This window comes from Camellia sinensis, chromosome 2 (genome assembly GCF_055761805.1).
Source record: "Camellia sinensis isolate YWXY chromosome 2, ASM5576180v1, whole genome shotgun sequence".
Taxonomy (NCBI): Eukaryota; Viridiplantae; Streptophyta; class Magnoliopsida; order Ericales; family Theaceae; genus Camellia; species Camellia sinensis.
Genome location: NC_138962.1, coordinates 20,179,007 through 20,251,095, shown reverse-complemented (window position 1 = coordinate 20,251,095; position 72,089 = coordinate 20,179,007). Strand labels below are relative to the sequence as shown.

Here is a 72,089-nt window from a genome sequence, read left to right as displayed (position 1 = left end):
CTCATGGTCTACACTTTCCTCAGTGGTGCGACCATTCGGTATCTAGCGAGCCTTATGCCTCAACAATTACTATCCAAATTACGCATAACTTTATAACAGTTTTGCGTCATAATGGAAAGTCAACCAAATTATAAAAATGGTTAATCCTCAAAGACTTTGTCTTAAACTGCGCAACATTGATCCACTTTCTAAAAACAGGGGACTAGAGCCTTTGGCATTATCCTAGGCTCTTTATCATCTTGCGGAGCAATCATGAATGTTTCCCTCTCAATCACCCAGTGATGACGTGGAAAATTTTCACATTTGCTACCACGCAACTAAGAATATAGAGTATTCTGCTCTAATGGAGTAATCCATTAGTAGGCACATCGCTCTCACTGTCCCTAGGATATTAGAAATTTCTTTCCATTCTCAACTAGGCTACATAGAGCGCTATACTTGGAATTCTCCATCTTATAGAGTTCCAAAAACTCTATTCACGTCACCTTTACTAATAAAACTTTATGTGACTTAGTTACATTACCACAAAGCTGCTTACCTATATGCACATGACCCGGAGGGTTTGCATGACCGCATACAATAATGCGCCACACGACCCTTTGTGTTTACAAGACAGCATACAATAATGCGCTATAGAACCCTAGGTCTGAACTTCGCAATCTTATGAGAAGTAAAATAAAGATAAGCTGCTTAACGGTTACAGATCGCCCATAGATGGCTCTCCGCTAACCCATTACTCAAATGGAGTGTAAAATTTGATATGGAGGGCACTTAGTTAGGGATATAGGCAACAAACTAGTGCAATTTCCAATTGGGAAACATTTTGCGCCATTATCCACCTATCATTAACAATATTTAATTCCTTATCTCTACTACACAATTGTGTTGTTGAGTACTAGGAATAATCAATTTTCTAAGCACCCATCTCTCTTCACAGAGTTTTCTAAAAAATAACTCAAATAGATATTCGCCACCTTGGTCAAAACTAAAAGCATGAAAGCTGTTATCTAATTGATCTCAACCTCATATGTGCAATGTCAAAAATCATCTCAAAACTTTTGACTTATGGGAGATCAAATAGTCTTGACTCAGATGCGTATCGTAATCTATAAATGTGTCGAGATTGAGGTTTAGCTATCATACCCTCACACATATCTAGTCACAAATATCATAGTGGACTAAATGCGCCAATACAAATGACCTTCTACGGCTTTCCTACTTACTTGTGCGCACCCATTGCGAACAAAGTTACACATTCACATGAGAACAGGATGTCATAAGCGAGTGGGCTCGAGAAGGCCTACTCAAACCATCGTGTCATCATCTCATTAATGTGATTAAGTATAATAAGCCACTGGTTCATGACCAATGTCATAAACTAATTCCAATCATCTTAATGTGTGAGTTCTCAAAGACAAGTTTTAAAGGTTTAGGCCCAACTAAGTAATGACTCACGACAAAGTCATATTCACTAGATCATAAAAGGGATGTCATGGAGATATCAAGTACGCCTAAGTCACAAATTTAACTAGTAAGTGCTAATCCCCTGCACCTTCAAGTCAATTTTATTCTCCATACACTTTACTGCATCTAGTTGAAAGATGACGATACTCATCTTGCCATATCTATTTCTCGCTTCATAGTTACTTGCAATTAATTCTACTATCCACAAGAAGGAGAGAATAAGCTATCAACTATGACAGCTCCAAAGTAACTTAAGCGCGAATTAGGCTAAAGAGTCTAATTCAACACAATGCTCTCACAAGTGATGCGTCAAATTCTTAGAGTCATAACAACCTTGTCGGCCTTGACCTTTTCATCACTATGCCGCAACGTTTGCGCTTAGTGTTAAACGTTATTAAAAAAACGTTAGCCTAGCTAAGGAATTATACAAAGAAGCCTCTCCTCATGTCTCACACTCAAGTGTGGAAACAGTAAGTGTCCAGACTTAGACAAGTTGGCAATGCTAATAGATTTTGCAGCCACTAAGCGCTAATCTTTTCACTTAGTGTTAATAGATTTTGCAGCTACTAAGCGCTAATCTTTTCACTTAGTGTTAATAGATTTTGCAGCTTCTAAGCGCTAATCTTTTAACTTCACGTGATATTTCAACGCACACTATTATAGTGCATGAAATTTTGCTCCATCCAACTCCCAATAATTGGGTAGAGAGCAAAACACTGCTCATACTGGCTACTCGTCTTACACTTAATGACTAATTTATTTAAGCTCGCATTTCTAGGATGACGTGACTCTTGAATGTTACTTCATCCAATGATGTAACATTATTTACAAATCAAATTACAAAGTCAATCCGCACAGCTCATTAGTCAAGATCATATACTGATCTATTGAGGGCTTACTAATTTCATAACTCCAAAACTCGCCAACCAAAACTACGTAGTATGCCGCTAACCATAGCGCACACATTAGTTTTTATTGTGCCAAACAAGGCACCAAAACCACGGTGACTTTGAGTCATGTTTCCTTACTTTGGCTCAATTAAGGTTCGACCTAAAGTCTCCAAGATTTTTGCTCATCTAAAGAATGTGATTAGTTTGTTCACATTTGAACATCTCTACTAAGTCTAGGTCAATCAAATTAACTTCCATAGGTTAAATCAATTTAGAGAGAAATTCGCATTGGGATTAATTTGATTAGCATAATATAATTTTGCCGCAAAAAACTAAATTAAATAGTGACAATATTACACAAGTCACAAGATCGAAAATCCGCTATGCTCGTAATCATCTCTTGCGCCATAGGTGACAATTATCCAAAATTTAATTTAATTTATGCGCAAAATATTGGTTTTCGGGAGTTAATCTACAAAGATTTCTCTCAACCGAATAACCTCCCACTGACTATGGCATATACAAAGCATGATAAATTCCATACAATAGCATCTTAATGTAAATTTACAAATAACTCATGCTATATTCATTTAATAATGGAATTCTAATAAATAAATAAATAAATAATCATGCTCCTCTAATTACAACATATTACAAATTCTAAAAAAAATATGCTGTATTAAATATTTAAATTATGCCATAACAGAAAGTACATCATCCTAAAATTTTCTAGAATTTTCTGGTATTTTCTGGAATTTTCTGGAATTTTAAATAACTAATAAACACACATAAAATCAGAAATAAATATTCCAGAATCTGATAAAATGCTATAACTATACAAGTAAATAGTAAACTATATCAATAGTCTACAATAAAAAATTCAGCCCCAGAAATTTAATCATGCAACACCAGATGCATTTTAAAGCAAAAATAATGCATTATTATTTCAGGAAAAATATTTTTTATTTTCATAAAATTTTCAAAATTTTGTAGAATGTAGAAAAATTAATTCTGAGTCTAACGGTACCAACCATGCTTAAAACAAAGCTATAACGAATAAATTATGGCCAATTAACGCAATTAAGAATTAAAAACAAACAAACAGAGCCTTAGAGCCAAGCCAGGCGGGAAAAATGGCTCGGCTCGGCTCGGCGCCGCTCAGCGCAACACGGCGCGAGTCGGCTTAAGGGGCGGCTCGGCGCTCGGCTCCAGCACGCGGCGCGCGTGCGAGGCGCGGACGGCGTGCGCGTGGACACCGCCGCTGACGCGCGCGTGATGGCGCGTGCAGGCGCGTCTACAGGAGCGTTTGGCGCATGTGGGCGCGTGGCAGCGCGTGGGCGCGCGTGGCTACGGCGTGGTGGCGCGTGCATACCACGCGCCGCCTTCCAGGGTACTGACTGGTCCGATTTTTATACTGCCGGACTCCTTTTTTCAAAATAAAACTATTTATGGTATGAAAAAAGACATTAATGAGCATAAAAAAATATTTATGCTCTTAATCTAATCAAAGTAGATTTTTTTTTCTCCTTTACAAACATTCATGTATATAATGTAAACATACACATGTAAAAATATACACATGATTAAAAAGAAACACGAAAATATCCATCAATGGCTCTGATACCAATGTAAATCAAAGTACAAAACATGCAGCGGATAAAATGTTTAGATCATACCTCTTTGATGATAGAACCTCGTGGATAAATCACGTGCTTCCAGAGTCTGATAAACCAACCCAGCAGTGAAGTGATATCACAGATTGAATATCACCCACACAAATCACAGTGCAAATGACTTGATCGTTTGTTTTTAGGAGAGAGTCAGTATATGGTTAGAAACAGATCATCCGTCGTTTCTCTCTTAATTACCCATAACCATATATCAGATATATAATATATTATTATATCTATCCATATCAGTTAAAACTGATAATATCTGTATCTTGAGTGGTTATCCTAAATAGGTTTGAATTCAATTTCAAAACCTATTTGGATAGGATTCCAAATTCAAATTCAAATGGTCATGCCACATGGGCGCTCATTACTAACAGAAACGATGACACTTATCTTGTCAACAACACATGTTCTGATGTTATTTGTTGAAAACTTACAATTTTTATATAAAATTTATGCAAAAAAGCTTAACAATAATGCTGTGGCATTGCCACTATTGTAAATAAATTTATCTTTATTGATGTTTTGTTTTGAAATGAAATTTTTTTATATAAGTTGCATTGTTATTATGCATAAAAATTAGGGTGATGCACTAATAAATCCTAAATTATGAACTTATACACTGTTTAGTCCTAAAAGTTTTTTTATAAACCAAATGGTCCCATTATAAGGGAATTGACCATTGAGGGCATATACATAACATCCATAAGATACAACACACCCATACTTCACACTTTAAAAAACCCTTACACATTAAAACAAGTCAAAAATCAAAATAACAAACAGACATCGGCAGTGAAAGCACCAAAATTAAAAAAATGAAAACCAAATAACAACAACATCGCATGCGTGGTTGTTACCAGAACCAAGAATGAAGCCGTGTGGTCAGCCGAAAAACGCAGAAAATGGGGACAAAAACACACCAATATTCGCTACTGATTTTACAAAACAATGGACTAAAATCAGCCCGTAACATCACATTAGATACACAACACACCCAAAGACCATCAAATAAAATCAACAACATCAATTGACAACCCAAAAACATCAATAACATTGCAACCAAATAACATCACATGACATCAAATAACATCAATTGACAACCACGTAACAACAACAACATTGCACTGAAAGTAACAAAAAATCACATACATCGCATACTGGTCAGCCGAGAAACGCCAAACACAGCGACAGTAAAACTATGTGTCAACACCGAGTTTTCTTATGCACCAATGGAACAATCCAATGAACAAAACATGTTTCCAAACCCTTACAGACATTAACATTACCAAACCCCCAAACCAACACACCAAACCCCCCAATTTAGGAAACAAAAAGAGTATTATTGTAACCTGCAAAATGTCCAAAATTAACTAAGCAACATTACCAAAAAAAAAAGAGACTAAATGGTGCATAAGAAAACTCTTAAAATTAAATGGTTCAACTTTCCACAAAATAAGATTTATAAGTAAATTTTTCTAAATATTATGTATAATTTTTTTATTTGTACAATATTTTTTTTATTTTTTATTTTTATTTTTACTTATTTGAATTGAATTAAAGAGGGGCAAATCCCCAAGCTCCCCATAGTTGGTAGGGGAGCTAGCCTATACATCACGTGTTAGTTTATGTGAGGATAACAGCAAGAAACATATCGAAACAATGATGTGGATTCACATTTTTCAAATTCGAGTAGTAATTGACAATAATAAATGTTTGAGGTAATTAAAAAAAAATAATTTCAGAATTTGACTCTTTTAACAAAATAAATCATAAATTTTTACTTTTAGCAATTTAAATTTTAATATTTTAATTTGTTTTCAAACTAAATTATTTTTTAATTTTCGTTAACTAAATTCGATAAAAAAAATATATTATTTTAGTTATTAAACTCAATGTAGGTATACATAAAAATACCTAAAATATATTTTTTAAATATTATTTTTTCATTCTTTATTTAGCGAAAATAGATATATAATTTACATTGAAAATAGATCAAAAGATTAAAATTTAAATTGATAAAATTAAAAATTCAAGATTTATTTTATTACAATTGTCAAATCTTATTTTTTTTATAATTATCACTAAATATTTGAAGTTGTAATAAAAACATTACAAAAAAATCAAATCATTGTCTGAATATAAAATTTGTACAAAATTTTAAAAAATACTTTTGGGTTAATATTCTAATAAATATTGCTTTTAGCGCTAAAAACATTAAAAAAAAGTACAATTATATTATAACATACATTAGTTTTATGTATGTGACGTGAGATTCAACAATACATTAATGTAAAAAGGAAGTTATCTACAAAATGTGCTGTTTATTATACATAGTTGACTCTAGCAAACTAGCTTGAGTATTATAGTGAGACACCTCGTAATATAATGGTGTCCAAATGGACTTCAAGCATTAGGGAAAACTAAGGAAAATTGGGTAGTTAATGACATCGGTGGACCCACAAAAGGTTTTGACTTACAACTTAGAACCCAATTCACGGTTCAAGTACTAAAACCCAGCACCCCTTGAGAACCCAATGTTGAACTAGGGACTAATGGAATCTAAGCACTTGTCAAGTAGCAAACCAGCCACGTAAACCGACAAAGATTCTGCAGAGTTATTGAACCACACATCAGCCATTAACGAGACTCCCACAGCATTAAATGCGACAACCCCTTTATGTTGGAACAGGCAGCCTCACCGTGAACAATGCAAGCTAGAGTATAGACTTTTGGCCAACGCAACAAGTCGGAGTGGACAAAGAAATGATGGACAAAGGATATAAGAAAGTTTTCAGGACACAAAAAAGGTTAAGTTCATCATTCTTCCTCTCTCTCTCTCTCTCTCTACATAGTCAATCTCTTTTGTTCTAACTTGATCGTCGGAGGGTCCGTTGAGGGACTCCCATTCCCCGTTGGACCTTTTTGCAGGTATCACCAGAGAGCTCTGAGACCAGTAAAAAGGTGTTGAAAGTGTGGGTCGGCCGATTCGCCCTCCCTTGGACCCACCACATCATCAGTTGGCGTCGTCTGTGGGAATCGTCACTCCGGTTAATAGTTGTGCTCACTGTTGCTTGAGACCCGTTCCCGATAGTTTGTCCTTACCTTCTATCGAGGTGGATGGCTACAACGAGATCCATGGCTTCTCAACACAATTTCGTTGACCTCCAAGCCGAGCCTCCCAACCCAAACAACCCACCTCAATACTTCACAAAGCTCACCAACAACATCAACCGCTTGGCCGAACAAAACCAGGCCTTGATCAACGCTTTACTCTAGTGAAATCTCCCTATACCTTCTCCACCACCACAAGATATCCCTCCCAATCGAGAACAGACCCCGAGCCATCTTTTCCAACAAGCCTACCTTTCCAACTTACAGGGTCTACAGGCCCCACCTCAAGACATGAACCCACCACCTCGAGGCTTACATCTATCAATTCAAGCACCTGTCCCTGACGGAGAGACCAGTAGTGTTCAGTCCTCGCTGCACTTTGAAGGGGACGATGTTCCTATTTGGGATACGGAACTCTGAGCCATGAAACTCTGGCTTCAGGAAGTCATGCAGAACATACAGAATAAACCCTCTACAACAGCCAACTCCCTATTTGTCGCCTCCATCAGGGACAAACCCCTACCCCCCAAGTTCAAAATGCCCTCGATTGACACCTTCGACGGCACAACCGACCCGGTCGACCATTTGGAGACCTACAGGACCCTCATGATCCTCCATACTTTCCCTGACGAAATCATATATCGGGCTTTTCCCGTGACGCTTAAGGGATCGGCTCGACTATGGTTTAGTCAACTACCGTCGGACTTTGTCTCCACTTTCCAACATCTAAGTGATTCCTTTCTGAGCCATTTTATTGGCACCCAGCCACTCAACTACTTAATATCCGGCAGACGGAAGAGGAGTCACTACGCAGCTTTGTTACCCGTTTCAACACCGAGGCCCTACAGGTGGTGGAAAATGATGACAAGGTCATCCTCACAACCTTCATGGTCAGTTTGCAACCATCCGATTTCCTTTTCTCCCTTTCTAAAAACCCTCCAACCGCCATGGCCACCCTTCTTTCCAAAGCCCAAAAACATATTGATGCCGAAGACTCTTTAGCGGCCCACCAAGATTCCACACCTAAAAATCCACCCCCTAAGGACAAAAGGAAGGAACTCGAACCTAAATCCTCCCCATATATACATCAACCCGCTCAATATACTAATCGACTTGCTCGAGTTGATTGACTAGCGCCTACCCGACCCCCGGTCGGTTCGAACAATACACCCTTCTCAATTCCCCCATGGAACAAGTCTTAAACCAAATTCAACAAGACTACAACCTGAAATGGCCTCAACCATCACGATCTCCCTCCAACCGACGAGATCAATCCAAGTACTGCCGTTTCCATAAAGACCACGGCCACAACACTAAGGAATGTGTTAACCTTAAAGACTAGGTAAAGGATTTGATACGCCAGGGACACTTCAATCAGTTCACGGCAGACCGTCCCCAGCAACGGCCAAGGACCGACCAGCCGGGGGACCATCGCTGACATACCCCCCCGATAACCCGCACAACCTAAGCAAGACAATGATCGGCTTCAACCACAACTCCGGGCACAAGGAAATCCCAGCCCCTCGATTGGCGAGATCAAAGTCATCACTGGCGGGCTCGCATGCGGAGGGCCATCTCAATCGGCTCAGCGAGCCGAACTCAGAAAAATCAGACAAGGCTCTGATAAGGAAGTAACAACATTGGATTGCCCCTTTAAACACCCCAAGCAATGGTCTGAGCCCATCACCTTTACAGAGGTTGACTGCACAGGTATCTGTTACCCCCACGATGACCCCCTCGTCATCTCCGCTCTCCTATCCAACTATAAGGTCAGACGGGTTCTTGTTGACAACGGTAGTTCTTCAGACATCATCTTTCACATCTCCATTATCTGTGTTGTGCTTTAATGACAAGAGTTAAGCCAAGCCTCAGCCCGACTGAGCCCTCCAAGACTCAGCCAGATTGAGCATGAAGAGCTCAGCTAGACTAAGTTAAGCCAAGTCTCAGCCAGATTGAGCATGAAGAGCTCAGCCAGACTGAGTTAAGCCAAGCCTCAGCCCGACTGAGCCCTCTAAGTCTTAGCCAGACTGAGCATGAAGAGCTCAGCCAGATTGAGTTAAGCCAAGCCTCAGCCCGACTGAGCCCTCTAAGTCTCAGCTAGACTGAGCATGAAGAGCTCAGCCAGACTGAGCGTGAAGAGCTCAGATAGACTGAGTTAAATCTAGCCTTAGCCAGACTGAGACCTTCAAGTCTCAGCCCGACTGAGCATGGAGAGCTCAGCCAAACTGAGTTAAGCCAAGCCTCAGCTCGACTGAACTCTCCAAGCCTCAACCAGACTAAGCATGAAGAGCTCAGCCAGACTGAGTTAAACCCAGTCTCAGCCAGACTGAGCCCTCTAAGTCTCACCTAGACTGAACGTGAAGAACCCAGCCAGACTGAGTGTACATAGCCCTACTACTTAGTTAAATCTAAGTTCATTCTTATCCCAGGTCATTTTTACCCAAGTTAGATTACTTATTCAATTTTACCATTCATACACGTTATTAACAATTTTACCATTCAAAAAAAAAAAAAAACAATAACAACAACAAAAAACAACAACAAACCGTTACAGGACTGGCACCTTTATTTATTAACAACTTGTACCATCATACACTTTATTACAGAAATTACATTCACTTCATTACAAAAAAAAAAAAAAAAAAAAAACAAAAAAACAAAAAAACAAAACAAAACAAAACAAAAACATAGGAAAAACACCCAGCCTTCACTCCCCTTTGTTGGACGCCAGATCTTCCTCTTTTACCCCCTCATCCAGGGGAGTCTGGGCAACATTGTCCTCTCTTACTTTCACCAGACTAAAGTCCACATCTAGGAACAGCTCCTGCACTTTATATTTGAAGCTCATCCAGTCGCAGTCCCAGTACTGGCTCATTTCATGTTTATAGAAGTCTGACTGCTGAAAACCTTGGATCACTTCTTCCTCGCTCCTACCAGCAACGACCACTCCTGATGCCCCAGTACCTCTTTCACCCTCCTTAGCCAACTCCTCGCGATCGCTGCGTCGATGACCATCTGGAATTAGATCCCTTAAATAGCTCCATCGCCACCACGCACAGGTTTGGGTACGCCGCCCTCTCAGAGGCCATTTTGGCCCTCTCTTCTCCCAGCGTCCTCTCTAACTCCGTGATACGCCCATCCGCTTCTTTTTTGTCTTTTAGGGCCTAGTCGCGCAAATCTTCATTATTGGCGAGGGCCTCTTCTAACCTTTTCTTGGCAGTGTTGCAGGCTTCTTGGATTTCGCCTACCTTCCTCTGCTCGCCCGGCAGCTTAAACTCCAGCGATACCGCCTTATGACGCCCCACTTCTAGTTCCGATTTGGCGACGACGAGCTCGGAGGTAGCACGCTCCGTCAAGTAGCTCTGCACCACCGCCAATATTTCCATCTTCTTCGCCCTTTACGCATAGTCCAGGCCCTTTGCACAGGCACCCCGCGCGGCTTTTCTCCAGCCCGCCGTCTCTATCATTAAGTTTTGCAATTGTGCCTTCACCTCTTCCAGCTGGGCCTTCAGTGGCTCTACCTTCACCTTCGCTCGCGCTGCCTTATTCAGCAGGGCTGCTGCCAAGGTCGTCGCTTCCATCTGTGCTGAGCAGAACCCTCTCAAGAGGTCAGCCTCTGTAAATTGTGCCACTGACCTCATGGCCACATCCTCCACTAACCCCAAGAGACGATCTGCGGCGACCTTGGCTTCGCCCCCTTCTTTCGCCGAACGACCGGCCACCGCACGAACATGATATGTGGTGGTCTTCAACGCGGCGCTTGTTTCTACTCTACTCGCTCTCCTCCACAGCCGCCCTCATTTTCTTCTTTTTTTTCAATACCGCCTCTACCTTCTTTTTGCTCATCTCGTTCAACGGATCCACTGGCAGTGGCAGCGGCGTAAAATCGATCAAATCCTTGTCTTCTAAAGGCTTGGGGCGTGGTCAGACTCGCTCCTTCATGATCAGCTTAGACGCACAGCCTAAATGTGACTCTTTGTACTTATCTGCCTTGGCGAACGTCCTTTCGTCCACTGCCTCCTACACTTTCCTCTTCACCTCCAACTCTTCCGGTGCAGGGTCTTTCTCGATTGGCTATGGTCCCAGACTCAAGGCAAACAAGGTTGAAGGCTGGATAAGGTCTTCCCACTTTACGCCCCCCTTCTCCCTCAACTCCTTCACTCATTTAACGCTATTCTCTGCCTTTGCCTCCAGCCTTGGCTCCACCTTCTTGATGGGAATTTTCCATGTTGTACGCACCCCCTACTACCATTTGCCGATACATAAAACCACTTTGGTCTCCACCCCTTCACTGACTATGGTAAACCTGCCATTAATCCTCTACCCACCACCGCTTGCAAGGTCACCCATGTTTCTTGTTGACCAGAGGCCTTATAGTAAGAAAAGAACTCATCCATTGTCATCGCTGCTCCCCCAGTCGCCTGTGGCTATGCAACCGCGCAGGCTAGTAATATTTTCCACGCATTGGGCATAAGTTGACCTGGCGCCACCTCTAACCGGTTCAACATGTCTACTACTATTTGTGGGAGCGGCAACCTCAGACCTCCCCACAACACCTCCTCGTATAGTGTAAACTCTATCGGACGTGCATCTGACGCCTTCTTTTTCGACGTCGGCAACTTTAACTCTATCTCTGCTGGAGTCTGATATTTCTTACGCACCTTCTTCAACTCCTCTACCGTAAACGTCGATTTTTCAGCCTTGGTGTGCCAGTGATCAGGTCCCGCTTGGCTAATCAGCCTCGCTGCCACGATCATTGTAGATGGATGAGGTCGCGCCACTTACTCCGCCCCTCTTTCCTCCCGCCTCTCCATCCTATATTGCTCTGTCAACTCCATCGCATCATCTTCACCTAGCACTTCTAACCTCATGGCTGGCATTTCGTCTCGAGCCATCTCTCTTACGTTTCTGTATATTGCTTCGAACGCAGACGCGAAGAAGTTCGCAAATTGTTGGAGGGAAGTGTCACACAAAACGAATGAGGTCAGGTCTGGGATGTGTTGGTTTCTTGCAATGAGATATGTAAAACGGATAACTCCAAATGCCCAGGGTTTGCCTATTTTCCAAGGATCGAGGTTAAATTTTGCCAGTTTGAAAATTTCAAAAGTTACAACCCCCGTCTTTTCCACGTCTTATCCTAACCCTAACCTTTTGCTTCTTACTAACGCATCACCTCCCTCACCACTGGTTTAGATCATCCCACGTGTAAAACCACGATTCCTCACCCTTTTCCCCTTCCCTGTCTATTCCACTTCACATCATCACGTGCCTCATCGCTCCTCGAGTCCCGGGCGCTGCTACCATCTCTCGCTCGACCCCCTTCAAGGTCGGCCCCTCTTCTCGGTCGATCGTCTCACTCGGCCCCCTTCACGGTCGGCCCCTCCTCTCGATCGATTGTCTCACTCGGCCCCCTTCGCAGTCAGCCCTCATCTCGGTTGATCTTTTCACTCTGCCCCCTTCGCGGTCGGTCCTTCTCTCGGTCGATCTTCTCTTTTGACCCTCTTCGCGGTTGGCTCCTCCTCTCGATCGATCTTCTCCCTCGGCCCCCTTCGCGATCGGGCCCTCCTCTTGGTCGATCTTCTCACTCAGCCCCCTTCGCGGTCAACCCTCCTCTCGGTCGATTTTCTCACTCAGCCCCCTTCACGGTCGGCCCTCTTCTCGGTCGATCTTCTCACTTTGCCCCCTTCGCGGTCTGCCCTCCTCTCGATTGATCTTCTCGCTCGGCCCCCTTCGTGGTCGGCCCTCCTCTCGGTCGATCTTCTCGCTCGGCCCCCTTTGCGGTTGGCCCTCCTCATGATCGATCTTCTCGCTCGGTCCCCTTCTCGATCAATCTTCTCCCTCGGTCCCCTTCACGGTCGGCCCTCTTCCCCTTCGTGATCGGTCCTCCTCACAATCGATCCTCTTGCTTGGCCTCACCCCCATCGCAATTGGCCCTCCTCTCGGTCATTCCTTTCACTCGGTCACCCCCATGGTCGATCATCTCCCTTTGTCTTGGGAGGACACTTCCCATTTTCCTTCTTATTCCCTTCGTTGGACTAAAGCTGCACTTGGAAATGGGAGACTACTGACATCGATGGGCCTACAAAAGGTTTTGGCCTACGACTTAGAGCTCATTCACGGTTCAAGTACTAAAGCCCAACACCCTTGAGAACCCAATGTTGAACTAGGGACCAATGGAATCTAAACACTTATCATGCAGGGAACCAATCACGTAAGCAAACAAAGATCCTACAGAGTTACTACACCACACATCAGCCATTAATGAGACTCCCACAGCATTAAATACGACAACCCCTTCACGTCGGAACAGGTAGCCTCACCGTGAACAATGCAAGCTAGAGTATAGACTTTCGGCCAACGCGACAGGTCGGATTGGACAAGGAAATGATGGACAAAGGATATAAGGAAGTTTCCAGGACACAAAAAAGGTTAAGTTCATCATTCTTGCTCTCTCTCTCTCTCTCTACACAGTCAATCTTTTCTATTCTAACTTGATCGTCGGAGGGTCCGTTGGGGGACTTCCATTCCCCGTCAGACCTTTTTGCAGGTATCATCAGAGAGCTTCGAGATCGGTAAAAAGGTGTTGGAAGCGTGGGTCTGCCCGATTCGCCCTCCGTTGGATCCACCACATCATCAGTTAATATTATACATTACATTTATATTTTATAGTTTTAGATGGAGTTACAGAACATGATCCTCTTAGGTAAGGGATCCACAGAGAGAAAAGATTTTTTCTACATTTTTCAATTAATACTAAAAATGTAGGGTTACTTGTATTCTCTTCATGTTTGTTAGAAATAACTCTTTAAAGTTCATTATTGTGAAGTCGATGAAAAGATTTGTTTTTATTTTATTTTCAAATCCCATCACCTATAAATAAAAATAAAAACACTTGAAAATGTTTGTGAATAAGTCCATTTGAGATGACCCACTTATCCCACCAAAAACTATCAGGGCCTGTAAGCCCTGATGTTGTCATGACCCAAACCCGCCCTTATGGGTTTAGCACCGTAACCGGCTAGTAATCCGTGGATTACCAATGGCCTCTGAACAGATTAACAAATAATAAGGGGCTGCGGAAGTAATAATACAAAATAGACAAGGTCCAATGAGCTGTGATGACGTACATGGGATAGAACATTTCGAAACTTATATATATATAAACATGTCAGTCCAGATACACAGTATTTACAAAATATTTACAGAGGTGAACTTCCCAAGATCTAACTATACAGTGCTTACACAAAGACTAGCATGAAAATAAAAACAGCCCTGGCATTAGACTTCGGACGGAACCTCCTCGGGAGGCACAACAGTTAGCTGACCAAAAACAGTACAAAAGGGCATCAACTCTGGCCCTGGTCGTGTGTCGGCTCACCTACATACATAATATAAACTGTGAGCGAAAGCCCAGTGAATAATAACAGAGTAAAGGGGTTATATGAATGATGTCCATCACAAGTTAGAATCCAGTATTTAATTCAGAGCATAATCAGACTTCAAAACAGAAACAGATTCATATACATTTGCATATTCAGATTTTGCATAAGATCATACGTGATACACCCATTAGCTATCAGAACAGATTGGTCCAGAGACCCACATACATAGTTGGTACCAATGACCACAAAGGTCCATAACTTGTGCGCAAGTAGCCATGGTATTGTTACCTCCAGGCAAGGGCCACGTGTAGATTAGCCGCGGTATTGTTACCCCCAGGCGAGGGCCACATGCAGATTGGCCGCGGTATTGTTACCCCCGGGCGAGGGCCATGTGAACTAAGAGTGCCACAAATACTTTTTAGAAGATTGGACATTCATTCATAATTCATAAGATAGCATCTCAGAAAACAGATCATACAATACCAGTCAGAAAATACTTAATCTAAACATAACTTTATAGAGTTATTACTCACAGTGGGCTCGGAGACAGACAAACAGAGCAGATCGATCAGACAGGACGCAGCACGTGACCTACACAACACATAACAGATACACACTTGAAACACACGTTCTAATTGTACAAAACTTATTTTGTTGGCTCTTAGCGTGTTTCTAATCTCTTATCCTCATTACAGAGTCTAAAACATGGCCTTGGAATGTCTAAGATGGAATCAGAATGCAAAGATGCGCTTTAAAACACTTTTCAAAATTTGGCTGAAATAGGGGTCTCGCTCGAGCGTGGCATTCTACGCTCGAGCGGAAATGCAGACAAAAGGAATCCGCTCGAGCGTGGAATACTCCGTTCAAGCAGACTTCAAGCTACAGCAAAAGTGCTGGATGCAAGAAATTCACGCTCGATGGGCGCTCGATACCCGCTCGAGCATGAGACACAAGTCCTCGCTCGAGCGTGCATTACCCCGCTCGAGCGGACTGTAAACACAGGCAAAGTATTGGATACACGAAATTCCCGCTCGAGCGTCATTTTACCCGCTCGAGCGTACTTTATGAACCCAGTATGTACGCTCGAGCGTGGAGTTCCCCGCTTGAGCGTGAGTCCAAAATCTGGAATTTCCAGATTCGAACCTCAAGCTCAAAACTCAACTACAATGCATCAAATTCGATCCTTTTGGGCTAATTTTCTGGAAACACTTGTAAACTCATAATATGACATGTTTCAAAGATCAATTTGAGAAATCAAAGCCCAAAGGTAGTTCAATTAAGCACAATTTTCAAATAAACTTCAAGAACATGATGGATATGTAACATGCATGAATCTAATCAACCTCAAGGCTTCCAATTCATGCTCTTAAGAGCCAATTCTTTCAAAAACAAGATGAAATCATGGACTTCAACCAAAATGTAGACATGTATGCAAGAATCTCCATGAAAACAACTTTAAACTCCAAGATATGCACATACATGCATGATTTAGCTCTAAATTCAACATTTTAAGCCACAACTAGACTTCTATCACTAATATCACCAAGGACCATGCGAGAACAACTCAAATACATAAGTGAGAGGATGAGTCTCCTGTCTTAAGTCTTGAATTATAGGTGAGGAAGCTCAATTTTGCAAATCTTCTACCAATTCCTCAAGTCTCCAAGCCAAAACTCTTGATGAAGCTAAGTTTTCACTTCTCTCACTCTCCTACATTTCTTGGTCACAAAATGGCCGAGGAAATGTTATGAAGAACTCCTAATCAAGATTGGACAGAGTGGCCCACTAAGGGACAAAAGTGTAATTACGAGCATTCACTAAATCTATGTTTTATCAAGCATTATTTAATCTAATTTAATCGCTCCGAACTGAATTTTAATTAAACCTACCATAAAATTCTATAAATCCTAACTAGCACATAAATCAAGTCGATTTCTGATTCAGACGCCGATAAGGCTTTCAATTCGCAATTTATAGTCAAAGACATGAACAGATCATTTTATCACAAACAGATAGAAACACATAAATAATGCAATACACATGCAAACAAATCCCAAATCCTTCCTAAATTACTATTAAGCATAATTAATCATGAATTAGCATTAATCGGAGGTCGGGGTCATTACAGATGTGAAGTTAAGTTGAAGTTGAAGTTGAACTGAATTAAGCTACTACTTTCTTTTTTACTGTAGACTTTTGTGAAAATCAGTAATAATGCAAGATTTTTTTGACATTTTAAACTTCAACATCAAAATGAGACCTTTATCTAATAGTGCCTTTGAAAACGGGAGCCTCCAACAATTAGAATATTTTCAAATTTTTTTTTGTGGGCTAAGTGCGTTAGGTTTTTATTTTTGGCAATCCCGTTTGACAAAACTCCTTTCAGTTGTAATTTTGTTCAACTTTTATTTCAATGAGGCTATGTGTTTTTAGATGCGAATCCAACCCGAATTGTGCCTTATAGAGATGTTTCAGGAGTTAATTCTTTTATGCTTGCCACTTCGCTGACTATGTCGGGGATCGAGTTATTCAGTTAGCTCGCAGGGGTCCAGGGGACAGCACCCCTTGGCGGGGTCCGGGCAACCCCCCAGCGAGGTCGAGGGACAGTGCCCCCGAAGCCAGAAACAAAATTGCAATTGAAGTTGCTTGTCCACTCGAGCGGCCATTTGTGCACTCGAGCGGAGAATCTTTGGTTCCAAAAGTTTGAACTGTCTGCAAAAGTATTGGAAGTTGTATTTTTGCGCTCGAGCGTCAGTCCGCTCAAGCGGCCATTCTTGCGCTCAAGCGAAGATCGCGGATCAGTTTTCTATAAATATATGGTTTCATCCGTTTTGAGGGTTACGACTTCCAGATCTTCTTCTTGGATATTAGAGTTTATATCTAGAGCTTCTTTGCTAGTTTCTTTGATGTTTGTTTGAGTTTAAATCTGGTTTGAAAATTAATGAATTTTGTGTCTCTATTTAGAGGCAGACAATCTTCAATGCATGGCAAGTAGATAAGCCAGATGGGAAACACAAAGTTCGTGAGATTGTGTGAACATAACCAAAAGAGTGTTTGGGTAAAATGATGGAACTTTGTGATTAGAAAATTTTCATTATAAGTGTGAAATATATCATGTCATTATGTATACATGGTATTACAAACTAATGAAAAGCTAGCATGTATGTATTGGCCTTGACTTGATACATGGCTCGAGGCTATTGGTTTAAGAATTTGTTTAATTCTCATTAGTTGATTGACATTAATTTAAAATAAAAAAGATGATAATAGTTGGTTGGGTTTAAACATTATTAATTGGGCCAAGTATCAAATCCATACAGCTAACTTAAAGATGGGATGGAATTGTCTTACTTTCAAGGTATTGGACTTTCAAAATCATGCTGCAAACAAGTTAACTGGGCCCTCCCAGCTCAAGTTTGGTTAAAAAAAAAAAAAATTTGAATTTCTTCGGTTTTTTTCTCTCTACTTCTTCAAGATCATCTTCTTCTAATCTAATTTCTTTCGAATACAAGTACATATCTATTTATGCATACATAGAAAGATTACCCACCATCAAAAGCCTTGTATTAGAGAAATTTCAACAAACCTAGATAATGAAACTATACATACAAATACAATTACATATATCTATTTATGCTTATATAGAAAGATTGAGATACAATAATCCCACAACTGAATCTTCTCCCTCTATCTTCTTCTCTCTTCTCTCTCTTTTAATTTTCTGTCTGTTTTTCTCTTTCTAGCTGTGACTACACAAAATCCAAGAGCTTCTTCACCCTCAAACAATCTCATCAAAGAAATCATCAAGCTGGCCATTGATATTCTCAGTCCTTGAACTCAAAACCCCAAAACAACCCTTCAAGTTGTCCACTCTCTCTCTTATCCCAACCTCTACTTCCCAATCCACTACCACTCTATATGAAACACACATCATTGTTCAAGTTTTGAAATGGCAGATTATTTGGGGAAAAATCAATGAAAAAAACATACAGATCAAGGCTTTGGTTCGCGGGGTCACCGGAGCTCTGGTTTGTGGCTGAAATCGCAGCTTAAATCTTCAAAGTAAGACAGAGGGAGAGAGGGACAGACCGTTGATGTTCGCCGCCAACTTTGATTCGCCACCGATCATCGTTCACCAGAGCTTTGAAGAGGGAGGGAAAAAATGAATGAGAGAGAAGCTCTGTTGCCGCGTTGAATGAAAAAAAATTCAAATTTTATTTTTTTATTACCAAGCATTTGATCTGAGCCGTAGACTTTGGCCAAAGTGACGTGGCCAAATCCTGGCCCTTGATAGTAGAAATGGCTGGAGAGATACAGACTCGTTACAACCTGTTGTTGCTGATATTGGTGTTAGGGATAGCAATGTGGGTTAATGGGGTGGATATTAATTTTCCATCCCCATTCTCCTATAATTATTTTTCCTCATTTCCCATACTACCCTCTCCATCTCCTAATGGGTTTGGATTTACAACCTGCTGTTGCTGATATTGGTGTTGCTCTTGGCTTGCCTGCTCAAGGCTCTTCTCCTGATTCTGACCATATCTATTCTGAGGTCTCTCTCTCTCTCTCTCTCTCTCTCTCTCTCTCTCTCTCTCTCTCTCTCTCTCTCTCTCTCTCTCTCTCTCTCGTGCTTGTTGGTTTCTATTTAAGTGTGACTAATGCTGTAATTAATTTGAAAATACTATATAAATAAAATAATTTTTCTTATCAGTGAACACAAAAACAATGTCTTAATATGGGTTCTACTAATTTTTATGTTTAGAAATTCAGTTTCATATAGCATTACTCTAATTAATTTTGATCTCTATAAAGAAGTTAAATAATTGTGTTTTTAAGTCAAAGAGACCATTAAACAATTTGATGATGATTATAACTTGATAATGTAGTTATCAATTCAATTTGTGGGCCATACAATTTTCCAAAATTCATGTCACGATTGTTTCCTAGCCTTTATTCACAAGCACATGGAGTTGAATCAACTTGTTCATAGCTATCAAAGTGTCAATGGCTATCAAAGAGAGAGATATATGCTTGAAATATCGAATCCCATGCATATGCAACTACTATTCTATCAAGGTCTTATATGGATTAATTGGCTAGGGGGGCACATGGTTTTGTACCTCTTGTGTTCCTCAGGTTGCATTAAAATGGTCCTAATTGTGGGCGGCATGCCCTCGTCCACTTAAAAGAGTAATGCAATGGGAATTCACAATTAGATCTTTAATCCGCTCATCAATCACTTAATTGTGTTTAAATTTTAAGTTTTTTTAAAAAAAATTGTGAAGAAAAAGGAAAATAATAGGAAGCATTGTATAAAATGTAAATTTTGCTATGTAAAATATACTTTTTACCTTTTTTTTTTTCTTTTGCTTTTGCTTTGCTTTTCGAAGACCTGAACAGTCTTGAATTATTAAAATTCGATTCCTTGGTCAAATAAAGATTCCTCCATCGTTTTCATGTTTTGGTGTTTTGCTTCATTTCAAGTTGAAAATGGTGGCCTTTAATGGTGAAGCCAATGATATTATTTTTTATTTTATTTTATTTTTTTGTTGTGGACAAAATTTGGTTTGGGTTTGGGTTTGGGTTTGGGTAGTGGATGGATCACCTCCCGGTACAGATTCGTACCTATTGATTAGGACATTTTTGGTCCTAGGCCTTTGTGTATATATATATATATATATGCCCAACACAAGCTTGGAATGATTCACAAAGATAGGTGAATTGAACTCAAAAAAATTTCTTTGCAAATTAAATGTGGCTAAGATTTAGTCATATCATATTAAATTTAAATGTACGAAATACTTAATTTTTTAAGTGCTTTTTAAAATGAAAGTCGCTATATATCACTAAAATATTTCATTAGAACTTGTTGGTCTTGTTCTGTTTGTTTTTCAAAAAAAATTTTGGAAAAAATTATCTATAAGCAAATTTTCACGAGTAATAAAATCAAACAAATTTTTTCAAAAAAAATCTCAAAAATTTGTTTGGTTACCTATTTTTCAAAATCACTCACTCTCTCTCTCTCTCATACACATCAAATCAATTACTTTTTTTGAAACTCTCTCCCCAATATAATTTTCCAAAATCATTTATGAAAAAAGGCAAACCAAATAAATTTTCATACTTTTTATCTAAAAAAGTACTCTATAAAAACAAACCAATATGATTTCCATTACTTTTTAAAAGAAAAAAATTACGTTTCAATATAAACAAATCAAAATAATTATGTCTTTATAAAAAAAATACAAGTGAATTTGTGTACGGTGCAATGAAAAGCGCATGGGACAAAACTATCATTTGTGTTTGTACAAAAGTGCAATTGTTTTGAACAATAATGACCCGAAACCCCGTTTCTCTCACCCTCTTGACTCCCTCTCAACATGATTGGTCAGTTTTTTTTTTTTCCTCCAATCACCACCCGCCACATGTGTGTAGGGTGGTGGAGGTAGTGATTGGAGGGGATCTCAATTTTTGAATTGATTTTTGTTAAAACACAACTTTTTTTTTTATTATTATTTAAAAATATGCTCAATCATGTAGAGAGAAGGACAGAGCTTGAACAGCTTATAAAGTTTGAAAAATAGAGAGAGAGAGAGAGAGAGAGAGAGTAAGAGTAGTGTCACGCCCCAAGCTCCGTGACAACGCCGCACACTCATTTAAGTGAGCATGCAAGGCTAAGAGTCCAACACATAACCAACAATGTAAAATACTCCAATTAAATCCTTAATTATCATAATGCTGAAATCGATAAAAATTGATTATTCTTATCGTATGAAATTATCCACCAAGTTCACTAATAAAATCCATTAACAAAATAGTAATCCAAGTACTTAAATCATAGTCCTACTCTCGGCACATTATGATAATTATCCACCAAGTCCACTAATAAAACCCATTAACAAAACAATAATCCAAGTACTTAAATTATAGTCCTACTCTCGGCACTCTCACATGTAAAAATCCCGCGCAGCTCTACTCTTCAGAATCTGAAAAAAAATACGGGTAGGCTAGATAGCCCAGTAAATAACCAACCATCACTGCTAGCTGGATCAAGTATACAAAAATAAATAAATAAATCGATAACCAATAAATATAATTTTTTCTACAGTTCAATAAATGAACAATTATTTGTAAGGTGGTTTCATAGCTAAAAATAAACAATGTACAATACATTTTAAATGAAAAGCCAACAAGATAATTCAAAGTAATTCGTTGTTCAAATCGATGGTTCGATATTCAGATGGTTCAATGATTTGATTCACAAAACCCAAGTCTTAATGACTACGGTCACTTAGCCTGTGACAAGGCCCAGAACCACACATAGGCCGGTGGTAAAGCCCCAAAAGAAACTAGTTTCTGTGCCAATAAATAACCCCCATTGGCTAGGATCCAAATCATTATCAGACTAGAGTGATGTTCAAAATTCAAACAATACACAACTTTTAAATAAAACATTCGATATTTTCAGAATAAACGTTTAGTACAATTTTCAGAATAGTTTAACCAAATATTCAAATAATTTTCATAATAATATTCGATGTTGTTTTATACTTGACCCATATTTTATTTTAAGAGAACATGAAGGCTATAAATAAATATTTATGATTTTAAACGATTCGATAGGAATAAAAAAAAATGAATCAACAGTGATAGAGGGTTACTTACCTTCAAACAGCTAAAATAATATTTTCCAAGCTAATCTCAAATTATCAAGATCCACCTCAATCTCACAAATCTAATAAAATATTACACCGCTTAAACAATTATTATGTGCACCCATCCATCTCTTCTTGTAACAACAATAGAATAAATTATCCCAATAGTCTATTAGGAACTCCCACGATTTAACAAAGCCACCACGGCTTCAAAAATTCTCAACCCATATTATTCTATTATTGTTTATATACATGTAAAAATTTGTAATTGCTTATAGTCAATCGTGTATCCCACAAATACACCATCATTAAACTTAGCCCATCACATATCAATCTCAAAATATGAACCACCCAAACGGAAAGCAAAATACACTCTAAAATTGAGCAAAATCGAGACCCCCAACATAGACTACATCAATATATCTATTTAATCATATATGCCCATAAAATCATCTATTGATATATTAACACCAAAATCATAGATAAGAATACAATAAAATAAATCTTACCTTAAGTAATGAATAGAGAAAAATCACCACTCTATGAATCCTCCTTCTTCACTTTGGTTTTGTTTTCTTTTCTTTAATTTTTCTTTTACCTTCTCAAACCCTAGCCGCCTATGAAGCAATTCCCAGTCTCTATTTTGTTTGTTTCCCAAGACTTAAAGCCACAATAGGTGGGCTTATTAACCTAATTTCTCAAAGTTACAAAATTACCCATCTAAGTAATAGAAAATATAATGCCATCTCATAACTAATTCTTTGATATTAATAAATGACCCATATAAATTAATTTAATTACTAATCTATCCAATAAAATAATCCTACACACAATTTGGGTTTTACAAGTAGCTTCCCTGCATGTACAATTGGCTCTCTGGTTATTCCTCCTCCAATCCAAGTCACACTATAATATACCACACTATGTAATATAACAACTATTACAAACAACAAAAACGACACAATTTTAGAGAGAGAAAGAAAGAAAGCTTAATGAATAGACAGAAAGCAGAGAAGAAAAATAACTAGTCAAAATTTATTTTACCCCTTTCGATTTGAGGTTGAAACACTTTGGGTATGTTTGGTTTGAGTTTGAGAGATGAGTTTTAGAGATAAAAAGTACAAAAAGTTGTTTGGTTTGGTTTTTTTCAAAAGATATTTTGGAAAATTATTTTGAAAGAGAGTTTTGAAAAAAGTGATTGATTTGATGTGTATGAGAGAGAGATTTGTTTGGAAAAGTTGTAAACCAAGCAAGTTTTGAAAATTTTTTTTGGAAAAATTTGTTTGGTTTGATTACTTTTGAAAACTTATTTGTAGAGAATTTTTCCTAAAAATTTTTGAGAAACACAAACCAAACAAGGCCTTTATACCTTATGATTTAAATATAGTCAGAAAGTATTTCACCTCAAACCACAATAGGATAAAATGAATTTCGGCCAAAATAAAATGTATGCATGCATGTTTGAATTATCACAACAACACAACTTAGTCCTCAAAAATCCTTGTAAAAATCAAATACATTTTCAGGTCAATATTAATAAAACAAATTGTGAAATATCTTTCTAGTTCTTAGCAAATGGACCAAGTGGCTTGGTACATGTCTCCAATATTATATTTTTGTTATGTTGAACTAGACATCATGTTCTTCATTTATTCATATATGTATACATATTTTATCAGACAAACCACAAAACCATAATTCATTTGAGAGAGAGAGAGAGAGAGAGATGGGAGCGATGAAGAACAGGGCGAAGGCAATAATGGGGGAAGATTTTGTGAGGAGGGGATTAACTTGAGCAGGGGACCGCCAATAGCATTTTTATTTTCAAGCTTTTTTTATTTTTTATTTTTGGTTTAAAAAGCAATTAAAAAAAAACAGCAGTTTTAGATAATGAAGATATTAGATATTCCTTTGGAAGAGTTGGAAGAGGCAATTATATAAAAGAGTTGTGAGCGTCAGAGAGACTCTGGCGCTGAAACAAAAAGAGGCAAAACCAAAATTTCGTACTAGTAAGAGAGAGAGAGAGGACCAGCACACTAGAGGTACTCTTTGCTTCTCTCATGGTCCCCAAAGTATTGAAAAAAAGCTGGTATTCCATCAAAGATTACATGGTTGGATGCATTACTACTCCATGATGGTGAAAAGTGTGTTAAATTTGTTGGGTGAGAACAGTCTTTTTATTAAAAGAATAAAATGTCACACAAATTTGATTATTTTTTCTTTAATAAAATTTTCTTATTCACTGAAGTAGTCTCATTTTATATACTATTTTTTTTTTTTTTTTTGGTTACTGGCAGTGGCACTAATCATATTTTTGTATTAGTCTCATGTCAGACACTAAAATTTGTGTAACATTTTTCTCACTAGAATGTTAATTAGTTGAGTGTGTATGAGAGAAAGAAGGATAGAGATTTTCTTGCAACTTTGAACCTATGCAGAGATTTGATTTTTCTTATGAACCCAAAAAGTATATTAGCTTTAATTGTTCTTTTTAGGAATTAAATGGTGAAAATGAAAGGCTTTGTAATCAACTTACAACTTTTATGTGAAATCTAGGAAAAATATTTATAGTGGTACAGCGAAAAAATACCAAACTCTTTGAGGTCAACCAAGTTCATGGGGTAGGATCGAGCCCCAGAATTGCCTCTCCCTCGTTCATTCTCATGCACCAAAAACATGATCTGAAATTAAATTTTTTGATCACAAACTGAAATTAGTACATCATTGTGGTTAGAGCTGTCAAGCCCAAGGATTAATGAGGGTCTTAAGTATGACATGTTAGACCACATATATTTATATCATAAAATAGAAAGGATAAGGGTTGATTAAGATGATGATGATGATGATGGTGTCCCATGCATCATGCATGGCCCCTAATCAATCATGAAAATTACAATTCAATATACTGACATGAAAGTGCAACTGGAGTACTGTACTTTATATCCAAATTGGAGTTTTGATTTCTTCATGATGTTGAACAATGGTGTGGGGGATGATAACTTAAAGATTTCATCAAGATGTAATCATGCAAACATTTAAAGTATGATGATCTAAGAATGTAGCTATATGTATGTAGACATGCTTCAATGTAGCTTCAAATTACTTATGTTGTGACCTTTGTCATATTGTTTTTAAAAAAATCAAGGTTAAAGTGATAAGGGTCACTCTTTAAACTAATAAAAATTAAGTCAGGTTTATTTCGCATTTTGGTAAAAAATAAAAGAAAACTGGAACAAGATTATTCAATATAAAATTCATGATGATCCGTACATACTTTGTCTTCTATTTTGCAATTGTAAGTTTCAAGGCATGCATAGATCCAAGTTCTTACTATTAAAATGAAATTCTAATATTTCATGAACTTGTGTTTTGGGAATTATTAAATATTTTGTATAAAAATTATAATAAAAAATCTACAATCTTTTTAACATGTACCTGTAGCAAGACCTTTAGTTTTTTGGTCTTAGTCATGCATTATTTATTTATTTATATTTTGTAATTGAAAAAAAGGGCACATGACATAAGATAGAGAATAGAGAGATTGAAAGAGGCAAATCAGTTTCCTTGCTTAAACATCAAGTTCTGTCACAGGGTGTAACATAACACACCTCTATGAGGAAAAATCCCAAACTTTATACAAATCTAACCCGCAAATATTAATGGGTTTTTGGGTTAGATTAGAGTCATCAAACAATCAAACCTCCAAAAGGGTTTTAAAAATAAAAAAAAAAAAAAAAAAAAAAAACAAGTGAAGAAAGATGTTAAAAAAAGAGCAGCAGTACTTTTTAATACTGCTTCATCGTAGTCATCTCTCTCCAAAGAAATAATCATCACACTCTCTGTTAAAATATTTACCATCACCTACCACACACTTACCATCACCTACCACACACTCACCTACTCCTCACCTACCACCACCATCTCCACTTCACACCTCCTATATATAGGAATCAATGTAAACACTACAATATCAATCAATATCAATCAATAATATTACATCATTTTTAACATGGTATCAGAGCAAGGTTAAGACCTTAGTATTTCTCGCTTCACCGGCGGGCGGCAACCTCGCCTTGGCCGCCCGCCGGACCTCAACCTAGTCCGCTAGAATCTTCGCCATCACCTTCCTCACCATGGCAGCAGCTTCCCTCTTTCTCCATTTACTCGACGAGCTGAGTTTTGCTTCCGTGCATTGGGATAAGATGGCTGATTACCCACACCTGCGGCACCTCTATCGGGAGTCTCATCGCCTCGAGGCTTCAATCTTGATCTTCCAGGAGTGCCGTGGCTACCATCATACGAGTTCTTTCCTTCCCAGGAAGGAGATGCACTACCTTTTCCCACGATCTGTGCTTGATGATGCGGATGAAGTGGTGACCGTTCTATGCTATGTTCAGATCCAACACTTTGTCTTACAGGTTGGCCAGAACTTGATCCACGCCCTCCATGACGTTGATGTGCTGACTCCCCAGAAACTCTCCTGCCCATATTGTCATTACGTGCGGGGGATCCAGTGAACTGCCCAAGGTCACCATTTTCCTTGCTTACTTGATGCTCATGTGCAGTCCATCGCCATGTCCGCCGGACCTCATGGTCCCACCCAGCAACTACCTCTCCGTCATCTTCAACATCGTTCAAATGCAATGGCTCAGCAACATCTACCTCTGTTTCTTCAGACTTCACATTCTCGCACACCACGTGCGTATTGGCCATTGTTGTGTCGTTGTTGTTTAGTTACACTTTTTTCCCTCCACCATGCCGAATGCAAAGCCCACTCCATTTCTTTATTTTTTTTTTTCTCTTTTACTTTCCAGACCACTCACTGCCACACACATTGCTTTGCCCATGTATATCTCTTTTCTCTCTCTCTGCCACTTTCAAACCCTCTTTATCTTTTATATATATATATATATATCTATATCTCTTTATTATACTATATTCCCAAACACTCATCACACGCATGCACATGGCAGACACCACTCAATACACCCACACATTACACACGGCATGTGAGCCACTTTCTTTCTTTTATTTTATTTTTTTATTTATTATTTTTTATTATTTTTTTTATTAAAAAAAAAAAAAAAAAAAACAGCGGAAGAAGACGAACTGCACACCAACTTATTTTATTCATGTCGGGGCTCACCCCGTTCACCATTTTACACAAAAAAAAAAAAAAAAACAAAAACAAAAACAAAAAAAACAAAAAAAAAAAAAAAACCAAACCAAACCAACACAAATCGGCACAGTGGGATTTTTCTTCTCTACTCTGCTGCAGGTCTCTTCTTCTTGCCTCCATCCTGGACGGCCCTTGACGGTGTTGCCTCCGTGTTTCCTTGTCCACCGAGCACGTTCACTCCCCCATACTCCTCCACTGCAGCATATGGCGGACCTCCAAATCGAAACATGACGGTGGCCTTCCGCTTCAGCTCCTTGTTTTCTGCTTTCAGCACACTTATCTCTGCTCGCGCATCCTTATACATGCATTGGAGCAGAGCCAGTTGGGCGTTTAAATGCTGCACCTCATTTGTCTTACTCTGCAACCGGTTCGACAAGTTTGTGACCGCCGTCATGCTTTCCACACATGCCTTCAAAGTATACTGATTGGCCTCCACATCTGACTGCACTGCCATTCTTTGCTCCACCGACCGCATCGGAAAGTTCAACGGAGCAAACTCCGGGGCGCTTGGTTGAGGTTCCAGTGCCACCGCACCAGTTCTCTCTCTTGTTGACTCGTTGAGGTCGGGAAAGAGAGTGAGCAGACTCTGGGACGATGAAGCCATTTTTGGGCCACAGAGTATTACAGACTATCTCTCTCCGCAAAACGAAGCAGAGTTTTTTTTTTTTTTCAGAGGTTTTTCGCAGTTTTTCTCTGCCTCAGCCTCAGCATCCACCTTGGTTAAATAGCCAAGGCAGCCACGCGCATCGCGCGCCTCTTGCCACCAGCCGACAAACGGGTGCGCAAGCCAAGGCGCCCACGTGCCTCGCCATCATGTCCGGCACACCTTTTTATGGATTGGGCACGCCTTTTGATGGCACGCCTTTTGACAAAATTGGGCACACCTTTTGAGGGTGCAACATCTACAACGGTCCGACATGACCCCATAAACTGTCCCGACATTTGATTCCGGTTAGCATCTCCAACGGTCCGACATGACCCCATAAACTGTCCCGACATTTGATTCCGGTTAGCCTTCACCAACGGTCCGACAAGACCCCATAAACTGTCCCGACATTTGATTCCGGTTAGCATACAGTGTCCTCTACCACGTTACGACACCATCATACAGTGTCCTCTACACCGTTATGACACCACCATACAGTGTCCTCTACAACGTTATGACACCACCATCTAGTGTCCTCTACAACGTTATGGCACCACCTTTCAGTGTGTTCACCAACGGTCTGACACGACCATACAGTGTCTCCTATCTTTCTTTTTTTATTTTTATTTTTATGTATTTTCTTGTTTTGTTCCTCTCTCCAAACTCAAGTTGGTTAGTTTCTATCCTCCTTGAGTTTGCGGGGGGCTGTTAAAATATTTACCATCACCTACCACACACTCACCTACTACACTCACCTACTCCTCACCTACCACCACCATCTCCACTTCACACCTCCTATATATAGGAATCAATGTAAACACTACAATATCAATCAATATCAATCAATAATATTACATCATTTTTAACACTCTCATCTAAGCATTGATGTTAGAGAGCGAAAAACAACTTCTTCACAAGGAATTGTGAGACCCATATCATGATCGAAGCCAAACTCTTCTCCAGCACGTCGAAGAAGGCATTGGAACTGAGGATGAGACAAGAATGAGATTGGAACAATGTATCTGCTCCTATTTTCTCCCACATAGACTGCAAAATGGCCTTTTGGTACGTCAAGAGGAAGACCATTGTCATCGTTGTCATAGCCGTGTTTCTTTGTCAAGCTTGAGCATCTCTTGAGAATTTGCTTGAGAACTGCAGTTTGTGGTAGTTTGTTTGATTTTCTAATGGCCATTTTAGGTTTTGAGAGAGTTGTTTGAGATAGATAGTAAAGGTGGTGGTGGTGAGGGGATAGAGTGGGGTGTAAAGGGTATTTATGAAGAAAGTTGAGAGAGAGGGAGAGGGATATTGTGGGGTATGGAACCAAAGGACAGACCACGGGTGTTTTGGGGTATGTGTATGGGTGCAGGGACACGGGTGGGCCCGAACCCAATGGATTACCTGTCCTTTGTTGGTTCTCCAAATAACAACATGGACCCTCTCTCTCTCTCTCAATCTAAATTCCTCTAAGCAAGTCTTTTAGTGGATGGATGTGACTAATTTGAATCTATGTTGCACTGTTATAGTATATCCATTCTACTCATTGAGTTTTATTAGTAAATTTGACTTCCAAATTTAATTTCCATTCATAAACATTACTGTCTCAAGTCCCTAATCAATTATGTTATTTCCTTTATAGATATGTGTGTGTTTAAGTCAACTCGAGTGCACCTTAACTAATCCTAAGATCCTAAAATTGATGACTGAAAAAATTTCGAGTGGCCTTTCAAGATGGCTCAAATTCAAGATTTGGATCTTATATCCTTCAACTTTTCTTATCATATCAAATACTCACATGGCCAATTGCTATTTCAGCCCCAACCTCAAAACTTTTCCATAATTTTAATCTCTCTCACAATCACAGCATTTTTTAAGTACACTACTCTCCTTCTATGTGAAATCAGGTGATGAATTTATATAAAAAAATTATAGTCCTAATTATGAAGATTTGTGATTTTAGTTATAAATTATATGCTGCTTAGTTATGAGATTTTTGTAACAATCAAATTTGTAATGAACTTATTTATGAAGTCTTGTTATGATGTTTTTGTTATGGATCAATTTAATTTTGATTATGGCTCAAATTGACTACTATAAACTATTGTGATTGAAATTACAAATACACATGGTGTGTATAGTAACGATTTCCTAACTACAATAACCAAACCGAAGAGTACTAGTCTGTTGAAGATTGGTTGTTTGTGATTGTTGGAGCTTGGTGATTCTGTGCAAAGTGAAGAGTGTCAGGTGGGTGAGAGAGCATTTTTGTTGCAGTGAATCCATAATATAAGATTTTTTGCAGAACCCATTTGCTCTAACTCTGTTGGCTCAGGTTTAACTTTACTGATATATATGGTTTTTGAGCAACATAAATACAAACAAAGCTAACCTTATAGCTTACTTTACTTGAATAAATTATTCTATTCATATTTTCATGTCCAAGGACTACTTTCGTACTTCCATACTCTCTCTTGTATCATCATCCACAGCAGATAATCTAGTTTATTCCACCACCTGCTTCAGATATACTTCATTCATTCCCATGTTATTTTTGTATCTAAAATCTCTCATCTATTTGGTCTTTCTCTTGTTTTCTACCACATTTGTCTCATAATTTAGACAAAATTAATAGGATTTTGTCTGTCTCTCCTCATATTCAAACCAATCCAAATATCTTCTAACTGAACTGTAGTTTGTACAATTACATGGGAAAAGTAATGGATACACATCTATTAGGAAATTCCTAGATAAAAAATGGATCATATGGAACCGACAGATATAATCAATTTGTTGCATCTAATGTTAGTATGAAGCAATGCTATAGATCATATATACCTTTAGGTGAACCATATTTTTCCCTGGGGAAAATCCAGTGGACTGATTGTTAGCCTGCAGATATACTAAGAAATGAGATTAGAGAGCTAGTGTTGGATAGGTACCCAAAAAAACAGAACTAACAAACTAAATCAATTATGTCCCCTTGGTTTAATGTTCAATCAACCTACATTTCTACCGGTGCAGATTGTGGAGTTACTTCACAAAAGGACAGTCCTTGTGCACTCACCACTGCAGGGTCAGGAAAGAGTCAGATATACAGAGTCTTAACCCTCATGCAGTGTTATTAGACGTCATATAAAAATAGCTAGGAATTGTTTTGGGCCTGTCCATGTGGTCCTCTATAGGAAACCACCACCACCACCAAATTGAAGGGTTACAATCAGGAAATTTGAGCCCACATGAAATGAGAACCACAAATATGCCTCGCTTGCCAGACAGTCTGCTCAGCAAAAGGGTAATATCTGCATGTTCTAAGGCTCACAAAGCGATCTGGGTAAGATTTAATGCTCAATACAGGCTATGTCCATGTCCGGCATTTCTGTCTTCTCCTTTTATTTTACTCAGGGCACTGAGAATTTCCTTTCCAGTACATCTACATAGATATCCCCATAAACTTTACAACCATACACATACCCATCAAGGAATGTATTTGAGATTTCTATATACAATAATAATTATTATTATGAATGTAGAGGTTTGGATGTACATATATACACTAAGTATGCTATAACATCTGAAAGATGCGGAGTCTAACTACATTAACTGTACTCATTAATAGATTACAAACTCATACTTCAACGTGACTAGTTTACACCATTGTCCATGCTATTCTAGGTGTAACAAGATGGATACTTTGGATATCATCAACCCTTATATCATATTAGTCAAAACAAATTGCAGAGAAATAAGTCGTATGCGGTCCTATTGTTAGGGAGACTTGGCTTCTGTCAAGGCATAAAGATGCAAAAGGGAAAAAATGTCCTTCAAATAAAGTTTAACCCATGTCTTGTTATTTTGAGTCAAAATTTTCTCAATGCTAACCTAACCCTAACTTGTTTAACTAATCGTGTTAAGTATTTTGGCACTGACTCTAACTTGCTAACTGCCTCTAATTCACATTGTGTCTAAAGTTTTTACCCCTTATTTGGGGAAAACTATGCCATGTTCTGTCAATGAGAATGGTTGAAGATTAAAAGAGTGGCCCCTACCGAGCAATCTCAATGAAATGTGGTGAGCCGCATGGCATGGCATAGGAGCTGCTAATCAAAACAAAAGGCATATTTTTCTTTTTACAAGCTGATGGTGACACTGCCGTAGGTGTGTCACATGAAGGCCATGTTACTCTTGTCTTGCCTCCAAAACAAAACCCTCCTATATGTAAAGACAAACACATATACATAGCTAAAAAGCACTCGTAGAGAGGTAGAGAGAGAGAGAGAGAGAGAGAGAGAGAGAGAGAGATCAAAATTCAATTCTAATACCCCTTTGAAACTGCAAGTTTTACAGTACTTATCCAAACATGATCACTCAGAAACTGTAAACTACCCACAACACTATAGGAATCTTATCCAAACATGATCACTCAGAAACTATAAACTACCCACATTAAGTTAAATTTGTCATTTTGTAAGGACACTTGTTCAAAACATGGTGAGAGAGATGAGAGATCAATATTTGATGTAAAATATTTATGATGTGCATGACATTCATTATCTACATCTACACATTTCAATATTGATTGAGCAGTCGAATTCAGTTGAGATTTATTGATGGTGTTAAAAAAAAAATACTAAGCAAACTAATAAATTTTACAAAATCTCCTTACTTTCATGTGGCATCTATTATATTATTGAAGCGTGTCATGTTTCAATTTTCACACATCACTTGGTAATAACACACTTTCCCGGCTGGAATCACTGTTTTTTCTGAAACAAATTATGTAAACTTGAATAATTTTATTTAGTCGTTTCAGCCAACCATTCAGAAAATATAGTAGATTCAAATCTTACTGCAATAAACAAATTTCATTTTTTCATTCCTTTTTCCTCTGCTTTGGTACAAATCAACAGTCATTGAGAAGAATTACATAAAAGAGAGGAAGATATATAAGAAAGAAGTATAGAACTGTAAATAAATGAGTATACTATATTACAGACTCAGAACACACAATCAAGTCTGCCATGAAATCAGTATAACAAGTAAAATTTTATAGTTTATGGGAGAAATGGTGTACACTCACATGTTAGAGGAAATTTTAGCCATTGATGCTACCCATCTATAACACTCAACTGCCTGTGTCTCCTAACCCAAGCAATATGGGCTTGCACCTATAACATTGAAAAATAAATGAATAAATAAGTCAAAGAATCAGTTTACTCATGCTGTCAAAAATTGAAACAATTGTCTCTACCTCAAAAATCAGATTTTTCAGCTACATATTAGACAATTAGTTGCAAAAAACTTAAGTTATTAGGGAATGGGTTGAATATTGTACATCAAGCTCTCTGCACTTGGGCTCCATTTATTTCAACTAGAAAAATGCTTAAAAAAAAGATCAATCAAACTCTGTCAACTGATGTGTGTATGACTAAATGAGATGATTGTGCCTTAATGAAGTATTAAGACAATTCACAATGACAAACAGTGCACAATGAACCACATCAAGGAATCCCAAAACTAACATGTAAGCTACATACCAATATGTTAAAGAATGATAGGTTGTTTTCAACAAACTATCAAGCTTTCTGCTCTGTGAAGACAACAGTATTAGAACCATGCCTAAACCATGTTTCCTCCCAAACCAAATACAGCCTTAATGTGATCACAGAATTAACATATGCACATTCTTCAGCAAAGCCGGTCAGTCAGTAAATGCATAGCCTTGCCCTCAAATTCAACTTATTACTTCTATCCAACTACACCAAATATCTTTATGTTGTTGGAATACTACTTACCCCACAAATTTGACATCAGACAATGGCTTGAATGGTTAGAAAATCACATGCAAATTTGATCATGGAACCAACTGATGCTTAGATTATGGACAAACTTGACGCTTCTTATGCCATGCATGTAGAAATCTAGCAAACATAAACAAGTCAAGCAAATACAGGATACATCTTCATTGCCAACTTTCAAGAGATTCTCTTTCCATTATGTGAAAACTTGGGCGGAGAAACTTTGGGAAAATTTGCTTGAGGACGTTGTCTCCATTGACAATAGTTTTTTTATTTTTAAAGTAAAAAGTGAAGAGGCTATGGACACAATCTTGGAAGATGGCCCCTATTATGTTGGGGCTAGATTGATTGTTATTAAAAAATGGCAACCTGGACTAAAACTAACAAAGTGTGAATTTTCAAGTGTGCCATTGTGGGTGAAGTTGTACAATGTTCCTTTGGAACTTTGGAGTGAAGAGGGTTTGGGTTACATAGCTAGTATCTTGGGAACTCCTCTTTATTTGGATGAGCCAACTTTCAAGAGAAGCAGACTTACGTTTGCGAGAATTTGTATTGAAGTGCCAGCAAATAAAGAGATCCCTAAGTCTTTCAAAATAAATCTTGGTTATGGTGACCCATATAAGATTCAAGTTGAGGTACCATGGAAGCCCCAAAGGTGTGATGGTTGTAAGACTTTTGGCCATACCACTAATTTGTGCCCTCAAAAGCCAAAGTCTTTGAACCCTCCCTCCTTCAAACATGAGTGGAGAGTCAAGGACACTAAAACACAAATTCCGACTAAATGGGAAGTGGTGAAGAAAAAGGGGAGAGATGGTGGGCAAGGTTCAACGCCATTGATCAACAAAGAGAGAGAGACGCAGTCTTCTATCCCCTCAACATCTAATGCCTTTGATGTCCTTGAATCATGTGATATGGACGAGTTAGGAAATGGAGATTCAAGTCAAGAGTTGAGAAATAGAGGGAGTCCATCTCCAAGTGATCCTAGTTATGGGGAGACTTCAAAAGAGGATAACAGAAGAAAACTTAAAACGAAACTTCATGACTTGAAGAATGCTAGAAGGAAATTCTGAATCCTTGTTTTGTTGGGAATGTTGTGCTTGTTTTCTATAAGCTCAGTTTGTTTTTTGATGGAGTAGTTTATTTTGTTTATTTTTGTGCTCCCATCAAAAGCTGTGTGTTGAACTTCATTGTATATTTTTCTTTTTTGGTTATAATATGACTTACTTATCCAAAAAAAAAAAAAAAAAAAAAATCTTCATTGCCAAATTTCTCATTTGGTAGTGATGAAATTGAACTAACCAAATATCATTTGAATTTTAGAGAAGGATAAATTAACCATAGTAATTAATGTAATCTTATCATCAAGTGGAATAATAGAGGCCATCCACTAAGGTCTCAGAATTGCATCCACAATGTGCAAGTTCTGGTTCGTGTTGTTAAATAAATTACCACGAAGTTAAGAAAAGCTTAGAGCAGCCCCACACAAGGGAGAAAAGGCTTGAAATAGAATGAGCTCAACCAATTGTGTACTATAAAAACATATGCCTTGCTACAAAATAACACAAAGGTATATCATCCATACTTATGAAATATTTATACGTCTTCATTAACTTTCATCCATTTCAATGCGAGTGAGACAAATGAATGTGTCTATTATGCTCTGTTCAAATTGTTGTACTACCCACAGATGATCAGACGTTCTTCAACTTGCTTGGCATGTTTTAAAATGAAGGCTGGTGTATGCTATTGGAACCACAAATTGCAATTTAACATTACTGCGAAGTAGCACTTCAAAACATTTCTTCTGTCTTTGGGCATCAATGTACTATTGACTGTTTGGATTGAAGACTAAATAGTAAGGACTTATCATGATGAATACAACTCATATATTCGTTGCGCAGCCCATAATCTAGTTGTGTTACATATTTAACTATTGAGAACCGAGATCAAATAAACACAATGGCAAAAAGTGTTAGGTGTGTTATGACACCACCAAACATAGGATTCCACAGTATTGTATATTTTTTATTTTTTATTTTTGGCACAAGAAAAGAACATCATTCATTAATACATATAAAAAGTAACATAGTTCAGGAAACAACCACCAATAACTTGAATAAGACTTACAAACACTCTAGCAAAAAAAAAAAAAAAAAAAAAACCACCAGAGGCAACATATAGACCTTAATTGAGACCAGATGTGAAACTAACAGAAGATTGACTAGAGGCTGTCAAGTAGGCCTCTCTATGAGAAGAAGAGACGAAAGAAAATGCTGCAAACCAGGCTAAGGAAAACGCTGCTGTGAGCAAACTCCGTGGCTGTAGAAATAATTGGAATGAATGAAAAGATTGTGCGAGATAACAAAAATCCAAAAACAATGGAGCTGCCACCGCCTGGATATCTTTACTGCCCTTCATCTGCTGAAATAGAGTCAGAGCTAGTAACAATATCAATATGCAAAAAATTGTGCTTATGAGCCCATTTAAGAGCAGAAACAGATGCCTATAGTGGAGCACAAGGCCTGTGCACAGAAAGATCATAAAATTTGGATTTAAAATTCGTTCAAACGTCCAAAAGTTTGGCGAATGGACAATGCCATTAAAATAAAATGTCTAGATATGTAGACTATTTGAACAATGGTTTTCTCATGAAGTCTATGGAACACTGAACCAAGTGAACAAATCATCATTTACCTGCAAAACTACAGCAGAGATTGCATATCATATGGCCTTCCCACTTTGATGTTCCCAGGACTAATAGGAAAAGCAAGTGACAATTCATTTTGCATATTCAAACAATAAATGAGGATTGGCCAACAGGATTAACTACAGTAGAATTCAGGTCATTTTAATGACAGTTTCAGAATTTGCTTGCACAGAAGTCACTGGAAAGCTAAAACAAGGCAAAGGTGGGATTTTCTTGTACTAAATTCATTGGGATATGTGATTTAAAGTTCAATTGTGAAACTGCTCTTGATACAAATCTCGACTCGTTTAGACGCTGCAATTATCACTGTAACAATAAGTGAAAGCTGGTTGAATATGTTTAACTTCAGCAAATCAAAATCAGTCCACAAGCTTCTTTGCATTTTGAAGATTGTCATAAAATCAAGTTTCCAAGTGGGTTCTTATGCATTGAAGAGTAGTAGGCTGATTTTTGAAAGGGAATAGGTTGATTCTTTAGTTCTATTTTTTGTCCACACCCAGCCATTGTACCCTTTGGACAACCGGGAAGGAAAAAAAAATGAGAAACTTTTTCTCTGCAAGGATGCCTTGTAAACGTTGGAGTATGATTAATTATTTATGTTTTTCAAGAAGTGATGATAGTAGCTAAGTACAAGATTTCACATACTAATTTTCTAATATCTCCATTCTATGAACATAAGACATGTTATTAGATTCATAAACAATACTAGAAAAAATTTTATCCTGCACACACACAAACGACATAGGAGAATTGCTTCGTGTGTTGTATGCAAACATAAAACAAATTACTTAAGTTGCATAAGATCATATTTCTCCAACACCAATTGAGCCATGAGATTGCAACAGTGGCCACTCTGAGAACATCATAAGAATTTTTGAACCAAGTAAGCTTGCTTGATTTCATAACTCCGGATTCATTTTTCAGAAAATTGAGATTTTTTGGTTTTACTGAATTTTTTTTAATATTTTAAGCAAATTTTTTTAAAATATTTTTTTAGATACACCTAACATAAATATTCTTAAAAAGTATAATATTTGTGAAAAAAATCTTTAAAAAATTCACTAAATAGCAAATATACAAAAAAAAAAAAAAAAATACCAAAATTCAGTACATTTTGGTATTCCTGTGTATTTATTGATTTTTTAAAATATTTTTTTATAAATATTTTACTTTTTAGATACATTTACATAAGGTGTATCTAAAAAAGTAAAAAAAATTACTTAAATTTTTAAAAATATTAATTAAAAACAAAAAAAAATATGAAAAATAAAAAACTCAATTTCTAGAAAATTAAATTCAGAAAATTGAAATCAAATACTCTGAAAAATTCATTTTGACATGGCTTCAAATCATTGAAGTCACAAATATCACCATTTTTTTTCTATTTCATTCATAAACTATCATTTTCGTCTATTTAGTTCCTAAAGTTTTGAATTTATGTTTTTGTAGTCTAATTGGAGACAATTATACAAATAAATAATTGTTAAAACTTAATTTGATTAAAAAAAATTTGTTTGAGAATTTAAACATCTTAAGCCATACAACAAAACACTAATTTTTCTTATTATTTTGAATAAATTACAACCTACAACCAACTAAGGTGGTGTTTGGGAAGGATTTTTTTTTTTGTTTTTTCACTAAAAGACAAATTGGTTACAAAACTAAAAAAAAAAACAAATTCAAACAAAATATCACGTCAAACCTCATAATAATTTCATTTTTTCTCTTACAAATATCATATCTAATCACAAAAAAACTTAACTGTCTTTCTAAACACAAAAAAAAATTTCTCCAATAATATCCTACAACTAAAAAAACCTACAAAAAAAACTTACTTCCCAAACACCCATTAAGACCCACTTAATGGGTGTTTAATTGTATGATTTAAGTTGTTTAAATTATGAAATTACCTTCTTTCTTTTTTTCTTTTTTTTTTCTCCAACGGTTATTGATTTTTACAATTAGACCACATGAATAAAAATTAGAAATTTAATAGATTAAATAAACGGAATTGATTGCTTAGAGAAGAAATAAAAAATAAAAAAAAAATGTTGATAGTTTAGAGATAAACGTGAAATTAACCCTAAACAAAAAGGAGGAAAGGAAAGGAAAGGAAAGGAAAGAGAGGGGAGCATGAACCAACCAACCAACCTGATGTAAATGTAGGAAGATCCGAGAAAGATCAGTCGTCAATTCTTATTCTAATATGATGGAAGGCACGTGCTGGACTTTGTAGAAGTCCTCTCCTCCTTATCTAACCCTGTCTATGAGTGCTTCAGATGCGAATTTAATAACCAATTCCCGGAGGGTGGTAATGAACCTCAATCCGTCCGGAATCTCCTTCAATTTTTCGCATACGAAAATTCTTAAACTGAAGAGACAGGGCATGGCTCCTTGTTCCACCCTCCACGCCTCCAAGTTTTTAATACCCCAGAGCTGTAAAGATATGAGTTTCGGAAAACCTCCACCATCACAGCCGCCATAGCCCCCTCCTCCTCCTCCACCATCACTGATGCTGGATGGTGCTATTGTTGTTGGTGGTGCAGAAGAACAAACCATCTCCTTCCCAAAGTAGGAATGATAATCTAAGTTGAGAGTCCTTAAGTTGGGGAACTTCTCCAATGTTGGCATTGGGTCTTCCTCTAGTTTAGTCCCCTGCAAGATTAACTTGGTGAGATTTGGAGGGAATTGGTCTGCGATTTATTAACCGGATTCAGGTACCCATGATGTAATTCTAATTTGCGAAGATGGTGGCATCCTAAAATTGCCTTAAGGCCCGTTTGTTTTGAGAGATAGAATAGAGAGGATTGATAGTGAAGGGATTGGTAAATTATTTTTATATAAAATAATAAAAAATATATAAAAATATAAAAAATTAAACATTATATTTAAAAAAAAAATTTTCAATATATAAAAATTAAAAAAAAATTTAATCCCCTCACTATTTTCTAATACCATCTCTACCTCCTCATTATCAATCCCGCTTCCAAGAGTATTAGTAATACTAAGGGACTAATAGTCCCAAGGTTATCTCTGCAAACAAACAAGAGCATTAGTAATACCTTGGTATTACTAGTCCCAATACCCTCCATATAGCCTAAAACAAACGGGGCCTAAAAGGCTTTGTTCTTCTTCCGTTTCGAAATCTCCTCGAATCACGAAGGGTGAATATTGCAAAAGGCGGTTTGAATTGTTGAGGATTAGGGATTTCAACACGACCAAGTCTTCGGGGGCTACCTCACCACTGAATTTTCGAAGATTTGTCAGTTTAGATAAGCATATGACATCACACTGCCTTGCATTAAAGTTTTCTAGTGTCTCCAATTTGCTTAAACCATCCAATCGCAACTTACCTTTGCCAGACAGCTTGATTAGATAAGGAAGATATAGATGTCTCAATTGTTTCAACCTCCACAAGACATTGGATATTCTTAAACTCTCCCAAATCTAGGGTTTGGAGGAATCCCAAGTTGCCTATAGAAGAAGGCAAACTTTCAATATTAGAACGTCTTATACTGAAATATCTCAAGTAAATTAGGTTTCCTATTGCTCTCGGAAACTTTTTTCCTTCCCCAGATATAGTAATTCTTTCAAGGTCTAAAATGGTAAACAATGTGAGACCCTTGAAGAGTAATTTTAATTTTTGCCAATCAGAACTTGCCAATTGATGGTCAAAAGAGTAAAATTGGCATGATCGGACACGGTTATGATTCTTCATTTCATGTCCAGATAGGGGAATAACATTTTCACTTTCTATAGAGTTGTTATCACGGTCATCCAAATAGTACACAGCAAGTCTACAAATTGTTGTTAATGGTGATGATGAAGAAGGCAGCGCAGAGTCTACCCACGCGAGCTGATCACCAAAGGCTTTAATGCGAACAATCTTGAGAAAATTCTCCTCTTTGGCCTTCAACAAGCACAAGTCTCTCATGAGATCATGGAGGCGACAAAGTTTGATCCTTTTTGCTGAAGCTTGTTAATTGGACTTGAACCATGCATCTCTGGACTAACTCACCCAAGTAACTCATTCCAACATCCAACATTGTTTTCTCTGTTACTTCTCCTACTTGTGTTGGTATAGATGACGGCGACACAATGCCTTCAGCCATCCACATTTGAATCAGTTTTTTTGCGCTAATATCACGATCTTCAAGAAGATGGCTCAAATACAAAAAACATGCCTTAAGATGGTAAGGCAAATCGTGGTAGCTTAAGGCTAAAATTTCTATTATTGGGACTCCTACTTGGCCTCTGCCATTACCTAAGTCATAACTAATGTTTTCACTCACCTTTCTCCAATCGTTCGGTGCGTTTGTTGTTGCCAAAAGTCCTCCTAATACCACAATGGCCAATGGTACAACACCACAATGCTCGACCATTGCTTTCCCTAACTCAATCATTTCTGTGTTTAATGTGAATCCTGCAAAATTAAAGGGGAAAAAACGCATCTGTTGGTAAGTTTGTACTAGTCTATATGGGTGGAATTGATATAAATAAAAAATAGCAATGTGCATTTATATTAAAAACAATAATGCTAAGAATACCAATAAATATACCAACGAATTTATTAACTACAATACAAAAATTATATGTAAGTTTCATCACTTGACGTGAGGTCCACTAACATTGTGTCTAGGCTAAAATTCTTTGCTCCCAAAACTAGAAAAAAATTAAAATAATACACAAAAATGCATTGAGTGGAACTATTTTTAAAATTGATTTTGAGAAAATTCTCAAAATTTTAAACCTTACATAAAAAATGAAAATAATACCAACTTTTAACAAACCAATCTCAAGAACAAGTTGACCACGAATTGAGATTAAGTAGCATTGTCTCTTTTACTCTCCTAATTTTTAACAAAATATTGTAACATAAGTTGTTTTCATATATTATATTTGTTATCAAGATAGATTTAGAGCGTGCATCCCTAAGGACATAGGTGCGCATCGTAAAAAAGTTACAATTTTATGCGATGAAAATAATGAATATTTGTAGTGTGTTACCAATAGTGAATTTATGTTGTGCATATTAAAGTTATTAATGGTGAAGTTATGACTTCTGATTTTTAATGATATTTTATGGTGAGAAAATTTATAAAGAAGATACCATATGCACCACTTTGAGATGCACATTGTAACCTCTTATTATATATAGAAGAAATTATAACAACAACAACAACAACAACAAAAAATCCCAAGATTTGACCTCCGTAACAAATCAAACCTTAACTTTTAATTGTTTCAATTTAAACCCTAAACTTTTACAATTTATCGGTTCTTAATTAGTAGAATAAGCATTATACACTTAATCTTAATTAATTAAAGAAAAAATAATATCACGTTATTAAATAGTATTCAAGGTCCCTCTCTTCATTCACATACAACACACAATTTCCCTAGAAGCTTGCCATCGTATCACTGGGATAGCAGTGGTACTACACACACCAATTACTATATTAATTAGTATACTAACACATACTATAGCATTGCAACTTCAAAATTATGAACCCCACCTATTATACAAACTACAAAGACTCAAAACCAATAAAATTATGCCACATCATCCGTTCATACACTAATTGTGTATATAGATCCTAAGAGAAAACAAACATAATAGCGTGATTGAAGAGATACTTTGAATTTACACCATATTTGTTGGTGAAGATTAAAGTTTTTGGTGTAGGGATTAGTAATAATTAGTTGGTGGCAATGTTTCATTATAGTAAATAATAGCATAGGATTAGGATTGTTAATTTATGAACTCACAATCTCACTTTTTATTACAAATTTTATTAACTGGATTACATGTCGATAGACATTCAATTTCAAGAAAATTAGCGAATTTTTAATATTGAGAGGGTACAGGGATCATAATTTCAAGTATAAAATAAGAAAATCAAAATAAATATTAATAAATAGTTATCTCACTAATTTAATTGGATAACTAATCCTATACTAATTCGTAAAATTATTAATCATTTCACTATTAATCTTGCAAATCAAGTAGGGCCTTAGTTATTCTTCGAATTCTACCATAACTGCATTGCCCAATGTATATATGGTTTGTTTGGTTCTTGTTACTTATTGGATAAAAGACAGTTTTTAGTCTTTAAAATATGCATTGTTTTTCATTTTAATCCATTAAGTTTTAATTTTGTCATTTTAGTCCTTAAAATTGTCAATTTGAGTCAATTTGGTCCTAGGTTTAACGTCCGTCCACAAAAATATGAATAAAAGACAATTTTGTCCCTAAAGTATGCATTTATTTTCATTTTAGTCCCTCAAATTTTAAATTGTCATTTTGGTCCTCAAAGTTGTCAATTTGAGTTAGGACCAAATTGATTCAAATTGACAACTTTAAAGACCAAAATGACAAAATTTAAAACTTGAGAGACTAAAATGACAAGAAATGCATACTTCAGGGATCAAAACTGTCTTTTATTCATATTTCTATTAATGGACGTTAAATCCAAGACCAAATTGACAACTTTGAGGACCAAAATGACAAAATTAAAATTTAAGGGACTCAAATGACAAAGAATGCATACTTTAAGGACTAAAATTGTCTTCTATCCTAGTTTATTATTACATAACTAATCATCTTTGTAGATCTAATTTTTGCAGATGTTAAAAGTTTTCTAACACATAGAGTATCTCCAATCGTTCACTTATTTTTTTCATCTAATTTGATTTTAAATTCGAGCAAAAAGAATGATTTTATATGAATTATTCCTTTTCTTTCATTAAAATCTTTATAAAAATCCCCCTCTTATTCCAAATTTTTGTTTTCATCAAATTTGATGGAAAAAAAAAATTCACCCCCAATGCTTTATAGTTCTAAATTTTCATCAAATTTAAATTTGATTAAGGATTTGATGAGTTTTTAATTTGACAAAAAAATTATTTTCCCTTAATTTAATGAACAATTGATGAAATGAGTGGAGATTAAACGCTATTAAGGGGTTGTTTGGGATGTCCTAAATAAGTGCACTTTTTGACTTTTTGGACTAAAAAATTGAGAAAAAAAATATAGTTGTTTGGGTTAACTTTTTGACTTTTTATGGGAAAATATGTATTAAAAAATTGTATAAATTAGTGTGTAGGAAAAAATTAGGATTGGGAGTTGTGCAGCCGTAGTTTTTGAATTTTTGTGAATAGTGATAACTTTTTAACTTTTTGACTTTTTGGGCACATGCTAAACTTGGCCTAAATTTGATGGAAAAAAAAATAAAGGATTAAAAATGTTCTTACAAGAGAGGCTATCTCGGCACATTTTCTCCTCTATTTTCTATTTACAAGTGATATGTGTATGTATATATATATATATATATATTTATATATATAATAAGCTCTTTTTTTCTATGGCTTGTCATTTCTTTTCCTATTTTGCCCTTGGCTTATTTTGGAATTGCTATTTTGCCCTTTAGTTGGTTGGTGAAACAATTTGAGTGGTGGCATCTTGGAAATTATGTAAGACATTTTGGTGGGAAATTCTATTTCCACACATCTAGTTAGCTCAGGATACACGCTTAATGAAATATTAATTTAATGACAATTATATTCTAAATAAAAATGACCATAACAGACATCAAACATCTGTAATATTATATGAAAAAATTCTCTATACACATCTTTCAAGAACAAAAAAAATCTCAATGTACACCTTTTGAGTTAAAAAAATAAATCTTAGTTTTTTCATTATTGTCACATTGCTTGTTACACACTCTATACGCCTCTATTACTTGCAAAATAATATTCTCAAAACTCCTCTACTGCAATGCTAATGGTTGCTTGTTCTTTTGAGTATGAACCTGTGCTTGGGATTTAAAGTGTTTTTGTTCTTTTGATTATTTGGTGGTTGTTTAGTGATTGTTTGGTCGAGGGTTTTATGCCACGAGATTCGAAAATAGTAAATGTAATAATAAAATGATAAAATTCCTTACCTTCAAGAAGAGTTTTCAATGGAGGTTCAATAAAAGTCTTCAATGGAGAAAACTTCACTGACTTTGGACTTCACTTTTGTGTAGCTGGAACTACAAATGTGAAGTAGGGTCAATAAAAGTGTGTGGAAGGAGGGTAAAGTGGTGTGTGTACAATGGTTATAAGTGAAGAGTGCAATTGTAATTTTAAGGGGTTGTTTGAGATGATCTGAATAAGTATACTTTTTTATTTTTTTATGAAATATGGGTTAGGTATGGGTTGGGTTTGAAGCGATGCGATAGAGATGTGATGTGACTTAAATAGGATAATGACTTTTTGACTTTTTGACTTTTTTAGATTATGACAAACAAGGCCTAAATGTGTAGATTGAGAAAATTAGTTAATAATCAAATTAATAAGAATGTGTATTGAGAAAAGATGTGTACTGAGCTAATTAAGTGTGTGGAAATAGAATTTTCCCATTTTTATTACTTTGGTTGCGAAGGTTTGTTTTGGGTTGCCTATTTTGCCCTTAGTTTGTTTGGGAATTTCTTATTTTGCCCTTTTATTTTGTATAATTTACTAATGGTATAACAATTTGAATGAAAGTTTTCTCATAAATATGCAAACATTTTGGTCAATTGTAAAACATAAATTTTTTATTTTTTAACAAATTACAAATACACCCATAATGTTTGTTTAAAATATGAATTAGTCCTATAATAATACAAATTACAACTATTGTTTGTTATAAATTTTAATTTAACCCAATAATCAGAAAAAAAAAAATACTCTCCTACACAATAATAAATTATCAAAATTGTTCGTTGAAAAATATTTCTTATATCATTAAAAACTGTTAATTGACTTAATGCTTTATTTATTAACAAAATGGTTAACTAAAAGATATTTTCATAACATTAAAAAATGTTAATTGACTTAAGGATTTATTTATTAATAAAATTGATCATTTGTATATATAAGTATTATCTTCTATTTCTTTATTAGTTCAGTTTTTTTTAGATAGGGAATTATCTTATCTCATTTATACTAAAATGTATACTTTATTTTGTTTATCTTTATGTCTTCACACTTAGTCTTACTGAAAAAGAAAATAATATAATTATGTTAAAACGATAGGACTTATTATATTTTTTCTAATTGGTATTATTTATAATATAATTTATATAATTCTATTATATATCTAATGATGTATTCTATCTAATTTCATAAAATCATATTCTTATTTTTAAACATTATTAAAATACAAAACTTAAATATACTCACAGGCCTTTGTAACTAGTATATATATAAGAACCGCTTAGCTGCTTGAGGTTCGTCTTTACTTTTTGATTTTGCCTTTTCATTTTGAATAATTTACTAATGGTGGCCTATATGTTTAGTGAAGGTTTTTTTCGTAATTGCGCAAATATTCTTGGTCAATTATGAAACATAAATCTTTTTATTTTTTAACAAATTACAAATATACCTATAAGGTTTGTTTAAAATAAAAATTGGTCTTATAATACTAGAAATTATAACTACCGTTTGTTATAAATTTTTATTTAACACAATACTCAGTAAAAAAAAAACCAATTTTCGTATGCAATAATAAATTAACGAAGTTGTTTATTGAAAATTATTTCTTATATCATTAAAAACTATTAATTGACTTAACGATTTATTTATTAACAAAATGGTTAACTGAAAAATATTTTTCATATCATTACAAATTGTCAATTTACTGAATGATTTACTTATTAATAAATTTGGTCATTCGTTATGCGAGTATGATTTATGTATTAATAAAAGAGAAATGCTTGGGACCCCTTTTTTTGGGGGTTCCATGACCCCCAATTTGATCTTGGCCCTTGATGTTTGTGTGGGATCCACTCTGTATGTGTGGGCCTCACATTATGACACTACAAGAAAAATCACCTTTTGTGACTAAATTTTTGGTCACTAAAAGTCCACTTTTAGTCGCCAAAAACCTTGTTTTTAGTTTCCCTGACTAAATTTTTTAATCGCCGATTTTGTCGCGAAAACATGGTCGCCGGAGGTTTTGGCGACCAAAAAGGTTTTAGTCGGCAAAAACACAGGTCTTTAGCGACCAAAATTTTGGTCGCCAATAGTCAATTCCACTTTTTAAAATTATACATTTAGCGACTAATGTTTTAGTCGCCAATAGTCAATGAACGCCGACCAAACTGTTTAGTCACCAAAAGAAACACTTTTGGTGACCAATGGTTTTAGTCACCAAAGGTTGTTCGGTGGAAAAAAAAAAAACTAACTTTTTTGCTTTTTTTGAGATTCAAACCACGAACCTTCTACCTTTTACACCTTTAGCAACACACTCCCTCCACCATGCCACTACAACACCATATGAATATATATGTAATATATATTATTTATATAGTATATTAACCTGTATTAATATAAAACTATATTTATAAATATAATTATTTTTATTCAATATAATATATGTAAAAAATAAATTATTTACTAAAAAAAAATTGAGGCGACTTTTGGCGACTAAATCTATTTTTTAGTCGCCCATTCTATAATTTTGGGCTACTAACTATTTTTAAGTCGCTAAAAAAATAAGTTCCGTCTAAAAATAATCACTTTTGGCGACTAAACTTGTTTTTAGTCGCCAAAAACCTCCACTTTTGGCTACTAAATTGAATTTTAGTCGCCAATTGTAGACTTTTAGCTACTAAATTTTTTTTAGTAGCCAAAAAGCTTCATTTTTGGCTACAAATTTTATTTTTGTCGGTAAAACACGTATAATCGGCGACCAATCTATTTTTTAGTTGCCAAAACCTATACTTTTGGCTACTAAATTATTTTGGTCGCCAAAAACCTTCACTTTTGGCTACTAAAAAATCTTTAGTCGCTAAAACCCATATAATCGGCTACTAAATTGATTTTTAGTCGCCAATAACTATACATTTGGCTACTAAACTGTTTTAGTCGCCAAAAGTCTTCACTTTTGGCTACTAATTCCATTTTAGTCGCCAATTGTGCTACTTTCAGTGACGAAAAATTGAATTTTAGTCGCCAAAACTGATTTTTTTTTTGTAGTGTGAGTGGCTAGGATGAGAGTGGGGGTTGTGGGGGTCATGTATGTGTGGGAGTTTCTATCACAATAGTTATTGGTATATATATATATGTATTTTTTTTTTTGTTAGTTCAGTGAAGTAGTTTTTTTTAGATAGGAGAATCATCTTATTATTTGTTTTATATTTATTTGTTGGGAAAAGTTACACACCATATTTTTTTTTATTTTTTTTATAAATCCGGAAGAAATGTTAAATACTCACAAATTCACAGAAAATTATATAGTAATAAAATTGGAGTCTACATCATTGGTTGTATAACAAATCAAAAAATGATACATATCATATCACATAATTCTATTATATATCAAATAATTTATTTTATTCAATTTCACAAAACAATATTTTAATTTTTATAAAATTATCAAAATACAAAATTTTAAATATATTATAATAATTGCCCGTATTTTGTACGGGCCTTCTTAAACTAGTATATATATATAGGTTTAGAGGAAGTAGATTAGTGTGTAGAAAAATTTACAAACACTGTTAACAGGGGTTAGTGGGAGAAAATGAGATAAATAATAAAAAAATTCACAGTGCTGTAAATGAGTTTGTATAGTTGTGGCAGGGACATATCTCTTATTGGTATTCACTTGCACCTAATAAATTTTTAATTATTTTTTACTTCTCACTAATTTTTAATTTCACTGAAAATTATTCTTAAAAACTAGACAATTTGCCTACATAATTATTAAGTTGGTCATCCAACTTGAGAAAGGAGTTGGACTTAATCAATCATTTTGGAACTAATTTTGGTGATTCAAACTGTTCAATTTTTAAGATTCATTGATTAGAATAATCTTGCAAAAGATAAGAGGATTAGACATCAATAGTTGTATGTCACATTTGCTTCCCTTACTTTCCTTTGACGGAGAGAGAAGTTTGATAAGAATCCCTTTAAGAACTTCCCTTGTATTGCATTGTTCAGATATATAGGCCCAGGCAACACATTTAAAACGACGGCTAATTTTAATGTGTTTGTAAACCGTCTTGGCAAGGGTGGTCTTGCCAAGACCACCCATCCCCCAAATGGAAACAACTCTATAATTTGTATTCTCCTTCAGCAAAAGAACCACTACTGCTTTTACATCTTCTTCTGTGCCGACAACATCCTCCTCAACAATATGGGTATAGGATCACCTTAATTGTCGCTGCCTCTCAGCCATAGAAGTTGATGATGAACTTTCTCTAACTCCTGTAGAATTTAGTATTCCACAAGTTTGAAAACCTGTTGTGAGGCTATTGGTGATCCTAGTATTAATAGCCTCAATCTCCAACCTAACCTCACGAAGGGCTAAACATTCCTTGAAGATACACAAATACCTCTTGAGAACGAAAGGGAACTGATCTGATCTCCCAATTTTGACAACAAAAGTTGCAATTGCAGCTTCAGCATCATAGGATGCTTCTCTGATCTCAGCAACGCAGTTGCGGATTCTAATCTCATCTGCTCCTCCTTTTGGTCTTGCATCTGCAGCTTCTAAGAAGCATTGCATCCGATTTAGCTGGGCTTGCAATTGCTCAACTTGAGGCCTCACCCCACCCAAGTTATTCGCTTCCTGGATGAGAAACCCACCCAGACTTTTCACCACAAAGGTTGCAAAAGATAGAGCTACAGATTCCGCCATAGTCACCACAGTCTTCTTTCTTCTCCTGCTTCTTTACACGGTGTACTTGTTAATAGAATTACAGTGGTATTATGGATATGGGCTTAAGGCCAAACCTAGTTCGGCATTTACGGACGACGAGGTTACAGTCCGCCCACGCGTTGGACAGCCCACAATTTGACTGTTTGCAAGATGGACATGGTGGGAGAGATGGAAAATAAAAAATTCAAAAAAAATTATAAAATATCAAAATATTATGTTGGTGTTTGGAAAGTTGTTATTTTAGTAAGTTTTTTAAATTTTTATTTTTTTTTGAAATTTTTTTTTTTGTGTTTAGAAAGATGGTTAGATTTTTTTATAGTTGAATGTGATGTTTGTGAGAGAAAAAATTAAATGATTATGAGTTTGATGTGATATTTTATCTGAATTTATTTTTTAAATTTTTTAACCTATTTTATTTTTTAGCAAAAAAACTAATAAAAAAAAAAAAAAAAACTCTTCCCAGACACCCTTATAAACTTTATAATGCTAATGTCAGAGAACTAACAATAAAATAAATTACCGAGGCCATACACAGCTGTCTTATGGGTTTTGCTGCATCTCTTTCTTCCCCAGTACTGTTTGTCTTTAGATTATTTTATGCTATTGACTTGTGAGAAGTCTTTGGTCCAGCATAACAATGGTATAAAAAAAAAATATTCACTTGCTTGTTTTTACTTTTCAAAAAATATTTTTTAAAAAATTTTACTTTTTTATTTTTTGTATTTTTTTTAACTGAATTTTTTTAATATTTTAAACAATTTTTTTACTTTTGAGACACACCTAACATAAATACACTTAAAAAATAAAAAAATTGTAAAAAAAATCTTTTAAAAATTCACTAAATACAAAAAATATAAAAATTCAGTTCATTTTTTGTATTTTTATGTATTTATTAATTTTTAAAAATATTTTTTCACAAATTTTTTACTTTTTAGATACATCTAAGTAAAGTGCGTCTAAAAAAGTAAAAAAATTGTTTAAAATTTAAAAAATATTCAATAAAAATAAAAAAATATGAAAACCAAAAAAGTCAATTTTCAAAAAACTCAATCCAGAAAACTCAAACCAAACACACTGATTTGTATTTTCATGGTGGTACAAATTTTTCTGTGTATAGTGTAAATTTTTCTTGTGTTTGGTACAAATGTGAGAATTATACCAAAATAAATTCCAATTAACTAATGTTATACAAACAAAACGCTCATACATAAAAATTTTTCCCAACAGTGCTTGTTTTTGAGAATATTTTATGATCTATTCTTGAGTTAGGGAGAAGTCTTTGGTCCATGATTAACATTGGCCTAGTTGATAGCTGTTTATTTTGTCAAGTTGTTTTGGAAGGATTTTAGAACTTTAGTTCCATCCTTTGATTTACCTATGATGTTTGTTTGTAACTTTCAAAACTTAATTCCACGTTCACTTTGAAAACTCGGTTGAAGGCGTGAAAATTTGGACTAATCGAACGTCCCACCGGTCGTTCGGCCGGTTGACCGGAACAATACAAAAATATATATATATATATATATATTACAATTGAAATATGTTAATTTTTATATATTCGAAAAAATATTTTCCGAATTTTTAAATTTTTTTTATGTGTTTTAATAGAATTTTGAGTTGTATATTTGGTTATGAATTATAAGTTTTTGTATCAAATATCATATGTTACATCAAAAATTCTCCACTCAATTCAAAACTCTTTTCAAAACTCCCTTCAAAACTCTTTCACCAAATAAATTTTTTACACTCAAATCAAAATTCCAAAATTTCAAAACTCACGAACTCAAAATACAACTCCTACTTTCAAATCATAATTAGAAAACTCTACCAAACGCAACCAAATTGTGTGCCTTTCACATGGTACGAAAACCAGCTCATTTTTATTATTTTTTTTTAACCACTTCTCTTGTTTGTGTAATTTGACTTCGATAAAATGTGACCATATTGTATGTATTAAAATTTTTATATCAAATATTATTGGATATTTAAATAATAATAATAATAATATATAATTATTATTATTATTATTTTATAATTAATCATATTTAATTTTTATAATTGGGTCTATTACATTTTTTATTTTTAAATTATCACCAAAGGATCTACTTAGTCCCTCAATTATCGTTTGAGTCTACTAAGTTCCTAAAATATATAAATCAAAGTTGATTTAGTCTCTAAACTATCGATTAAATTTATTAAGTTCCTAAAATATCTAATTTAAATCAATTTAGTCCATAAAAAGATTACAAAAATAAAATATAAATCCATAAGTATTATAAATTAGTAAAAGACACTATCTAGTTAAAATTTTATTTCAAAAAATCTTAAATTTTTATTCTGTATTTGAGAAGTGAGCATCAGTTCTTTAGATAAATTTTCTTTATATGGATAAGGGTAATTATCTATAATATTTCCTTACTTATCTTCTATAATAGCTACTTGTTTGTCTTTATCTACTAGTATATACCGGATTTCATTTATAATTCATAATTGGCTGTCTTTAAGTCTTAACTGTTATTATTTAAATTATCTAATTTTATTTCTTCAGTATATCTAATACTCGTATAATTTTATTGGTAAGACTGAGAAACCAAAAACTGATACTAAGACTGAGAAACCAAAAACTGATACTAATTTAAACACAACGAAATAAAACACTTTTTAAAGATAAAATAGAAGTTTAAAATTTTTTACAATAAAATCTTAACTAGATTGGATCTTATATTAATTTATACTACTTATGAGGTTATATTTTATTTTTGTAATCCTTTCAAAGACTAAATATGTTTGAATTAAATATTTTAAGAACTTAATAGATTCAATCGATAATTTAGGGACTAAATATGTTTTGATGTATATACTTTAGGGACTTGTTGGCTTATTTTTTCTACGAAGGAAAATATCATAAATGCGAGCGTGCCGGCAATGATTGAAAAATCCTTACAGATTAAATTCAAGCCAATTATCAAGCGATTGCGTTGACGGTTCTTTTGCCTCAACAAAGAGGACTTCAAAATTGTCAAGTGTAGAAAAAAGAAAAATTAAAAGAAGAAAGAGGGAGACGGAGAAAGACGATTGAGTGAACAATCAAAGTAATAATTACTTACCTCTACTCCTATGCTTCAAAAAGGAAGTGTATAAAATGCTTTGAAAAGGAAATGCTGAAAATAAATGCTTCGAAGTATAAATCTATGTTAAACTACTTCTAAGATAAGGAAAATGACAAGAAATATTGAAATCAATTGTCTTTGATTTGAATTCTGGCCCTTTTTCAATGTAGCCATGAACCGCTATTTATAAACAAATATTTGTAGGAAAAAACTTCCAGCAATAACTACCCAATAACCACCTAAAACTACCCACTCTTCCATCTTCATTCCCACAATTCCACATATCCTCTATGTCTTCATAACTTCCTTCAACCTCCACTTCATGCTCCATGTTCTCCACTTTGTTTTTCACCATCTTTCCACATTTTATAACTTCTCATAACCTCCAAATGAGTAGGAGGGTGCCACATGTCCTGCAATTATATAAATGATAAATAATAATAATAAAATGTAGATTTATGGTGCCAATAGGACTTAATAGAGTTAATCGATAGTTCAAGGATTAAGTAAACAATTTGACAATAGTGTAGGAGTAAAAAGTGCAATAAACCCTTTATAATTTTAAATAAGATTTTTAATAAAAATATTAAGGCCCATCAAATTATTTATATCTTTAATATACAAACAGAAAGTTTGTACATAATTCCCATACATAATGAGTTGACATCGTGTAATCTCTTCATTTATAATTAAAATACTCAATTATTTTTACAATTTTATAAATATCATTAACACATCATTTTAGATGTTATTTTTGTATAAGATTTATATTTATAAATCACTTCCTCTATTCACAACTTCCCTTGGTACTCACAAAATTAGTTAGTGCACATTCTGCATAGAGTTGCCCTCAAATTCAACTTGTGACCTACCCACCCATGACCTTACGCCATTGTATGCTTTCCAAATTCCAACCCAATAATAAAAGTTGCGAGTTTGAGTCGGGGTGATTTAAGCTAGAGTAAGTTTTAACGAGTGAAAAAAAACTACATCCAACATCTTTCTCCAAACCTCATTTGCCTGCTCCCATTCTCACATTCATTTCCCATCAACATTTCTTTGTAAAATCTAATCACTTCTTTTAAAATTGGCCATATGCACCAACCATTAAAGTTCACAGAACAACATCCCTCTTCTTCCTCTTTCCTTCTCTAGTCTAAATCCCACACCATGCATAACCTTCTTCTTCTTCTTTCACGGTCGTACTTGTTATTAAAATCACAGTGGTATTATGGATATGGACTTGTGGCCAAACCTAGTTCGGCATTTATGGACGACGTGGTTGCAGTCCGCCCATGTGGTGGCAACCCACAATTTTTCACTGTCAGTGTCTGCAAGATTGACATAGTGAGTGGGTGGATAGATGCAAAATAAAAAATTTGAAAAAGATTAATAGTTCTATAATACTAATGTCAAAGAACTAATTATAGAATCAATTACCAACACCATACACAGCTGACTCTTATGGGTTTTGCTGCATCTCTTCCTTCCCCAGCAGTGTTTGTTTTTGAGAATATTTTATGCTTTTTTGAGTTGTGAGAAGTCTTTGGTCCTGCATAGCAACAGCCTAGTTAGTAACTGGTTGTTTTGTCTAGTAGTGTGGCCAACAACTCACACTTTGTTTGAATTGAGTTATTTGGAGAGGAAGGAAAAAAAAATCAATTTCTCTCTATCTGTGTTGACGATCTAGCACAAAACCCAATTGTGTGCCTTTCATGGGGTACAAAAACCAGCTCATTGTTTTTTAACTCTTCAACCACTTGCCTGGTATGTGCTATTTGATAAAGTCAACCCACTATAGGGGTTAACTTGAGTCCACTAATTAATTGGGCCCAATCGAAGCCCAATCAAAAAGCCCAAAATTTAGTGAGCTTGGAGAAATTATTGCCAAATGGGCCAAGTGAATCCTATTGAACAGGCCCATAAAAAAGTTAACAAATTGGGCCAAAAAGGATATATTTCAAGCATATATCTCTAAAGAAAGCCCAACAAGTCCATTTAAGGAGGTCCAGATCATACGGGTGTCCGAGGAGGTTAACCATTGCTTTCAGAAGAGTTGAAACCCTCGGAGGAGATCCATTCTCCGAGGTATTGGCTTAGTCTTGAAAGGGTTCGGAACCACGAACCTAGAGACCTATTTGAGCTCAGACTCGAAAAGGTTCAGATCTACGAACCTAGAGATCCGAAGCGCTTGGCTTCGAACAGATTCAGACGCAATCTAGAAGCCGCTCCATTAATGAGTCCCAGAACACTTGCGGGCTCAGAGCTTTCCGGGATCTACGCACCAAAACCATGGGTGTGTTGGAGTTCGAACAAAGGACCCGATCCCGAGGACGGTGAGTGGAGATAAATTCACTCTTCGGTTAAACTAGCCTATATCTGGGTCGAGGTGGCACGATCTAGGGGCTTCCTAAGACTCGACAATATTTGCGACAGGACATTTTCTTGAACTACCATTGACCCTTCTACAGTAGGGCGTCCTCTAGGACTACCCCTGACCCTTTGGGATGATTGGAGATCATTGGTTAGGTGTGACTAAAAAGAAGGGTTCACCGAGAGGTTGATATCCTCTTCGAGGTTTTCTTCATCCTCGGAGAGGTCACCTCCTCGGACAAGGTGGTTAGAGAGAATATTCCCTATGTGCCTTGCACATGGGCTCCATCCTACATCATGAGGTGCCTTTAAATAGCACCCATCCGTAGCTTTACAAAGGATGTATTTTGGAGAGACAACTCTTGGGAAAGAACTAATTTTCCTTCTCCATTATCAACCTTGAGAGTGAAAGTGGGAGATCCATGGGAGAGTCTTGCCATTATTCTCTCTCTAGCTACTTTGCCTTCTTCTTCACATAATCTCTTATCTCCATCATCTCTTTGCTTTTGTGTTCTTAGTTGTGACTATTGAAGAATCTAAGCTTCTCACCATTTCTAGAGAATTCGAACTTTCTTCAAAGATCTTCAAAAATCTTTGAATTTTCCAACAACGTTTTTGAACCCTCTTATACACCCACAATTTAGCCTCACCATAAGTTAACCCAACAAAATAGCAATTGCATATTCTGTGTTTATTATAACAGGAATTTCATCGAACACTCCATGTTCTTAAAAAATGTCACAAAAAGAATATTTTGTGGCATTTTTTAGAAAAATGTCATAGAGCCACAAACATACAAGGCTCTAGTGACATTTCAATTAAAAAAAGTGTCACTTCACTACAACAAAAATGTCACTACAACAAATTTACACTTTAGTGACACTACACTAGTGGCATGTTTTTATAAAATGCCACAAAAATAAAAATTTGCATTAAATGTTTTAGAAAAATGTCACAGGACCACAAACATATAAGGCTCTAGTGGCATTTCAATAAAGAAATGTCACGTCAATTTTATGGCATTTTATAAAATAATGACACAAAAAATTATGTTCGTGACATTTACTAACAGATGCCACTAAACTTTAGTAGCGATGACATTTTTTAAAAAATGTCAGGACACTAGGTAAGTGCAAATTACTTTTTATGGGACTTAGGTAAAAAGTGTCATAAATAAATATTTTATAGCATTTTGAGAAATGGCACTAAGCCAAAAACTTTCCAAGCTTATAATGGCATTTTTGAAAAAATAAAAAATGCCAATATATTTTCTAAATTTTTAAAATGCAGTAAATGATTAAAAATAAATAAATTAAACTCAATATACACTACAGGAAAAAGCACAAATTTCCTGACCAAAAAAAATTTGGTTGCTGAAAGTATAGCTTTCAGCGACCAAATCAGCATTAGTAGCCAAAAGTAAAGCTTTTTGGCGACTAAACAATTTTAGTAGCCAAAAGTCTACAATTGGCGACTAAAACTAAGTTTGATCGCTGATTATATGGGTTTTAGTGACTAAAAAATTTTTAGTAGCCCAAAGTAAAGCTTTTTGGCGACTAAAAAAATTTAGTAGCCAAAAGTCTACAATTGGCGACTAAAAATAAGTTTGGTCGCTGATTATATGGGTTTTACCGACTAAAAAAATTTTAGTAGCCAAAAGTAAAGCTTTTTGGTGACTAAAATAATTTTAGTAGCCAAAAGTCTACAATTGGCGACTAAAAAATAAGTTTAGTCGCCAAAAGTGGTCATTTTTAGCGCAGGAGAACTAAAATCCTAAGGTGGGAATTAAATTTTTTGGCTACCAAAATTTTGGTAGCTAAAAGTGCATCTTCAGCGACCAAAACTGATTTTAGTCAGCAAAAGTTAAGTTTTTTAGCAATTAAAAAATAATTAGTAGCCAAAAGTATAGAATTGGCGACTAAAAAATTTATTTAGTCGCCAAAAGTGGTCTTTTTTCATTTTGCTAGTAAATAGTTTATTTTACATAAATTATGTTCAATAAAATAATTATGTTTATACATATACTTTTATATTAATATGGATATATGTACTATATATATAATATATGTTGCATATATAATCATATGGTGCTACAGAGGTGTAGTGGGAAGAGTGTAGTGTATAAGGTTAATAGTGCGGGAGGTTGGCAGTTCGAGTCTCCACAAGAGCGGATCAAATTATTCTACAACGAATTATCGTCACGAATGGCACTTGATAGCGTCACGAATAGTGTCTACCATGACATTAAAGTGTCACTGAAAGGTTTTAGTCTTGGTGGTGTAATGACACTTAAAAGTGTCACTAACTCTTTTTTTAATAGCGCTTGATAGTGCCACAAATAATATCTACCATGACATCAAAATGTTATTGAAAGTTTTTAGCCATGATGGTGTAGTGGCACTTGCAAGTATCTACCGTGGCACGGATACAAATGGCACTTGTTCAAAATGCCACAAGACTAAAAAATGTCATTAAATCAATAGTTTTGTGGCACTTTCAAATGTCACTGAACTAAGAAAATGTTGTAGTGACTTATGTTGCATCATTGATAAGCAACAATTTTGCATACAAATCGATTAGAAAACTCACCACAAAAAGAAAAAAGAAAAAAACTAGATGCCCAATCCGATTTGATAACATCAGAATGCAACAGCTTATCAAATTCAACAATAGGAACCCCCATTGATGTGCATGAAAGCAAAGGTTTGGAGAGTGAGAGATGAGCACAAATTTAGACGAAAATCTGAGATGAATGCATTAAAGGGTAATGGTTTTGTTGGATTGATGCAATTGAAGGAGTTGTCGGTCTCAGAGTTTGAAGGTGGGTTTTGTGAATATGAGTTTTTGGTGTGAAGGTGAAGAGAGAAAAAGAGAGTAGTAACTAGTTGTTTTGTCTAGTCTAGTAGTGTGGTCAATAACTCTGCACTTTGTTTGAATTGAGTTATTTGGTAAAGAAAAGTAATCAATTTTTCACTTTCGGTGTTGATGATCTAGCACAAAACCAATTGTGTGCCATTCATGTGGCGCAAAAACCAGCCCATTGTTGGACAACCCACAATTATTGATTGTCTGCAAGATTAACAAATGCCTAGTTTGGTTTGTAAATCAATTTATTTATTTATAATTTAAAAAATTAAGTAATAGTGTTGATGAGGGAATGACTGCTCCATATTACTGTTGGAAATTTGGTTTTTTTTACAGGCTTATTTTAGGCCAATTTTGAGCCCAAAATTGAGTAGGTTCCACATGGCTTTTGGGATGAGTCCAAAGAGGTGACATGTTCCTTGTCGCATGGCAAGTCACACAGTGAAGACGGTTCGTCAAAATCATTTATGAGTGAATGAGAAGTTGACGTCGTTTTCGGATTCGTGGAATAGGAAATTGAAGAAGTAAAATGTGGGTTTCCTTGAAATGGTTATCTTACATTGAAAACTTAAGAGAACTTTAGGGGTGGGTGCGGATCGGTTGCGGCCACGGAACCTCTAATCTACCATTCGTCCGCCAGATTGGCGGATTGGAGAAAATCAATCCGCATCCGTCCGCCAATCCGGTGGATGCGGATTTGACAGATTGGCGGATGGATACGAATCGGTTTGGCGGTTGAAAATTTTACAAATTTTCCACATAAAAAAAAAAACAAGTTAAAGATTTTACTAGAAACATGTTTTCGTAAAATAATAGTTTCCTTTGTAAGGGCGCAACGCAAGCTTCCAGAAAAAGTACTTTTGTAGACATATATGGGCGATGTACTGAGGTCACTGTAAACAATCCCAAAGCTCTGGTAGGCCAAACACAAAGTCCTCTGGTACAATTTCTACAAATGAAGCATAAAGGACATTGTTATGTTCTTCATCATTATTCAAAAGAAACAAGAAAGGAAAAGGTAACACAGTTTTGTAGGTAATATCAAAAAGCAAAGCATATTGGGGGTTTTAGAATCTATGAACAAGATTAGTTAAAAAAGAAAGAAATGGGTTGGTAGAATTTGGACAACAGACCATGCAATAAACCAAAAATCCCATTCGGTTCAACTGGGTTAAACAGCAAATGAAAGAGCACACTAAGCAATTTTCACATTTTAAGTTCTTTCTTTCCCTCCACCTTCTTAAACCAAGTGTGGAATAGAGCAGAGATCAAAGGTACATTAAAAAAAAAAAACCTGGCAAAGACAGGGCAATTTTCACATCAAGCACTCTTCCTCCTTCACTCCTTCACAACTAGTTTCTTCATTATCAACCATCTCTGAAGAACCCTATATAATGCACTTCCTCAAAACCTGGGCAATTTTCACAAAACCTAGGCAATGCAAACTTACACATAACTTGGGCACTTAACATACTAGTCTCTTTAAGTTCATAAAAAAATACTCATATGCCTATGTAATTTGAATAATAGTGTAAGTAACTGGGCAATTTTCATCATCCAAAAAAAATAGTTATCATCCAAAACCTGGGCAATTTTCACATCTATGTAAGTAACATAACATAACAGTGTACTTCCTCAAACATTGTATGAAAAATTAAGCATCCAAACCAAGTTACATTACAGTTATCCAAACATTGTGATCCAAGTTATTGTCATGCAAAGTTCAAAAAACAAACAAGTTACATTACAATCATCCAAAACATTGTACATCCAACGAACATTGTGCATCCAAACTAAAACCATAGTATTATAGATACATTCATCCAAAAAAAAAAGCAAAAAAGTCGTCCATTTCCTTCAACTAAACCATGAGCCATCTAAACCTGCATAACAAAAAAATAAAATTATTTAATAAGGAAACACTAAAAAGTTTTAAACTTAAAAGAAGTAAACATATGTTAACAACATTTAACCAAGGGGAAGTATTTTTTACCAATGATATTAAATTTCAATAATATTACTCTCCGGACATGGGCTTGAACAAGAACTTGATTCTGAAACAACTACACATAAAACATAACACAAGAAAATCATGTGAAGTGAAAATAATGAATTTGAATAATACAAAATAAATGAAATTTAAAATAAAATAAATTATTGAATGTATTACCCGAATCATATTGTTGTTCAAATTCTTCAACATCATTCATTGCTTCTCGAAGGCATATTGGAATGTTACTTCGGTGCCAATTTTGTGTACAAACAAGAACCTCTACCATCTTTGGAGCAAGTGAACTCCGAAATGGATCAAGTATACGACCTCCTGTACTAAACACTGACTCAGAAGCAACAGTGGAAGCAGGCATTGCAAACACATCTCGTGCTATGAGTGATAATACTCTATACTTTGTTGCATTAACCTTCCACCACTCCAAGATGTCAAATTGAGCATTCTTCCCACCTTTCTCAATATCACCCAAGAAGGGAGAAAGCTGCAATTCAGCTTGCAACATACCAGCAGCAACTTGCTAGAGCTTACAATAAAAAGGTTAATCCAAGGGATTTTCAGGTCGGCGACCTAGTCCTAAGAAAAGTTGTTGGCAACAAGAAGGATCCAAGAGAGGGTAAACTTGGCCCAAACTGGGAAGGTCCCTACAGAATTACTTCGGTATTGGGCAATGGAGCATACCGGCTTGAAGATAATGAGGGCAAAGCATTGCCAAGACCTTGGAACACTTGTAATTTGAAATTTTTCTATCATTAAATGTTCCTTGTTATTTTTTGCCAAACATCATCAATAAAATCTTAGCAGAATTCTCCAAGACTTGTGAATTGATAAAAGATACATAATGATTGTTTATGAATAATGAGAACCCAAGTAGAACTCAGGTTCACATTGGGGGCAGAGAGAAGACAGTAATGCTTAACGCTTGTTGAAATTTGTAGCAGTTTACAAGTTGAAGTTAAGCCGAGATAATTGTTTATCTTCACATGTTGAAATTTGTAGCAATTTACAAGTTGAAGTTAAACCGAAGTAATACTTAACGCTTGTTGAAATTTGTAGCAATTTACAAGTAGAAGTTAAGCCGAGATAATTGTTTATCTTCACTTGTTGAAATTTGTAGCAATTTACAAGTTGAAGTTAAACCGTAGTAATGCTTAATGTTTGTTGAAATTTGTAGCAATTTACAAGTTGAAGTTAAGCCGAGATAATTGTTTATCTTCACTTGTTGAAATTTGTAGCAATTTACAAGTTGAAGTTAAACCGAAATAATTGTTTATCTTCACTTGTTGAAATTTGTAGCAATTTACAAGTTGAAGTTAAACCGAAGTAATGCTTAACGTTTGTTGAAATTTGTAACAATTTACAAGTAGAAGTTAAGCCGAGATAATTGTTTATCTTCACTTGTTGAAATTTGTAGCAATTTACAAGTTGAAGTAAAGCCGAGATAATTGTTTATCTTCACTTGTTGAAATTTGTAGCAATTTACAAGTTGAAGTTAAACCAAAGACAAGTACTTGCCGAGATAAATTATCAGGTGACATAACCGAGGTATGTTACCCCAAGAAGGTTATACAAAGAAGAATGAGTACATATGTGCAGAATATACTAAGTATAGAATCATGCAAAGACAAAAAAGAAAAGACTAAAGTGCAAACACTTAGAAAAGAAAAGTTATATTCATTCACCAAATGGCACATCGGCCATACAAAAAGCATACATTGTTCCCCAAGACAAAGAAGCCAGAAAATACAAGTAAGAAAAAGATAAACAACTAAGACTCCTCGCCAACAGTTGGTTGAGTTTGAAGATCAGATACCACCTCGGCCTTCTTCTCTGCCGCTATCTCGGCGTCAATTTCTTGAAAAGTTTCTTCAACAGTCTTGACCTCAGAAGGGATGTCGGCTGGTGCGATGTCGGGAACAACTTCTTGGACAACCTCATCACCTTCCTCATCCTGAGTCAAGTCTAGAACTTGCTCATTCTGAGGAGGGGACTTGGCCCCATCAGCATCTTTGGATTTTCTGACCAAAGCCTCATCCTCTTCCTCATCGGCATCCTCAGACTCAGATTGACCGATGTCTTGATTTGAGGGTTGGGCTGGAGGGAATGGAAGAGGTATATTGTCGGCATTTCTCAAAGGCGAATCATCAGGAACATTTAGTTTTTTCAGAAGAGACATCCAACCAAGGGTGAAACCCTTGTTGCATGCCTGCTTCACTTGAAGTTCATAGACCTCAGTAACGTCGGCCATGCCTTGATTATAGGCCTTTTCATCAGCTTCCTTGATTTCGGCGTCTTTAGTGGCCAGAGCCTCCTGAAGCTCTTTTTCAGCCTGGGCCATTTTTTCTTCTGCTTCTCTCTTTTGAGACTCAGCCACTTTCCTGATGGCTTTAGCGGCTTCAGCATTCTCTTCGGCATTGGTCTGGGCTTTTATTGCAGCCTCGGCTTGGTCCTCTAGTTTTTTCATCTTCGATTGAAGACCTTTGTTGGTCTTTTGGAGGGAAGAGAACTCCCTCTTCATCTCAACAAGCCTTTCCCGATTTTCGAAAGACTGCATTGAAAATGAGTGGGCATGCTGGATGGCCTGAAAGAAAACAGAAGTGTTAGAGAATATTCAAAGTATGAAAAAGGACGATTACCAAATAGAAGACATCTACCTGAACGGAGTGCTGCAGCATCAGGGCGTAATTCTCATACTCGCTAAAGCCGGTATTTCGCTCCAAATCCCCTGGCAGAAGCAGAGCGGTACTAAGTGCCACGCCGACATTGATATCATCGGCACTATCAGTAGTCAGGACTGGCTTGTCTTCCAGAGTAATTTTTCGGGTCCAAGGGGCACCACTCTGCTTGGACCCCGAAGTCGTCGCAGAAGAAAACCTCGACTTTTTTGATTTTGGAGACTCTGATGGTTGAGTTTCAGAGCGCCTCTTCCCAGCAGAGGGTTGAGGTTTGTCGCTCTCCGCCAACTTTGAGATAGGCAGGCTATCTTCGGACTCGACCTGAGTTACCTTAGGCTTTGGTTGAGCCTTTTTTATTCTCTTTGGCTTCGATGGAGGAAGGGTTTGGGTTGGCTGCTCATCAACAGATGATGGAATGCTGGCCAGAAGATCTTTTGTGATAGGCTTAGGGCGACCCATCTCGGCAGTAAGGACAAGTCGTCGCCGATGTTTTCGTTTTGCAATTGGAACCAAGTATGGAGCTGAAGAAGATGGCTGATCTGCTGGATCAGATGTTGATCCTTGATTTGTTTGTGATATGGATACAGTCAATGGAGTTGTAGTGGAAGGTGGAGAGAGGCTTTTTTTCTTCCTCTTAGAGACGTCGGGCAAGGTTGACTTATAAGTTGGGATGAAATTGAGGAGCAGAGGCGCCTTTCTTTTATGAATTGGCAAATCCAGAAGTCTCTTCAAGTTTTTACTGGGGACAAAGGATTGGCGAAAATCTTTTGGTGGCTGACGAACAGCTGTAAAAAGAACAGACGTCAGAAATAAACAAAGTATTTAAGACTTCGAAAGAAAACAGGTAAAGCTGAATACTGGGCTCTTACCCTTGCCCTCTAAAACTAATCGGGGAAGAGGGAAGAGATGGATGTCCTCGTCTGGAGCAAACTCCCAATTTTCCAAGGTAATGAGATAGTCATCTCCAGCCCCCTTATTGGAGTCTGGGAAGTCGGCTATGATGTTGAATTCTGTAGACCCCGGCTTAAGATAATAAATGAAGCCTTTTTCTTTCAAGTTAAGGGCACACATGGTGTAACAATACTGTATATCGGCTAGGGTGATCCTAACATTTTCCTGTTTAGCTAAGGCGATAATACCAAAAATCACTCGATAAGAATTGATTGCCAGTTGCATGGGGTTCAACTTATAATAATGAAGAATCTCGCGAAAAAGGATGTAAAGTGGGAGCCGAAGTCTGCACTCAGTAAAACCTACATTGGGAAGAGGCATGGTGTTTTTTGTAGGCATGATGGAGTCATCATCCCCAGCCAGTCTCAGATGGACATCGGTAGGGATGGAGAACTCTCGCCTAAAGTACTCAAGTTTGGTCGGGGTATCTACCCTACGTCTCCACATACCCATGATATCGGCCTAAATTAGAAGGGTTGAAATTCAAAAAGAAGATGTTTCTTATTGATGGGACCTCGGCAAAAACCTAGGTTTGTGCTGGTACAGAAATTTGTAAGGAATGTTTCAGTTTTGCCCTAAATCGTAGGTTCTACAAACAAATCCCAAACCTAAAGCTATGAAGATGAAGATCAAAGGCACAGATCTGGAAAAGATACAAAAAACAGAAAACAAATACGAAGTTTCAGAGTCAAGAACAGAGATGGACTATCAAGAACATGAAAAATACAAAGGGTTGAAGGCCAGGAACAGTAGCAAGACGTGCAAGAAGAACTAAGAACAGTACATGTATTCAGGGCATAAGCAAAGAGCAAAATCAACGCATTCAAATGTATAATTTACAAATTGATTATTTAAGCAAAACAGTAATAAACAAGAAATTCCAGAAAAGATCAAGAACTGGAATAGAAAGAAACAGATGCTTACTAGAAAATATGAAGCCGGTATGAAGATTGCCGAAGTCAGACGACAGTTACAGATATAACGAAGACAACGAAAACTTCACAGGAGGAACGAAAGGTAATTACAGAGCTTGGAGCTTGAGCAATGGCGGATTTGAAAGAAAGAGTTTAGAGAGAGAAAAAGCAAGAGAAATCAGATGTAAAAGTGAAGAGACGAAAAAAGGAAAAAAGTTTTTGATTAAACAGAAACGGCGGCAAAAGCAATCAATATGCCTAGAAGAACGAGGGCGTCAGACGGCGCACATGAAGAAAGAGGCGGCTAACAGGCGCGTCACGTGTACGGACCAGTAAGAGGGAAAAGCGTGGCTAAAACGGTTGGGTTGAAGTGCATGACAGCTCATGCGCGTAAGAAGGTCCTTAAAAATCTTGATTTTTTAAGGAAAGCATGTCGGCCAGAAATGAATAATCTCGGCTATCAAACTTTAAGCCAATTTACTGGAAGAAAATACAGATATAGGTTCCATCACCTCAGAATGCCGTGGTAATAGAACCTAGGGGGCAGTTGTGGAGATGTATTTTTTGAATACCAACACGTGGCAAGGTGACGCCGACGTGTCAGCCGACGTGCCACGTGTCCTGGTTGTTTACGCCAAGGTTATCTCGGCAAGGCCGAGGTTATTTCCGAAGATATCAGAATCCGAGATAAATGGATAAAAGATAAGGGACAAGAGTCCTAGAGTGAAGAGGAGACTTAGCCAAGATAAGGATAAAGCTCTTAGGGAGTTTATCTTTATCTCTTGAAGAGTCTAAAGTAAGTACTGAATTGGAGTCCATAGAAGTCAGGCTTCTTGTGGGACTAGGATTAAGTAAACTATAAAAGAGAGGCACCCCCGTAGGTCTAAGGTACGCAGTTTTATGCTTTGAGTAGTGAGTTTAGCACTTGATTATCTTTGAGAGATATACTGACTTGATCGTCGGAGTGCCCCCGGGTGGAAGAGCCACCGCCGGAGCCTTTTCTTTCTGTTACAGGTTAGCTGAAGCCATCTATTCTGCCAGTGCTTTTCCAGCTGATTACTAGGCGGGCAGTGTGGTCAGAAAATCACTCACACAACAACAAATAAAATATCACATTTAACTCATAATTATTACACTATTTTCTCACAAAAAAATCAAAAAGTCAAATTTTTTTTTCCAAACTAAGCTTTTTAACCCAGCCTTAAATAGTCAAAAAAAAATTAAAAAATCAAAAAGCCAACCCACTTCCCAAACGGAAGCTCAATATCACCCTAAGGTGCATTTTTTTATATAAGTGTAATAAATAGGTATGTATAATTTGTAATACTTACCAATGTGAGGGAACTAATTATAGAATGAATTACAGAGGCCACACACAGCTGTATGTTATGGGTTCTGCTGCATTTCTTCCCCAGTGGTGCTTGTTTAGGAGAATATTTTATGATCTATTATTGAGTTAGTGACAAGTCTTTGGTGCAGGATTTACATTGGCCTAGTTAATAGTTTTTTTCCTCTCAAAAAAAAAAAGTTAATAGCTTTCTGTTTTGTCTAGTTGTTGTGTTGACCATATCTAGCTCAAAAACCAATTGCGTGCCTTCCACGTGCTGCGAAAACCACAGGTCATTCCTTTTTCTTTTTTTAACCACTTGCCTGGTTTGTGTAATTTGACTTTGATAATTTTATCTCAAATATTATTAGATGTTTAAATATTATTATTATTATTTTACATTATAATTTTAAATAATTTTTTTAATAAAATTATAAATGTCTATCAAATTATTCATATCTTTTTAATATATAAACAAAAAGTTTGTACAAAATTTTCATACGAAATGAGTTGACGTCGTACAATTCCTTTATTTTTGTAATTTCACAAATACCATTAATACATCATTGATGTTCTTTTTGTATAAGTTTTATGTTTGCAAATCACTTTCTTTTATTTACAACTTCAAAATATGCATTCTACATGGACTTGCCTTTCAATTCAACTTGTGACCTACCCATTCATCTTGTGACCTACCCATGAACTTACCTTGTATGCTTTTCAAAATCTAACCCGATAATAGATGTTGCGAGTTTGAGTCAAAATCTAACCCGATAATAGATGTTGCGAGTTTGAGTCAGGTGATTTAAGCTAGAGTAGGTTCTAACGAATGACAAGAAAAAAAAGGAGAGAGGGGCAAATTATATTAAATCCCCTTAAACTATCAGTCATTTACACTTTACCCTTTAATGTTTTAAGCCTAACAATTACCCCCTCAAACTATTTAAATTTGAACATTAAATCCTTTTATTAGCCATTTATTAGATATTTAGATAAAAAATTATCAAGTGTTGTGCACATGATAATTATTAAGTCTTTCTCCAAACCTTATCCCATTCTCACATTCATTTCCCATCAACATTTCTTTGTACGATCTAATCACATATTTTACAAGTGGCCATATGCACCAAGCATTGAAGTCCACAGAACAACATCCCTCTTCTTCCTCTTTCCCTCTCTAGTCTAAATCCCACACCATACTAAAGACCTGCCTAACCTCCTCCTTCTTCTTCTTCTTTCACGGTTGTACTTGTTATTAAAATCACAGTGGTTACAGTTGTGGACGAACCTAGTTCGGCATTTATGTACGATGTGGTTACAGTCCGCCCACGTGGTGGCCAACGCACAAATTTTTACTGTTAGCAAGGTTGACATAGTGGGTGGGTTGGAAAGATGCAAAATAAAAAGTTCAAAAAAGATTAATAGTTCTAGAATAATAATGTCAGAGAACTAATTATAGAATAAATTACAAAAACCATACACAGCTGCCCCTTGCAGGTTTTGCAGCATCTCTTCCTTCCCCAGTAGTGTTTGTTTTTGAGAATATTTCATGCTCTTTTGAGATTGTGAGAAGTCTTTGGTCCCGCATAACAGTAGCCTAGTTAGTAACTAGTTTTGTCTAGTAGTGTAGCCAACAACTTACACTTTGTTTGAATTGAGTTATTTGGCGAAGAAATTAAAAAAAAATAAAAATAAAAAAATCAATTTCTCTCTATCACAAAAACCAATTGTGTGCCTTTCATGGGGTACAAAAACCAGCTCATTGTTTTTGAACTCTTTGAAAAAAATCAACCCACAATTTAGCCCACCATAAGTTAACCCAACAAAATAGCAATTGCACATACTGTGTTTATTATAACAGGAATTTCATCGAACACTTGTGCTGCATCATTGATAAGCATCCATTTTTTGCATACAAATCAGTTAGATCACTCTCCACAAAAATAAAAAGCTAGATGACCAATCCGATTTGATAACATGAGAATGCAACAGCTTACCAAATTCAACTATAGGAACCCCCATTGATGTGTATGAAAAGCGAAGGTTTGGAGAGTGAGAGAAAAACACCCTTTTAGACGAAAATCTGAGATGAATGCATTAAAGGGTAATGGGTTTGTTGGATTGATGCAATTGAAGAAGTTGTCGGTAAGAGTTTGATTTGAAGGTGAGTTTGTGAATATGAGTTTGGTGTGAATCAGGTGAAGAGAGAGAAAGAGAGTAAGCCTGTTCCTAGTTTGGGAACAGAGGTTTAAGAAGAAATGAGAGAGATTTGTTTGGATTAGTTTCGGGGCAATGCTAGGACCCCAGTGGGGGCGACCCCAGCACCCCCTCAGTGACAGTTGGCGCACTGTCAATAACTTAAAAAAGAATAATAATAATAACAATAATAATAATTTTGGGGTCAATCAGAGATGACCCCAGCACCTCCACTGGGAGTCCAACTCATTTTTCGGCTTTTGGCCAATGTAGCCCAAGGAGAAATGCACACCAACTCTGGTTCACAAATCGGACAGTCAAATTGGACCCATGTAGCCCATTATTAGGGATAATTATTCGGTAATTCCGGAATATAAACACGTGGTGTTTCATAGTATTATAATTGGTGGAGAAGGTGAGTAAGTGGGGTATTGTGTTGGTGATTGGGGAATATAAGGGACATATTAAATGATGATTGATTAGGGAATACATATATGTGGTATTCCGAGAATGTTGAATAATTTTCTCATTATTAGTGTCATTTGTGTTGGGGAACGGGGATCCCGCCCAAGACCTTCCAGAAATTATACCAAGTAAAAAAACACACCCACACTCAAGGAGACACCATATTTAACGTGGTTCGGTCTCAATGCCTACGTCTACGGGAGAGTAGCCGGTTATCACTATATAACAATGGAGATATTACAGAAAGATTACAATAGAGGAGGAAGTCACACTCTCCTCATTCACCCACTCACCCGTCTCCCTCCCTCACACCGAGAGAGACGGTCTCTCCGCCTCACATCTCTCACTCTCTTTGGTTTGCTCTCTCTCTCTCTCTCAACTCTTCTCTCACCCTCTCCATTTACACACATTAAAGATGGAGGTGGAGAGGCTGGCCTTGCACATGGCCAGCTTGTTCCTACACATGGCCAGCTCATTCTCCTTCACTTTTGGTGGCACATGTTGCAGCACATGGAGAAGAGAATCACCCCTCACATGGGGTGATATCTAACAATTCGAATAATTCATTTTATAAATTATTTGCAAGCCTAGATTGTTACATTTGTATTGTAAAAAAATATTCAAAATCATTTCTTCCATCTATTCAAAATCATATAGCAACTAGCATATATGGAAAAATTGCATGAACATTTTTCATTTTAAATTTGTTTTGGGTGAAAAAAGTATTACATCCATGAACAGTTTGTATATTATTTATTGTGTCTTGTACTGGTCTATGAGCTCAATCACCAAAGTCACAATGTCTTATTACAGCTACATATCAATTTTGCCACAATATTCTGTCCTACAAAAAAGGAAAAGGAAAAAAAGAAAGCCTTATTATAACCAAAAAACAACCATATCATGGGTTTGTCAGAGACCAATTATTATTTCCAGTATAAATGAAAGATCAGAAAAATTTCACATGGAATTGGAGAATCTGCTTTACAAAATTGTTTGCAATAATTTACATGCCGTTGTAGCCTCTCAACTTTCAACATCCATTTCAATGTGAGTGAGACAAATGAATGTGTCTATTCTGCTTTGCAAAAATTTTCATACTGCCAATCATCAATGATCAGACCTTCTATAGTTAAATGTAAATAATATATTGCATGAACACTCAGAAGTTTATTGCCTGAACCCTCTTTTTACCAATTTTTTATTTTTTATTTTTCTGAACCCTCATACTTGCATAGAAATTGTAGTTACAGTTTTTATAATTATAGCGATCCCGGTTGTCCCTTTACTGTTCTGTTGTATTCCGGATTCGATTCCGTGGAGTTGGTAGTTGTATCTATCTTGTTGTCATCCTTTAATTCCATTTGTTTGAGTTCTAAGATGTGTAGGGCATGTTTCGAACAGGTGGGTTGAACCTTGGTCTGAAATCTTGTTGCCAGGTTTTTGGTCGTTTCGCTCGAGCGGGCCTTGTTGCGCTCGAGCGGAGATTGCACGCTCCCAATTTTTCGTGTCCCTGCAAAACTTCTGCAGGTGTGATTTCTACGCTCGAGCGGGTTTCTTTACGCTCGAGCGGTAGCGCTCGAGTGGGTACTGTGGCGCTCGAGCGGGTAGTACTTTTGGTGTAAGTTCTAGGAGGGGGAAATCTACGCTCGAACGGATTGGTTTTCGCGCTCGAGCGGGACTTCTTGCGCTCGAGCGTACCTAGTTTTTTGTTCTTGACGCTCGAGCATTGTGTTCTCCGCTCGAGCGGGAATGTCGTATATCAGTTGGCAGCTGGGCATTTTAAAATCACTTTTTACATTCTCTCTCTCTCTTACTTTCTAAAAAGCTATTTTGAGAGCTCCTCTCTCTAGAAACTCCATTCTCTCTAGGGTTTGATCTAGTTAGAGTGTCTCTCTATCCTCCGGCCTTTGTAAAAAGTGTGTGAATCGTCGAGGGCTTCGTTTTGATCCGAGAATCGTGGTGTTTGGAGCATTTTCACTTTCTTCTCCTTCCCTATTTGAGCTCTAACTTCGAGGTAGGGATATCCTACTCCTTCTCATGAGTTTTGTCTTTGAATTTTAGTATTTTGATGAGTTGGGGTTGTTGGGTAATTTTGAGAAAGTTTGGGCCTTTGTGAAATTTTACAAAAGTTAGGATTTTATTTATATAAACGTATGTGCATGTTTGGCACAGAGAAATGAGATCAATATTGGTCTATTGGTAAGGAAATGGAACCTTAGGGTTGTGATGTTAATTATGAGGAATGTTCTAATTACATTGATGAATTAATTGATATAATTAATTTGAGGAAAAGAGGAATTAAGTTGAGAATGTTGGAATTAAAAGTGTATGGGATTACAGGGTGTAGTTAGATTCGTTTATCGCTCACCAAGTTGAAATGTTGATTATATATCCATTTGGTGCATTTACTTTCAGTATAGAAATAACTGCTTTGGGCTATCGGTGGAGGATAGTCTTGATTGTTGTAGACACTGCATGATGATTAGGCAAACTAAAACTAATCGATTGAGTATGCTATTGAATTTAACAAGTGGAATGATACATAAATTCTATGTATTGATTGATTGTTTATGATCTATGTTTATATACATGTGTTGTGTGGGAGGAGATGGGGGATGTACTCCACAGTTTAGGGGAAGATAGGGGATGGACCTCTAAATCGGATTTTGTGTGACAGTGATACAGCACTACAATGTGTATCAGGCTGCGAATTAGAAGTATTTTTGTTGCATTAATACAGCACTACGATGTGTATTATTTGAGACTTATGGCAATGTTTGGATTGATTTGATATAGCACTAAAATGTATATCGTTATCAATTGTAAAGTATAGAAGTGATTCTATGTTATGTTGATACAGTACCGAAATGTGTATCTTTCGCAAAGTGTGGGAATGGTTTATGTGTTATTGATACAACATTAAAATGTGTATCCCTCATAAATTTTGAAAGTGTTTTAAAGATGAGTCTAAACCTCATTAAGTTATTTGGCTAGGCGTTGAGCCTTGTTTTCAAAAATCAAAATTTGAAAGGACATGGGAAATGAAATGTAACATGGACTTAATGTCATGAAATCGAATGTGATATAAGTGGATGTATCTGTGTTGACCATCTATCAACTGCTAATCTTTTTGTCATTGCTCATGGCTGGTTTAGTGTATTTCTGCTGGGCTGTAGCTCACCCTTTATGGGACATCATTTTCAGGTACAGGTAGCATGCCACCTCCAAGGACATAGCTTGGGAGGCTAGAGGCAGGCAGATTGTTTTGTTTACTTTCTTTTGATGTATTACATGTAAATTCAAGCCAAGGGCTTAATATGTATTGAGTTAGTACTCTTCTTTTTGTAACCAAGTGTTAACTTGGAAAGCTGTAAGCCCGTAGGGCATTTGCTTTTGTTGTTAACATGTAATACTTTTGTAAGAACTATTCAGATTAATGGAAAGATGGTTGGTTTCTTTGTATCAATGCATGTCTAAAGAGATGGATTTTATGTATTATTTTGAGGGCGTTACAACTTGGTATCAGAGCGTACCGGGTTCGAATACTTTGGGTACATGGGAAGTGATTAGTATCACAATGGGTTTGTCTCGCTTGTTAGAGACTTATGTGTGACATTATGTGTTTATTTGATAACATGTTTATGTGACTACTTGGGTATGGGATTTAGTTTCTAGGATGTTGATTGGATCCTTGGGTTTCTGTGAGTCTTGTTGGAAAAGCACTTGATCAATGCTGTTTCTAACCGGAACTCTAGTAACGCCTCGGGACTATCATTATCCGAAAACGAAATTCGTAAGTGCTTATGTGTTTATGTGCTTACGTGGAGTAAATTACAGTTGTCCATGCATTAGGACGTGAGTGTTATAGCTTCGGCACATTTATGAATGTGCTAACGTTCTTCGTTACCTTTATTAGGATGTCAGGACGAAGACGTGGTAGACGTGGCAGACGTGGTAGGCAGGAGATGCCTTTACCGGATGATATTCCGGCACAGCAGGAGGGGCT

General features: G+C 36.1%; 3 protein-coding genes across 3 annotated transcripts; all 3 read right to left on the bottom strand.

The window, feature by feature from the left end:
* Window positions 1–26,218: 26,218 nt before the first annotated feature.
* Window positions 26,219–26,960, bottom strand: LOC145819898 (uncharacterized). Its single transcript, XM_082913881.1, has one exon. The coding sequence runs from the start codon at window positions 26,889–26,891 to the stop codon at window positions 26,307–26,309; it is 585 nt and encodes a 194-aa protein (XP_082770007.1). The 5' UTR covers window positions 26,892–26,960; the 3' UTR covers window positions 26,219–26,306.
* A 1,914-nt stretch (window positions 26,961–28,874) lies between these two features.
* LOC114322086 (protein SMALL AUXIN UP-REGULATED RNA 12) lies at window positions 28,875–29,195 on the bottom strand. Its single transcript, XM_028269351.2, has one exon. The coding sequence runs from the start codon at window positions 29,193–29,195 to the stop codon at window positions 28,875–28,877; it is 321 nt and encodes a 106-aa protein (XP_028125152.1).
* Window positions 29,196–34,030: 4,835 nt separating this feature from the next.
* LOC114267326 (putative disease resistance protein At1g58390) lies at window positions 34,031–49,252 on the bottom strand. The gene is given in 7 exon segments (XM_082907563.1): window positions 34,031–36,216; window positions 38,654–39,199; window positions 39,458–39,514; window positions 39,611–39,944; window positions 39,946–40,493; window positions 40,495–40,925; window positions 48,407–49,252. Coding segments are annotated over 6 exon segments (2,586 nt in total). The 5' UTR covers window positions 49,176–49,252; the 3' UTR covers window positions 34,031–36,216; window positions 38,654–38,752.
* Between the last annotated feature and the right edge of the window lie 22,837 nt (window positions 49,253–72,089).

Coding starts and splice junctions, on each gene's coding strand:
- LOC145819898 (XM_082913881.1), bottom strand. CDS start 26,891: ATGGCCAATACGCACGTGGTGTGCGAGAATGTGAAGTCTGAAGAAACA.
- LOC114322086 (XM_028269351.2), bottom strand. CDS start 29,195: ATGGCCATTAGAAAATCAAACAAACTACCACAAACTGCAGTTCTCAAG.